Raw genomic sequence first — 72,089 nt, 5'->3', positions numbered from 1 at the left:
GGCCTTCCTTTTACAGTGCCACAAGCAGTTACTTCAACAGGGTAATTTGCGCAGGATACATCATAAGTCTAATTTTTCAGGAAAGAATCATAAAATGGGCGGCTCCTGTTACATACATTTATATATAGCTGAGCAAATGAAGTGTATAAACACTATATGGCTGATATATTTGGACCTCATTTTTACTTCGTTGTGTACCAAAATTTTATTATAAATGTGTTAATTTTGGTGGGCCAGCTCCATGGACCAGCCAGATGGCACATACACCCTGCTTTTCACAAGAAAGCAAAATATCGGTTGGAGAGAGCACGAAACAAAAGAGGAGGTCCATTGAGATATTCCACGTACATTTACTATTTAATCTTGTCATATGACTCAATTTGGTAGTCACTGTATCTGTGCCATGGAACAAACCATATCTGATGCAATTTACTTGAGAGTACCCTGCCCATACAGTGGGAAAAGGCCTGAACTAGATTCAGTCTATTGCATCAGATACTGAGCAAGAACTTGCCAACATGCAAGCACTAACTGTGGACAAAGATATTCAGCAAGGCAGGGTGTACTTGATCTCGGTAGAAGAAGTAGCAATAGTACTTTGGAAGTGCATCCAACACAATGTAACAACATGCAGTAGATACTTGAAAGTTGATGTACCTATTACTGCATGCAAATACAGCAATCTTTACACAGTTCTGTAATAAACTTGATTGCATCGAAAAAAGGGAATACTTTAATGGAGCAATAATGTGATGTTAATCCACAGAGCAGCCCATTAGTTGAGGTGAATTTGCCTAAATGAAACCTGGCAAAATGGCCTAACACATCACTCTGTATTGTTTCAAACATTTCATTTAAATAAAAGTTGTATTCTTCATTTCTTTTATCCCAGAGAGAAAAGACGATGTGTGTCTCGTCGACATTCACGGTCTTCACCACGGAAGTTTCTGTCATACGAGACGAGAATGCTCGAGCTGGAAGAGGAACAGCATAGGATCACACTTCAACACATGCAGCTTGAACATGAAATGAGAATGGAAATTCTTGCCATCCAGAAACTTACAGAACAGAAGAATCTTGAAGCTTATTTGGCTTCTTTGTCAAAAACTTGAATGGCTGTTTTCCCTGGTCTGTCCATAATACAAAGACTTTTTTCCAACCCTTGTGAAAAAGTAATATTGCTGTGCATTCACTCCAGTGCACATGTCACAGTTGTACGGCAGTAGGAGTGTTCAATATCAAGCAGCACCTAGTACATACTGCAGTAGTATCTCAGTTCTAGTATTGTTGTAGAACAGCAGTTCTAAAAGTTCTTTACTCTTTTGTACGAGGAGATGAAAGAGTCTGTAATTCTGCTTTGGTGCTTAGCTTAAGTTACTGAATTTGAGTTATATCAGTAACACTTCAGTGAAAGTGCAATACACTAGTCAATTCCTTTAAGATATTTTATGATGATTCATCACTGATTTCAGCACTTACTCTGCAAAGCAAGGTGTTGTTAAATATTTTGTCCATGTGCATTTCCATTAACTTTTGTACTTTGAAGAAATGAGCTATTTCCCTGAAATAGTATACTCTCATTTTAATAAGCATTTGGATGAAACATCTGCAAATCCTTGTACCTTGTATGGCTATTCTGTAAATGGTTTTAAACTTTTGTTTAGTGTTGTCACATACAGGAAAGAAACATGTGTCCACCAAAATGAAAGTTGCATGTCTAGTGCTTTCACATTTATGTTTGCCTCATGTCCCATAATACAAAGTGTACCTGTGAATCACATTTTGTTTCTTTTGGCTTTCGGTAAGACAATGTGTTAAAATATACATATACATATACATATACATATAAATATACATAACAGTTGGACAGCTGAGCGTACTACTTCCTTTGGTGAACAAAAGGAGAAGAGGGACAGAGAGTTTCTAAACAAATGAGGGACCCTTAGGGTGGGATTTCACGGAGCACGCGAACGATTTGCGAAGGACGCGAATGACAAAATCCAACATTCGGAAAAGTTTTTCTCAGAATGTTTTCCGACAATGAAGCCGAAAACTATTCTTGCGCAGTTTGTGCGAAGTTTCCACGACTTATGTGCGAGTGTTGTGTGTATCAGTGCTAAAGTACAGCATGTTACGTACACAAAGAACACGCGACGGAAATGCGAACAACTAAAAATTTTCAATAATCATGGGAGAAAATGTACCCAAGGAGAGGTGGAAGCTGTCTTGAGTTGAATTTTTTTCTTTCCTCTATTTCTCCTTTCTTTTTCTCTCATTTCTCTATCGTGTGCTTGCCTACATTTTTTTTTCCTAGGAAATATCTCCACTAGTAAAGCCTTTGATCTTTTTTTTTTTTTCAGTTCCTCCAACACATAATCTCTATAGTTCAAATGAAATTTTACATACTTTATAAGTGTATTCTACGATTTTTTTTTTTGTATATCAAACATTTATTTCTCCTTGCTAGTCTTTAATTTCTTTTGTTACTATAGTTGTTAATAATTGTTTGATGTTTAGATGTGTGTTACGAATTTTATTTGTAGAAAACGTATAGGTCATACATCCCCCAAACGTGCGCTAAACGTTCGCAAGAATATCTCAAAAGGTACACGAACAGTTTGCGATTACGTCGTAAAATGATTGGAAAAACTTCGCAGATGACATTCTCCAAAGTTTCGGAGTCTGTTTGGGGTTGCACGAACATTTTGCGAACATCGCGCTTATCTTGCAAAGGTCTTGCGCATATGACGAGGCTTTAAAGACACTTTCGAGAACAATTCACGAGCAAATCGCGACCAAGTGTGCGGAAAAGGTTTGCAAAAAATTTCAAACTTTTTTGAAATTCTCGCCGAAGTAAAAACGACATTCGCAAACAATTGACGACGCTTCCGAACCCTCACGTTCGTTTGGCGATCTTTTGCAGACTAAAATATGAATGCTGGATTTTGCTATTCGCGTCCTTCGCAAATCGTTCGCGTGCTCCGTGAAATCTCACCCTTACCCAAAGAGTATGATGATGAATCATTCAGAGTTCCTTGCTTCAACATGTTGAGCAAAGGACAAAAGTCAAATACATTCATGTACTAGGTGTTACCAAGAACATTTCCCACTTTTGATCCTTAGTAGTTTGATAACTATACATCAGATAATACTGTCATTTACATGAATAATACAATGTACATGTAGCTGAATAATGTACAATTTAGTTGGAGGTGATTTGAATCTGAGAACATGAATCAGTTTTGTTTATTTTAATTTTAAAGTTAAAGGGATGGCTAGTAACTGATCAGTGGGAATGCTTGGGGATGATTGTTCCAATCCTTGTGGGATTCATTTAAGAGTACATTATATATCTATTGTTGTGTGAAAATTATTTGCTTCAGAATGGTCTCATATTCAAGTAATGTGCAGTTTACTGTTTCCAGGTTAGCATGCCTGTACAGTGACGGGGCAATCGTTAACGTTAAACTGCACATTACTTGAATATGAGACCAATTTGAGCTCTTTCATAATGCTAGAAAAGTAAATTTTTGTTGAATTTCCTTTATATTTTCTTTGTATTCTTGTCCACTCACATGTCAGAATCTCTAGTAGTCTCCTCATCCAGCGGTTCCAACACCAGAATTTAAAAATTCATATCTTTTGCATCAATTGTCCGATTTTCCTCAAACTTTCACTGATGTGTTCTGCTAATGTTGCTGCTTTTACTGAATCCACATTGCTCCTTGGGTTTGCATTCCCTTTAAGGATGAAAAGTAGGAAATGCCTTTTGTACCACCTTTACATTGTAATTGATAGCAAATCCCCCAACCATTCTGAATTTTGAGGAAAGAATCTGGATGTTGACCATTCCTAGCCCTTGTTTCAATAAGAGTTTCTTATTTTTCCTTACGAATCATACAAAACACTCTTATAGGAACTGCTCCTCCTTTCCTACTTAATCTATTTTAAAGTAAGAAAGGATGGGAGATTTACCTTTATGTAATCATGAAAGACACAGTCGTGTGGTGCTTGGGGTGATAAGGACACACCAAAAATACAGCGGGAAGGGTGGAATGATTGGTGAAATTTACACCAACAAGCAAAAAAGTGAATTCAGGTCACCAGCAGTACACATACACATGTATTACTAACAAGTGACATGAAGTCTTGGGTGCAGTCGAAGAGAGCCGGTTACAGCAAAATGCCTGGAACTTCTTAAAGGTCCAGTTTACCTTTGGGAGCAGTGATTTCAAAAATTTTCAAGATATCATATTTGATGCATATGTGTAGGTCTGTTGCATCATAAAACATCCTACCATATGAAATATTTGCAATAAAACCTAAAATATAAGGAGATATCAGGGTTTTTCTCAATAAACCGTAACTGTATACGGTTTAGTCTGGAAAAATTTTTATTATAACTATTGTTCACATTTTGTGAATTTAACAACACTTAACATCGATTATACGGATTCAAATTTTGACAGTGGTTGTTTCTATCCCTAACTCACATTTTAGAACTATTTTATAGCACTAATGCTTTCATCTGCAAATGGTAAATTATGCCTTTAACAAGAATAGCAGAAATCCGAGCGATAACAGGTTGCATTGCTGGACAAATTAATCGTAACGTAAGCATCGCAAGTGACAACTCTAAGTTATCCTCTGAAGATGCTATCGTGACGGCAGATGCAGAAGCAGACAAACTGAAGCAGCTGCTTGATTGAATGGGTGAAATGATCATCAACGATAATATGATCTGTCCGAAGCCTACCAGCTACCAGGAGACCTGGAGAAAGGTGGACATGTGGCAGTTCTTCTGGCTCGGGACCAGGAATATCTGGTTGCCTTCGGTCAAGGGAGATATTCACTAGGACTGAGCAGGCCACAGTGATGGTAAATGCAGTTTCCGCCCTCACGTTTAGGCATGGAAGCCTCCTCGTCCAACGGCCAAATGTGCGCTCAATCATGCACCTTCCTCTCTTATGATGAGCCACCTGATGCGCACCTATGTCTGCCCATTAGGACGTTGAAATGGGGTCATCAGAACGGGAGGGGGAAAAATACCGAATGGTGTAAGAAGATGATAAAATGTAAGAAATTAATTTACAGTATTTACATTCAAAACCAAATATGATTATAAACTTTCTGTTCTTTCTCTGTCGGTCCATTGTAGTTAATGAATACAACTCAATTCATAAACCTCAAAATCATTTCCTTTTGAATAAGATATATGTGTACCTGTTAGTAATGATTCTGTGAATACGGTTAACTGGAATGTTTATACCATTTTCACTTTGAATGGAATTTAAGAAAATACTGCTATTTGGTAAACTCCTTGAGCAGTTATTCTGTATGAAAACATCAACCCTGAGCTCCAGTATTCAATAACTTGATCCTTAGATCGTCAAATTGGTGTATATCAAATTGGTGTATATGTAGAAACCTAGTTAGCCGGTCTGTGCTTTTCAGGAGTCTCAACAGGGAATGTCAATACCAAAACATAAATTGAACATGAAGAGCGCGCACTCATATACACAGAATTGGTTGCTATGGGCACAATGTAGTCAAGGTACCCCAGGAGGAGGACATTGACATGTTTATTATGTAACAATGGTGTTCAATTTCTTTGTATTATCACGTTATGATTTCGACATATGTAGGTGCCTACTCATCAACGTACCATAAGTTACAAAATTAGGTTAAAGAGCGCTCCAACAATTAAATTGTTTCATGACTTAAAATACAAAAATTATCGGTACGAAGAAGTCAATTATAAAAGCCACAGTTCGGTGTCTCGCTGATTCTTGATTCTTCGTTATATTGGAGCCAATACGTGAATTTGCAACATATATATATATATATATATATATATATATATATATATATATATATATATATATATATCTACATATATATATATATATATATATATATATATATATATATATATATATATATATATATATATATATATATATTAGTATTTTGAGCAACCACTGTGTGGTAACACAGTTGTTAGCCTTCACACGCTTAACACATGACAATAATGACGAAGGGTATCACATTGCTGTTCAGCATTTGTAGTTCCTGTTTCTTGTGTAAACATTCAAAACGGTGGGTTCAGTATTAGACGAGGTGTTCTCATCTCATGTTTAATGCCATTTCTGAGTAGTAAATACTTTAATGAGTTCTTCAGCAAAGTGTGTATTCTCATTACCTGCTTCTTTGCCATGATAACGTTTCATTTTGCAAAGTTATTTGTACTATCATTCAAAAGTTACAATGTCTTTCAATTTGAAAGCATTGACTTCAGCAGAAATGCACATACATTTGTGATGGTGCACTCTGCTTTGTTCTTATGCATTTGATGCTGAAGAGCATCTGGTGTGAAAAGGACAAGATGATAAATGATACTTTGTACAAAACTATAAAGAGCAATTAATTGTCTTAATTTTGTTTTGTCATTTAGCTGTTTACTATGTACAGTGTATTTGATTTATTGAGGTGCATGCTTTATTTACAAGTCGCTGGTGTCAGTGTGGCATTTTGTTCATTTCTTTGTACATTGTAATGCGTTGTGTGATGTGCTTCTATGATGGATGGTGCCACTGCATGGCTGTGAATGATCTCTGTATGAAGAAAACCATAGATATAAGATAAGTAACATTCACATAATGTGCAGGGGCGGATCCAGGAATTCTGTAAAGGGGAGGCACCTTTACAAAATTAAAGGGGGGGGGGGCACACACGCCCCCATTTTTATTCTTTCTATATGACTGTTTTGTTTCAACCCCTTTTGTTTCAACCCCCTCTGGATCCACCGCTGATGTGCATGTCTAAACAGTATAAAGGATGCATATAAACTCGTGTGTGATACATTCAAACTGAAGAAAAATGAACTAATCAGGCACAGATATCGAGTTCTTTACAGCAGCAGTATTATCTAGCAGTTTTATCAATCGAATTATATTTGCTGCAGCTATGGACATGTGTACCAATATACTAGTACATTTATAAGTGAAGGGCTTTGACAAAGTTTCACCTGATTTTGTCACTGATATCAATCAACAATATTTTTATTGTTTGACTATTAGGGCCATGTTATTATTATTATTACTACATGTATTTCATTATTTTATTCTTTATTCTATTTTTATGCCTCCGCCACGAAGTGGTGCCGGAGGCATTATGTTTTCGGGTTGTCCGTCCGTCCGTCCTTCCGTCCGTCCGTAATGAATTTTGTGGACAAGGTAACTATCAAAACCTGTTGAAGTATCCTAATGAAACTTGGCATGTATGTGTATTAGGGGGTGAAGTTGTGCCTATCAACTTTTGGATGCACATGCTCAAGGTCAAAGGTCAAAAGGTCATGGTCAAATACATAAAATTTCACTATTTCCACCATATCTATTGAATGCCTGAAGATATTTTCTTGAAACTTAGTGTATACATGTATTACCCAATTAAGATTCTCTGGTGAAAGTTTGGGTCTTGAGGTCAAAGGTCAAAGGTCAAACGGTCAGGGTCAAATACATAAAATTTCACTATTTCCACCATATCCATTGAATGCCTGAAGATATTTTCTTGAAACTTAGTGTATACATGTATTACCCAATTAAGATTCTCTGGTGAAAGTTTGGGTCATGAGGTCAAAGGTCAAAAGGTCAAGTAAAAATATTAAAACTTCTTTTTTTTCTCCATACCTTGGAAAATTGTTCAAGGTATCTTCATGGAATATAGTATATACATATACTGACTGGAAGTGATTATCTAGAGAATGTAGGGTTCATGGGGTCAAAGGTCAGGGGTCAAAGGTCAAGTGCAACACTTCAAAAGTTTACTATTTCCCTCCTATCATGCAATGCCAGCAGGGTTATTTTTTTTTTACACTTGGTGTATGCATACATGTGTAACCTAATAGAAATTCTCTGGAAAGTTTTTTTTTTCTTCTTTTTTTGCCTCAAAGGTCAAAAGGTCAAAGATCAAGTAAAAGTGCTGAACTAACTTTTTCCTCCATATCTTGGAAGTGGCTCAAGTTATCTTGAAACATAGTACATATTATGCATGTTCTACCTGAAAGTGATTATCTTATTAATTTTAGGGTCAAGGGCCAGATGAAAATGGTAACAATTTACTATTCAATTCAGAAATTGCACTTTTTCTTCACACCTGTACCTTGAAAATTACTCAATGCCTAAATGTATGAATGGGTCAAAGTCGAGTTAAAGTCCTTAAATCCCTAGATACATGCTCTCCTATTCATCCAATTAAACCTAAGTCAAGGAAGGTGAACATTCAAAACATTTGTGACAAACTTGTCATTTCAATATTTTGCCAATTTTGTGAAAATGTAATCACACATTGTCCACATGTACTATCTAGACCTATTTGGAAAATCATGCATTATGGCGGAGGCATACCAGTCGCCAAAGCGACATTTCTAGTTTCTTTTATGTGATGCCGAAGGCATTATGTTTTCGGGTTGTTTATACATCCGTACAAAGTCAAAATTTTTGGATGGCATAACTTAAAGGGGCATTCCAGCCGATTTTCGTAATTTCACATCATGTACGTGTAGTACATGTACATAAATAGACAGCTCCATATTATTTGTGGAGTTTATTGTAGCCCTTGAGCAGAGAAATCAATACTTTGAAAAATCTCAAACAAATTACACTAAACAGTGTTGATGACATATAGGAGTCTCATATATTACTGAAATGTAGCAGTGCAGTGTACAGTAATGTAATTCCGTTACACCTGTGTAGAATCTATGCATGCCTCCTCTTCTGTTCTGCTTCCTTGAGCCCCAACTCATGCATTCTTATGGTGAGGCTGCGCCATTTCATCATCCTTGTTCATTGCAATTTGTTATAAATTTTGAAAACTAACTTATCCCTCATCCCAACCACTATACATTCTGAAACTCTGTACTCGGTATAACTAATCTATAGTTGTTCAAATGTAAAAGTTTGAAAATCATCAGGAGGTCTACTTAAAGAATCGTTAGAGGTATCCAGACGAAACTTTGCATTTGTATAAATGTGTGATTGGACATAGCTGTGCCTATCAACTTTTGGCGTATCAGCTCATGGTCAAATGTTATAGGTCAAGGTCAAATGTTAACATTTTACTATTTCCCCTAGACCTCTGCAAGGCTTTAATGTATCGAAAACGTAGTCTATATAGACTAAAATGGATAAAAAGTCTCTAGGCAAAGTTTTGGATAATTAAGTCAAATGCCAATGGTCAAATATATTAATAATAATAAAAAAATTAATTTCATTTTTTTTCTCGGAAATGGCGCAAGGTATTAACATAAAACTTACTTAGTAGCCACATATGGGATGTATATGTATTTCCTGACATTGATTTCTCTGCAAAGTTTTGGACCTTAGGGTTAAAGGGTGTGTAGGCCCTACAGTACTGGTCGAGGTGAGGATTTAGCTTTTAACGTTTTGCGAGAAATTCAGAAACCACTCTATGAAATGTCACAGAGCATGCAATTCTAAGGGGACTTTTTTGGTGTCATTTTGTTTGTCGGGCATAGATATGCTTATCAAGCTATGATAGCATTTCCAAATGAGTAGCTTAGTCATGATAAATGAATTTTTAACCAATTTGGCCTCGTTGTTATATCCCTATACTTCTGAATCGAAACTAACCATGGTATACAAAGAAGAGCACTGTCTTCTGTATGTTCCATAGAGCTGTAAAATGCAGCTCTGTGATAATATGTTCACAGGTGTTCTGTTGTAAACGCAGTGCGCTTAGTCTTTATTCAAGGCAGCGAAGGGAATATCCAAAGGTTATGATGTCCACAGCGCTTAGTCTTTATTCTAGACGGCGAAGGGAATATCCAAAGCATGATACAGTGTATATCCTTTCATCTAAAAACAACAACAATAACAAAAGCAATTCCTCGTGAATTTTACCGTATTTTTCAATTATTTATCATTTTCCGGCGAAAACGCTACGGTGAAAACGCTAATACCACGCCAATGTTGCTTTATTTCCATCCAACAATATAAGATAATGCAAAAACAATGTACCGGTACACTACGATACATTATGATAAATAATATTGTAAATGAACAGAGTGATTTTTGTTTAAAACTGATGTATTTGTTGATAGGGTAGTATAAAAACAGTATAGATAATCCCTTTTATGAGGAACTTTAGATATAACAGTACATTGGTCTAAAAAAAGACTAAGCGCACTGTGTGACAGCTGTGGACATCATAGCCCTTTGGATATTCCCTTCGCTGCCTCGAACAAAGACTAAGCGCACCGCGTTTACAACAGAACACCTGTGGACATACCAAGGAGGTACTAGGCGAGCCTAGTACCTCCTTGGACATACGGAAGACAGTGCTCTTCTTTGTATAGCGGTTAGTTTCGATTCAGAAGTATAGGGATATAAAAACGAGACCAAATTGGTTAAAAAATCATTTATTATGACTAAGCAGGCCCGTAGCCAGGGAGGGGGGGGGGGGGGGTGCGTCGGGTGCGTACGCACCCCCCCCCCCCCCCAAATAACCCTTTTGTTGTATGAACCATCGGATCGTCCCCATGCACACAAACACAAATGTTATGTATCAATTTGTGCGAGCTACACTGTATTATTATATTGGCACTGCATGCCATGGCCCTTGGCGCGTGTGACCGGTGTTTTTTTTTTTGTTGTTGTTGTTTTTTTTTTTTCCACTGGCCGCCCGAGTACGTGCGATTCGTGGATGACATTGAGGTTGACACTTGCATTTTTTCACAGGAACAGAGGTAAGTGGATGAAAATCTAATAGCCTCAAGTTTATACATGTATGATAAAAATTAAAGAAATTTCCTCGAAATTACTATAATCGAAAACCTGAGACATTTTATATCTACGTCTCACAAAGATATAGTACATGTATATATAAGTACATGTTGGCATGATAATGCCTGGGGATAGATTATTATGTCAACTATTTTCCATTATGAATGCATGCTCCAATCAAATTGTGAAAAGGTGGTCATGAATTAGCATTTCTTACGAACGATCAGGAGGGACAAAAAATGAAAGACCTGTCTTACTCCAGTTCTCTTGTAACACTCATTGGGCCATTATGCATGCCTAACGAATTATAATAGCTGCTTTTTCTAGCCCTTTTGCTAGTACCAATATTCGAGAAAAGATCATCTATCAAGTAACTGTACGATCTCCGTGCATAATCTAATGCTTTTAAACACACTTGCCTACTCGCCTTCAGCTGGCATTTGCTTACGGTTCCAACAAATTATTAGTCATACATTTTCTCATGTTGTGACAGTTCGATTGGTTCTCATTTTGAAGTGAGCCAAAACCTAAGAACATTCTCACTTATAATTTCCAAAGAGTACTATGCAGGCACGCAAACTCAATTTAGTTGTATTTCATTTAAATGTAATGGGTAAGAGGGTATGAGAGAGAATGCTGAGCTATGAAGTAAAATGGTAAAGTAAAAAGTTTGTCAGATAGTATTACAAAAGCCTGAATATTGCAAGAGCTCCGGAGTAAAAACAGTCAGGGAAAAACCCTATGTATGATAACATTGTGAGAGTGTTAGACTGCATTGTGACGCGTCGTTATTTAATTTACATTCTTTATTCATATTTTTCATAAAAAACACAGGTAATGAGCCGGATTGGGTTAAAATTCTCACTTACAGCTTTGTAGAAGTCTGGGTCAACAGTATCACACAGTACTTCAAGACGTATTATTGTACAAACGATTTCTTGAGCCTGCACCGTTTCAGGCTCTGTTCTGGATACGGCGGTAGAAACTCATTCTTTTTTGTTGTTTATTCTATCATTATTTACTAATCTCTTTTCTAACTTACAGGTAGCGGATTTCTTTGCAGGCCAAATTCGGAAATGTACTGTTGATTATTACTTATACATTTTCTCATGTTGTGACAGTTCTATTGGTTCTCATTTTAAAGTGAGCCAAAACCTAAGAACATTCTCACTTATAATTTCCAAAGAGTATTATGCAGGCACGCAAACTCATTTTAGTTGTATTTCATTTAAATGTAATGGGTATAAGAGGGTATGAGAGAGAATGGAAAGTGCTGAGCTATGAAGTAAAATGGTAAAGTAAAAAGTTTGTCAGATAGTATTACAAAAGCCTGAATATTGCAAGAGCTCCGGAGTAAAAACAGTCAGTGAAAAACCCTATGTATGATAGCACTGTGAGAGCGTTAGACTGCATTGTGACGCATCGTTATTTAATTTACATTCTTTATTGATATATTTTCATAAATATCTCAGGTAATGAGTCGGATTGGATTACAATTCTCACAGCTTTGTAGAAGTCTGAGTCAACAGTATCACACAGTACTTCAAGACGTATTATTGTACAAACGATTTCTTGAGCCTGCACCGTTTCAGGCTCTGTTCTGGATACGGCGGTAGAAACTCATTCTTTTTTGTTGTTTATTTTATCATTATTTACTAATCTCTTTTCTAACTTACAGGTAGCGGATTTCTTTGCAGGCCAAATTCGGAAATGTACTGTTGATTATTACTTATACATTTTCTCATGTTGTGACAGTTCTATTGGTTCTCATTTTAAAGTGAGCCAAAACCTAAGAACATTCTCACTTATAATTTTCAAAGAGTATTATGCAGGCACGCAAACTCATTTTAGTTGTATTTCATTTAAATGTAATGGGTAAGAGGGTATGAGAGAGAATGGAAAGTGCTGAGCTATGAAGTAAAATGGTAAAGTAAAAAGTTTGTCAGATAGTATTACATAAGAAACTCATTCTTTTTTGTTTGTTTATTTTATCATTATTTACTTATCTCTCTTCTAACTTAAAGGTAGTGGATCTCTTTGCAGCCCAAATTCGAAAATGCCTAGAGACAGCTAGTAACCAAATATGCTACTACAATTTAATAAATAAGAAATAACCATTCCAGTATGTATCTTAGTGTGCACAGTAACAAATCAAATAGGAAAACATCTGAGCACTAAGCCTGAGGTCTGAATTTGCACTCAACTTCTTCCAATGGCTAACGGATGTTTATTTTTTGAATTTCACTGACCTCCAAATTTCACAAAGAAAACCTTCTTAGCATGATGGTTAATATGACATTTGACTGATATTGGAGATGTTTGCGAATCGGATCTACTACTACCTTTACTATTATTAAATCTAAAATGATTATTTGAAAGTTCGGAAATGCTGAAAATATCCTACCACAAGGAGGCAAAATATAAATGGTTCACATTTACAATTCATTTTGTTTTAAAAATTTTCTTATTTATTTTCGTTTTTGACAAACTCGCACACCAGGCTTCAGGCCTGCTAACGCGGGTATACAATAGAAAAAATAAAAGTTAAAACAACACCAGGAAAATCACTATTCTCAATTTTGTGGCGCGCTATGCGCGCAGAGTCTCGAACACAATTAAACTTTGCAACTTCCTGGCAAAATGAGTTTTTACTATTTCCTAGATGAAATACCGTAACGCGATTGCATGCAACAGACAAAAATACAAATTTCCTCGAGACTTTAAAGGGACTGTTACAGTAGTGGTTGAGGTGGGGATTCATGTTTTGAACATTCCTAAGTGAGATAATGAGAAAACTTATGAAATATGAAAGATCATGTGATTTTAAGAAGGATTCAACATTTATTTGATGAAAATTGGTTTTCAAATGGCTGAGATATCCCCAAAAGTGATAATAATAAAAGGCGACATGCCCCACCTTTATTAGGATCTCTTTGTTTCACCTTGTTTTTGGATATCTCAGACATTTCAAAACCGATTTTCATCAAATAAACTTTTGATACCCCTTAGAATTGCATGCTCTTTGACATCTCATAGAGTGGTTTCTACAATATCTCGCAAAACGTTAAAAGCTAAATCTTCACCCCGACCAGAACTGTACACACCCTTTAAAACATCATTAAAACAGTCAAAATTCACAATTACTTCTTATACAACTTTTGTAGTTCGGTCGTCCAAAGAATATATATATATATATATATATAATTGTGTGTGTGTGTGTGTGTGTGTGTGTCATCATTGGTATTGGTACCGAAGGTCCGTTTTTTTAGTGACCGCACCCCCCCCCCCCCCCCTTGAAAAATCCTGGCTACGGGCCTGCTAAGCTACTCATTTGGAAATGCTATCATAGCTTGATAAGCATATCAGCTATGCCCGACAAACAAACTGACACCAAAAAGGTTGTGCCACCTCAGGTCGTACCAACAACCCATTTTTCGGGTCTTGGCCCATGGACTAAGACACCGTTTACAGTGCGGGGCCGGGCTCGGCCTCATTGCGCGGCCGTTTACCTTGCTGGGCTCGGCCTAGCCTTTAAACAAGGCGACTCGCTCTGCGTGCCCCCGTATAGCGCGTTTACCCCACAAACCTGTTGGCTGGCCGGCCGGCGAGTGGAGCGAGCCGCCTTTATCCACTCGTTCAGGGATGTGTACGCAGAAAATACACACGGCACCAAGGCAAGCCGCGCGCGCTTGCTAACAAAATAATTTATATTCTTTGACAAATTTGCGTACAAATTTGTTAGCAAGCGCGCGCGGCTTGCCTTGGTGCCGTGTGTATTTTCTGCGTCAAATTTGTACGCAAATTTGTCAAAGAATATAAAGCAACAACAACGACAAAAGTACACATCCCTGAACGAGTGGCTAAAGGCGGCTCGCTCCATTCGCTGGCCAACAGGTTTGTGGGGTAAACGCGCTATACGGGGGCACGCAGAGCGAGTCGCCTTGTTTAAAGGCTAGGCTCGGCCGCGCTTTTAATTCAAACCTTTCAATATTTTGTCGTTGTGGCGCTCTGCTGCTTGTAAACAAACGCAATTTGGTATAGCCTGGTTTTCAGACCCTTTGCCAACTGCATTCCGTGGCGACGAAGTCGCCGTTCGGGCAAAGGCCTTTGCCGAAGGAAAAATCCTTTGGAGGACAAAACCACTTTAAACTATACTACTTTTCCATGTTGAGGGGGTTAATATCGTGAATAGCGAAATAGTTTGGGCAGAGTGTCTGGAAGCCAGACTAAAATTGGCCGCGCATTTGGCCCAGTTTGCGTTTACACCAAGAAGAGGCCGGGCTCGGCCGCGGCCGAGCCGCGGCCGAGACCACCTCCAGAGCGAGGCCAAATGCGAGGCCAATTTTGGCCTCGCATTTGGCCTTTTGCGCATTTACTCTGAAGCGGGGCTGGGCTCGGCCGCGGCCGAGCCTCGCACTGTAAACGGGGTCTTTTTGGTAAACGGTGATTTGCACAACAGAAACGACTGAGTTGAATGACGCATATCCATGACGGTCGTATCAGTTGCCAAACATCAACGCGAATATTGACGCACTTGGTGGGCAACTGCGTCCTCGGGTACCCCTCTTTCAATGCACCACACACCCTCTGCGTTCTCCGTTGTGACGTCATCGTAAACTTCATCATTCCGATCCGGATGATGAGGTGTCCCGGTGAAATATCTGTCAAGGAGGATCCCAGTTGAACAATATAATTTTATGCCATATCAGCATTTTCGAAGTGGTAGCTTCTATGAGTGTAGATCAATCATACGGCATCCATGAAGGGAGTGGGCAAGGTCCCCGGGCAAGTGCTCCTGGCATGGAAATCAAGGGCGTGGTGCAGCAGCTAGGTGGGCTATCTAGGCCTGCCAACACCAAGGGAGGAGACACCACTAACCCAACAGTCACTGCCTGGCAAGGGCGCCGGAATGGGGGGGGGGGGGTGGCACTTGCTCCCCCCCCCCCCCAATAAAAAAATGTGTTGGGGCAAAACGAGTTTTTACCCCCCCCCCCCCCCCGTATAATCAATTATTTAAAGACCAAAATGAACAATAAAGGCACTTCTCTTGTCTAAAAGTTGTCAATTTTATAACTGAAAATGCAAAATTTTCGCCCCTAACGGGGCGAAAATCATAATTCATTATTAATATACATTATACTATCTATGCACTAATCTATACCTTTGGGAACAGTGATTTAATAAATTTTCAAGATATTATGACATTTAATGCATATGTGTAGGTCTGTTGTACCACAAAACATTCTTTATATCATATGAAATTTTCGCGATAAAGCCTGTTATAAGGAGATATTTGTATTTTTCTCATTAAACCGTAGACGTGTAGCCAGTTAAGTCTGGAAACATTTTTTTTATGATAACTATTCTTCACATTTTGTATATTTAACAATACTTAACATCAATTTTACCGATTCAAATTTTTACAGTGGTTGTTTCTATCCCTGACTCACATTCTAGAACTATTTTAAAGTACTTATGTTGGGTTTTTGTTTCATCTGCAAATGGTGAATTATGCCTTTAAGGGGAAATCCACTCCAAATAAAAGTTGGTCTGATAAGAAAGAGTAAAACATTACGAGTTCAACGGTATAAATTTGATCGAAATGAGATGGAAAAATAAAGAAGTTATGACATTTTGTGTCATTCCCTCACAACTTAACCATATAGTTTGTACATAAAATTTTGAAACTTCCAGTTTTTTCATTCAAACGCAGTTATGCCCGAGGCTCAAATCCTCGTATATCTAACTGATCACTATTCTGAAGTTACTCAACCAGGAATAATGTCATGTTTCAGACGTCAATGACAGAAACATTGAATTTTCGTCATTTTTTTTTTTTTTTTTTGTACACGATCAATGGAAAATAAGTGTGAGGGTATTACATGGTTAGCACACTCATTTGCATATTCACATCCACTGTATACAAGAACTGTTTTGCAGAAATTAGCAAAACTTAAAAATGTCATAACTTCCTTATTTTTCATCCGATTTCAGTCAAATTTTTTACAGTTGAACTCGTAAGATTTTACTCTTTTTTTTATCAGAGTAACATATATTTTGACTGGATTTCCTCTTTAAGAAAAAAGAAGATATAATTATTCATTCAAATTTAATATGATGGGCAATTCCAGCGTTACGGACATTACATTCCGATAATTTTTCTTCTGTGACTTCGTGGGCTTATTTCAACAACTGAGCATGCTCATTCTGAATCCATTCATGGTTTATTCTAACCCAGGTTATCCTAAAGTGTTAACAATCTGAGTTTCGATTGATTACTACAAATCATTTGGTAGATATAACAGTATTACACAAAATACTTACCGTTACGGACATTACATTTTTTGAACACGATTATTCACCTCCATGTGGATATGCTGATTTTTCTTTTTTTTTTTTTTTTTTAATTGGAGCGTTAAGTAGAAGAAATTTTCTTCTGAAATGAGGGCTCAGGTCTTGGCTAAGTTGTAAATTGATAGTTTGCAACAGATCCGGCAGCGTTTACTCTACAGGTTCACATTAATGTAGCGTTATACGGACATTGCAACTTTGTCTACTTTTTATAAAGTCCCGATATTAATACTTCAACACGGTTTTTAAGGCAAGGATAATATTAGTGGGTTTTTTTTAATCCTTTCTCAACCATAAACTACTTTGAAATAAATTCTGATGTATTCATGAATATGAATTAATGAGAGCCAATTGTTTTTACAAAAAAAAAAAATATCAAAAATATTGCCCCAAACGGGTTTCATGAAGAAAAGAATGTCTAAATGTGCTTCAATATTATTACATCAAAATACCAATCAAAATGAAAGAACTTGACAAGTTCTAGCATTTGATGCTAAATATTTGTCCCTGTAGCTCATATACTTTTCAAATTATTGCAGATTCATGATTTTTAAGATGTTTGAACTGTCGAATTTTCAAGCAGACTCTTATTGGAAGAAATACATCCGACACTTCAGTGATTCGCAGGGTAAAATTTTATGCCAATTTCTATGTGCTAATTACAAATTGCCAATTGTTTCTCGGAGATCAAATTCCAAGAAATGAAAGATTGTTGTATACCAATATTGCAATAAGGGTTATTAATTGGTGATAAATTCCAGTACCTTTTCAGCCATGGTGCTGCCTGCATGTCAATGGAGAACGAAAGATATGTATCTAAAAAGATATTACTGGAAATATCTGAATACTGTAGTGGACAATTTGTTCAGTTGTGAAAAGAAGGCAGTCCTTTCTAATTTAACCCACGAAATTTTGTGGTTATGATATTGTGACCAATATATCATTTAAATTACCTTATTCGTCCTTTATATTAGTGAAGATATGCCTTTTTACATGTTGTGCCTTCTTTGTAATTACTTTTGTTTTCTCATTCTCTCTCGTCTCCATTCCTTCCTTTTTTTTAGTTCGCTTGTCTTGGTATGTATTATATTCTGTGCATCTTTTATTGCGATTTTTTTTTCTTTTTCTCAATATTTTATACATGCCTCTTGTTTTTAAGGCTTACTATATGCTAAGTTATCAATTTTGTCTATCTTTCTAATTCTCCCCTCTTCCCTTCCGTTTCTGATCTCTCCCTCTCTCTCAGATATTTTCCTTACTTTTTCTACACTTATCGTAAGTATAGAGTCTATGTTTCTATGCATCTTTAATACACTTTGATCAATAAAATTGTATTTCACTCACGTTTGTTTTATCATGGTTATTTTGTACATTTTGATAATATGAACTATGCTTCAATTTATTTCTATTGGACTTCGATGCCCACAATGGGTTGTTGAATACTAATAATAATAATAGTGGCTACTTCCCGTAGCGCACAGGTCCACCTTTCGGTGCTCACGGCGCTTCAAAAAATGAAAAGATAGATAGATGTAAGCCTATAATATTCAAACATGACAACAGAGAAGAAAATGGCAAACAACAAACAAACACATACCAGATAAAAAAATACAATTGTTCCGAATACAATAAAATTGTATTTAAAATTGTAAAGAATACAATGATAAACCTTCAACTTTCAACCATGGAGTTAAAGATCACATCATGATGTCTGTGAGCTCTGTTCAATGGCGATGATTATGCGCGGTAAGATGGCGACGCACTGTCTTCAAAGCGATTGGCCAATGAGATATCCAGATGACTCCTACGGAGATCAGTGGTTCACGTACGTGTTGTCCCGTACCAGACCGTAGATCCCATCCAGCGATATGCAAGGAAGTTTGATCGCATGCAAAACAACCACGGCGGCATGAGAGAATGACGAAAACAAAATGGCTTCTTACATGATGCCCTGATACTGTACTCTGAGCCTGAGAAGTCACCCGTTTGCAAATTTTGTACACATGTGCAGTCATGGCATCCAAGGAAAAGCCTACCACAGTGATTGCTCAGGGGGATGGTGTTCCCAAGTCTTTGTCCTGTCCAGCATTTCTGTCAAAATTATGGCTGTTAGTAGACGACAAAAATACCGACGAATACATTCGCTGGAGCGAGGTAAGTACGGTCGGGCCTACTCTACTCGTACATTGCACTGCATGTCAGGGACATTACCAGCGTCCGTCCGCTGCCGCAGTTGCGGTTATCGCATCGAGAGCTGGCTGGGCATTCTCTGGCCGGCCGAGGTTCAGGGGCCGCCACGCACAAGTTTCGAAGTAGATTTTAGAGTTTAGACCTTGGGCTTGGCAAATATCATATGATACCTTTTTTTTTTGTATTCAGAAAACAAACGGCACCAGCATATGCTTATCTTACATATTTTGTCTGTACCGGTAGGCCTACTGAAGTTCCGTGTTTTGAAAGTGAGAGGCGCTTCAATTCTGTAGGGCCTACCGGTATTTCTGATTCTGCATGTTGGTCCACTGATTCCACTGTCATCGACTCAGAACGTGTTTGAGTATTGAATCAACCCAGTTTGCGGCAGGGTGCCTATATCTGGCAGGGGCACTTTCATTCATCAATAGAACAGCTAATGAACATCATGTGTGCTTAGTCTGCCCTTACTTTTTGGAACACAAGCAGGAGTTATACTCGCAAGTGTTATATTGACATTGTGGGGAGTGACACTTGATTGGGCCTTTTCATCAATAAATGAAACAGCCCTGCTGCGAACAGTTTACGAACCTGCTGCAAACAACAGGGTTGTTTTGAATACTCTAGAATCTAGAGTTCTAGAGGCATGGCATAGTCTAGAATTGATATTTAACAGAAATGCACACATATTCATTTTGATTTTTGTAATTTTTGTGGAATGAACATCTTCCTCCAGATTCATGTTCAAACAATATCAAACTGTCAATATTCATTTAAAGGGAAGGTAAACCCAAAGAGCAATGTGGATTGAGTGAAAGCAGCAACATTTAGTAGAACACATCAGTGAAAGTTTGAGAAAAATCGGACAATCGATGCAAAAGTTATGAATTTTTAAAGTTTTGGTGTTTGGACCGCTGGATAAGGAGACTACTAGAGGATATGACGTATGAGTGGACAACAATACAAAGAAAATATAAAGGATATTCAACAAAAATTCACTTTTCTAGAATTATGAAAGAGCAGTGGACCAACCGCTTTCAGAAAGCAGGGGGAATAATTGCTACCCTTAACATATGTCAATATCAAGTTGATGGAATTTGTAATTTTCATGAAAAATGGATTTTTGTAGTATTTTCTTTATATTTTCTTGATATTGTAGTCCACTCATACGTCATAACCTCTAGTAGTCTCCTCATCCAGCGGTTCCAACACCAAAACTTTAAAAATTCATAACTTTTGCATCGATTGTCCGATTTTCTTCAAACTTTCACTGATGTGTTCTACTGATGTTGCTGCTTTCACTCAATCCACAGTGTTCTTGGGGTTTATCTTCCCTTTAACACTGTTAATGACAGTTAATTTACTGTTCTTAAAAAAACATGTTTTTCATTTAGCATGGATTTAAATTTAGTAGTTCCATCTTTATCTAGCGCAACCAGATGCCGTGCTTGTGATTGTGTATTAAATGCAAGCTGCCCATAATGATTCAACCACAACGCTGTCAAAAAGTTCAGCCACCTGCTACATGTAGAAACCTAGACATACTTTTGTGCATGGTCGAACCTTGGCAAGGAGGTCGAACCCTGGGTGTAGGTGTCGATCGGATACAGCGACAGGGCTGTGTATAGACCTCTAGTTAGTCTTTATCATGTCTACTTCAGTAGAAGGATCTATACTATTTTACTGTCTTCTTGGAGATCATTCCACAATGCTGGTGCTGATCTTCTAGACTTGTCACAGTCTTTAATTTTGGATTGTATTCCTTGTGGTTTATGTAAGGCATTTTCATGATACAAACACTGCAGGTTTTGTTATGATATTCTGTAATGGCATTTTGGTGTATAGTGTAGGAGTATAATCATACCAGTGGGGATACATGTATTTTTTCCTGTTTACTGTGTTTACATTGTTATTTATATACTTATGTACTGTTGTGAAGGAATGTACAATTTTATCATGGAGGTACGGTACCTCCATGGTTTTACATGTTCATGATGTGCACTTTTTGCTCCATATGTAAAGATCCTTATATGCAAGTTACCCCTTGGTTGCTTCATTTGATTTCAGTAAGAACTATTACACTGGATAATAGGAGTACAATTTTATAGGCCTACACTAGGGACACAGAAGGTGTTTTCTGAAGTTGTAGTAATGTTCTATTCTTTGTGATTACTCCAACAGGAGGGTGACAGCTTCATAGTGTCAGATCAGGTCATGTTTGCCAGCTCAGTCCTGCCATATTTTTTCAAGCACAACAACATGGCAAGCTTCATCCGCCAGCTCAACATGTGTGAGTAAAATTATTACACCGTCAATACCATTCACGTTTGAAAGGGTTTTGCGTTCTACTATACCTATGAAGCAATCCAAAAAAGCCCTGGAACTTTGTATGCTGCACATTATATAATACACTGTTTCTCCTGTATATCAAATTCTCTGCATGCTTTGTTCACAAAAGATTGTCTTACCAACCACAAAGCTTGTTGGATGCTTACTCTGCCAAGCAACAATGAATGCAAGGGAATTTTTGCCTAGATGAAACTTAATTAGAGGAGCAGCAGGGGAATAAAACTGATCAGTACTAGACTGTAGAAATAGAAACACTTGAGGATTTTAATAAATTACAGGAATATGATGTACAACGTGTGTAAACACTTTCGAACTAAACTCATATTTCTTTCTCCGAGGACTATGTAGGATTTTACTGTCAGTCTCTAATTATGAGACTATTGAAATGTCAGAATTCTTTTGTCTGTGTGTAGTGTAAAATTCAGCAAGGAATTACCTGGTTAAAGACATACAGTATAATGCATTGCCATGCCATACTGCCTCTTTGATGGCTTTGTCAGGATTACTTTTGTGGAATTAATTGCTTGCAAAGAGCAAGACCGCATACCCGGTAATCACTCTGGTCATACACTGGTGAGTGCAAGACCCAATGTGTCTCTTGTTACTACAAATTTTCCTATACCAAGGGGCAATTGGCATATCATGCTTTGTAATCTTCTAGGAACTGACTGGTGCATCATTCAGATCTGCCAGTTTTCTGATTCTGTGGGAGGCTCTTTGCAGAACCTTCATGTCTTAACAAGAGAGCACTAATGCCTCCCTTATTACCTACGCCAAGGGGGGAGGTTATGTTTTCGTTACCATTGGTTTGTGTGTTAGTTAGTTAGTTAGTTTGTCCGTGTGCAAAATAACTCAAAAAGTAGTGAACGGATTTGGATGAAACTTGCATGAAAGGTTGAGAATGACACAAGTAACAAACGATTAACTTTTGGTCGTGATCCCAGAATTTTTGGGGAATTTATGAAGGATTTTTGATATTTTGGCAGGTAGGGTCAATGAACTTGGGAGTTCAGGTTGCGCGTATTTGAGGTTTGCGTGCGCGCACTAAAGTGCGTGCTCTAGTTTCTGCTAGGGCGAGGTGCGCCGTGCAGCTGAGGGGTTATGACGTAACAAAGGCTTCTATATTGGGAAATCGGCCGACTTTCAGTACACAATGCAATACATGTATAAGTACGTATGGGTAGAAATCACTGATATCTCTATGGAAGAACAAGATCAGTGGTGGAAATGAGCTGCATGCTTGGCAGAGGTCTGCGCTCTCAGAGTGCTTTTCTAGTTTGGAAATTACATTGTACATTTGTCTGTTGAGATGCACACACCATAAAAGTGTCTTGGTGACTGCTCTTTGGAATCTCCCTCATATTGATGTGTTTAATGTTGACAGCCCTGACATTAAATGCATAGAAAGACAGAAAATAGAAAGATAGGTAAAAATTCTTCCATTTCTCTCATATTTTCTCAGTGGCAATAGATAGTTGCAAGGAATAATTTTCCAACTCAAATTTGCCTAGCAATTATGGCTGAGGAACAATTTTTCAAATGGTATCCTGAACTCTTCTGTGGTTGAAAACTGCTACACAAAAGTTAGTTTGTGTAGCAGTGGTGTAAAAATACATAGCAAATCGCGATGCACTACCAGGAAAATTATTCCCTAAGTTGGAAGGTAGTCTGTGACAAAGGCTTGTGTTTACTATGCTATCAGCTCTCTGGAGATTAAATTCATAGAGAAAGGGAGATTTTGCTATGGAGTCAATTGGCTACTACACACAGGTGCATTACCTTGTACATTTCATAGCTCAATTCATAATGGAAATTTACCACAGCATCCATAACCTTACCCCATATCAGATCAGATATTATTAAAATGCTGTGGCATGATTCACTCATTCACAGATGGCTTCAGGAAAAGGTCCAGCTTGGAAGATGGTGCTTTGAAGACCGATCGGAAGGACATTGAATTCCAACATCCCCACTTCCTCAAGGGAAAAATCGGTCAACTGCAACTCATTAAGAGGAAGGTAAGTGGTGAAACGATGTGGTCACTTTCATGCATCTTCTCTCTTCATTAATCAATGTCTTTCATATCCTCATTCATACATAGGCTTGGAAGCCATACAAATATGTTGAGCACAGCTACTACATACCAAAAATAGAAATCCTCATTTCTAATTGGTTGTTTCCAAGCTGTTGTGTTGGTGGCAGCAGTTACCATGGTTTTGTGACTTTCACTGGATGCTCAAGTTGAATAGAACAGGGTCCTGATGTTTCTCATCCTTATAAATAATGTTTCTTGTGGAAGATTATAGGTCTTTGAGTTTCTGGTTACAATAGGAGTACCCTGCTAATTGCCCACATGCTGAGCTATGCAATTTGCTTAAAATTATAAGAGTCAGATAAAGCTTCATTTTGTGACGTTGACTTTGCTACTGTCCATATATTTGATGCTTCTGGTTTGTTCATATGCTCTGCATCAAAGGCAAAATACCAGCAATGTTTGAGATGTGTGTAGACTTTATGGGTTTCAATTCAGTTAAACTTATTTCTTCAACATCGATTTACACCATACAGAAGATCAAAAGACAAGATTTGTGGTCATAAAGTTTATAGGAGCATGCAAAGGAAAAAGAAACAGAGGAAGGAGTTTTTGGTACCGCAGGGTACCAAAACCTGCATCGTATAGAGCTTCATTTGTACAATGTATGCCATTTGTGTCTTTTTGCCAGGGGACCAACAAGGACGAGACCAAACTGAAAACAAGTGAAGTTGGAAAAATGCTCTCAGACGTACGAGAGATGAAGGGGAAGCAGGATAACATCACGTCCAAACTGGAAGCGATGAAAAGGTAAGATCTGGTTTGTTTGTGGACTTGCTTCCCAGTGATTTTCGTGTTTAAATACTTTGCATGCTACAATTATGTGAGAGTATTTGACTGAATCTGGGAAAGGTTTTTGTTTTTTGTTTTTTGTTTTTTGCTATGGAAATTTTGTTAAAGTCGAGACTGCCATTTTGATGATTGCATGGTCTTGGGGAACCCAAGTGCACTTCCACTCTGGTTTTGGAGGGGAAAGTTCTGTGGTGTGTGACTTTCTCTGTCATGCTGGACCTAATGTGAACACAGGGAAAGAGCTCTTGTTTCTCTGTCAAAGGACTGAAGGTCTATTATGGTTTTATTCCACTTCTTTGAACACAGACCCAATGTTTCACACGGGACAAAGTTAGTGGTTAACTTTTTGGTAACACATTGTAAATGCATGCTATCAAGTATAGTTTGTGCTGTCCACAGCTGGTATGGTAGAGATTATTGCACTTTGATTCTGAGAAAGATTGTGCCTTGATGGATTTAGATAAGGCCTATGTGTTGAGTCCATTGTGCAAGTCAAAACGGAAATAAGTTGAAACACTTAATTGTCCCTGTGAATTAGACTTTAGGTAATAGTTGAGTTTGACTGTGTTGTATAGTAAATGCATGACATTGTTTACTCAGTCTAAGGTATTTTGATAGGGCCGAGTTTGAGTTTTGCCCAGACAATCTCTTAGTACAGTGTGTGTGCTCTTCACATGTAATAGCTGTCATTCATTGCTGCCACATTGAGTTTGGTAGCATGCATTGAATACTGGAATACATAAATGTTCTGTATGATATGTTTGGCTGTGGGGTTTGACTCTGCAGTGCAGTTGTGACTTCAGTGCCACTGGGGTTGTAATTTCTGTATTGGAAGGTCCAGAGCACTTTACTGAGAGCTTGCCTGCAATGTAAAGTGGGCAACTCACTGGCTTTGAGACTAGGTGGTGACCTGGTGGCAACTTAGTCTCCCTGGTCTCTGCAACATCTCCTGGGGGCTAGCATGGTCTCAGTGGGATCTGAAGAAAATAGAACATGTTTGATATTTTTGAGACTTTTTTTCAGTATCCAGCTGGTCACAAAGACATCTCAGCAGCTTCTCCCTTGTCGCAAAGACTAATTTTGTCTGAGTAGTTCAGGAGACTTCTCTGTGACCATGCAGAGACCCACGGTGACCTACTGATGATAATGTGGAGATGTTGCTGAGATGCCTCTCGGAGAATAACTTTGCAGCAATGTACCCTCAACTTCTGGTGAATAAAATGTCACTTTGTTCGGAGATGCTCAGAAGTCGGCCTGGAGTCACGAGCCATTTCTTGGGGTATTTTGAGTCGCGGCAATGTCTCCTCCAGTGAGATACATGTAGGCCCTAATGCTTTTACCAGACTTTACAGACTACACGTACACCCACGTTTTCCTTTCACATTGCAGCGAAAACCAGGCTCTGTGGCGGGAGGTGGTTAGTCTTCGCCAGAGACACGAGAAACAGCAGAAGATTGTCAATCACCTCATTCACTTCCTCATCAGCCTGGTCCAACCAAACGGCCCAACAGGGAAGAGGAGACAGTGAGTACATCAGTGGTTTAATTATTCAAACTGTCAGCAGTAGTACATGTGGTAGTTTTGATACAAACACAAACAGGAACACCAAATAATAATGATGATGATGAGGACGATGATGATGATGATGATCATCATCATCATCATCATCATATCATCATCATCATCATAATAGTAATAATGATGATGTTAATGATAATAATATACTAGTAATAATATGATAATGATAGTAGAAGTAGTAGTAATAAGAGTGGTAGTAGTAGTAGTAAGAAAAGGAGTTACAGTCGCTGTTTTGTCATCATGGTCATTGTCATAATGATGATACCGATAAATCTTTTTAAAATTTATTTTAAATTTTTTAATGACAATTTTTCGTTTTTTGTTCATGCTACAATCACTGATATAGATATGAATGATGACTATTACATTAATCTGTTGTGCACTAAGATTTCACCCAACTGTGACATTACCACTTTCGGAGCACCACAGCTGCCCAACGTTGGGTTTCAGCAGCTATTAAACATTTAAATGCCATGTCTCTGTTGACACCAGGGGGTCGCAGCTGATGATTGAAGACATCCCAGATGGAACTGCCCCCAGCAGAGCCAAATATGCACGCACCACTCCTGGCGTTGCTACAATCGATGAGATCCCGGCCAGCGAGGGGATTACAGTGAGTTGAATCATCATACTATAATTCGAGCAACGTTTGTCTGTCTGTCTGTCTGTCTGTCTGTCTGTCTGTCTGTTCATTCCTCTACTCCTCCCAGGTCCTTGGTCCGATCTCCACCAAACTTAGTGGGTGGATGCAGGTTGACCGCGAAATTGCCCTTGAGGGGTTCATTTTTGGAAAGGTTAAGGTCACTGGGGTCAAAGGTCAAATAACTTCAGACACCCGATAGAGGGCGCTATGTAGGCCTACTTACATGGGGATTCCCCCAGAAATATAATGGGCCACCCGATAGAGGGCGCTATGTAGGCCTACTTATATGGGGATTCCCAGGTGTACGCCAAAGAGATTTTTCTCCTCAAAATCTCTTTGGTGTAAGCCTACTTATGCTTCCAGCAAATTTGGCCAAGATCGGACCAAGGAGTAGCGCAAAACAGATATTTGACGTCTGTTGACCCATTTCTGGGGGAATCCCCATAGAGGATTTCTGGCACTCCACGGGTACATTGACTAGTTGAAACAATCTCATCAATGACTCAGTGAGGATGTCTTACTCACTAATCGTGGATTTGATCAAAACTTTCTTTGTTTAAAAAAAAAGAAGAATTTTTGCACTGTTTCTAGTGATTCAAGTTACAGTAAAATATTTAGAGTGCATAGACATAATGAATTGTAAGATTGCGGAGGCTGGATATTTTTTGTGCATTCCTTGTTGTCAATGAGAGGCCCTTGTTGAGATAGCTTGCACATGAAAGCCTGTCTTTGCTGGGCAATAGCCTGGTAATACTAGGCTTTCACCGTGTGTTAAATTTTTGTTGTGAAAACTGTTATACCAAGCGTCTACTCCCACATTCTGGCCCTCATCAAGGTAACATACTGATCTGGGTTCACATTACACGAATGTCAGGCCTCGAATTAACCGACGGCCACCGACGGCCATGGCCGTCGGTGCCCCTCTCGTTGGCCGCAATGCCTTTTTTTTTCCTTGATCAAAGTTACGGCCAAAAAAAAATGTGCCTTTTTTCTTGTGGCCGTGGTGCCCTTTTAGAATGAAAGTTATTATTTATGACGTATAATATGCCCTTTCTCAAAGTCTACACTTTAATAAGCTTGAACAACTTTCCTGATCTCAAATATCATACCTTCAGTTCAATCGAGTCCCAATACATCTGATTCAAACTCAAAGTATCTTTCCGAGATACGAGACGACGTGTAGAAGTCTACGTACATGTACGCCCGACCGGCTTTTACCGTCCTGACTGCCTCCGCAGCGCAGCGGCCATAGAGTTACTAGCTAGGCAGCGGCGGGCCGGAGCAAGTGGTCGCAAGCCATGCTAAAAAATGCCAGGCCTGTTGGACGGCTGCGAGCATTGCCATCTCTCTCGCTCTGCATTCATTCCCGCATGCTCAAAGCAAAATGGCGCCGGAAGTGCTCCAAAGCGAGTGCGGCGTACATGTTGAGAACGTACTGTATTACAGAACCTACATCGTATTGCGTATGGCCTACTGCCTAACGTCGTCTGCTGCGGAGAGATCTTATGCGTGCATGCGCTTCTGAATGTAGCAGCACAGTCGATAGCATACAGCCCTATGGGGCATTTACATCACGTATAAACACCCAACATGCCCTTTCCAATGTGGCCTTGGTGCCCCTCTGACTGACCTAAGTGCCCTGGCCTCTTGGAAAAAGTGCCCTTTTCTAAATGGCCGTGCCCATCCAAAATCCTATTTCGAGGCCTGGAATGTGCTTGGCTGATCAATGTTATGTGTTTCACATTTGTATTTACACATACTCATGTGTGATTTAATTCACAGGCCAGCGACTTGGATCTGTTTTCAGTGGATCCAGTCGGAAGCAGTGCCGTTCTGTCAGAAGTGCTGCCCGAGCCACCCATAAGCCCCGATGTGACGTTCCCAGCCACACCGTCGACCACTGCATCTTTCATTGGTGCAGACAGCCCCGTTGGGTCCTTCGATCTGGAAGGCAGCAGTGTCCTCCCCGACCCCAATTCTGCTGAAGTGGCGGGAGGCAGCAATGAGGAAGATTTGGGAGGAAGACAGCTTGTGGTGGCCAGCACCCCCCAGGTAGTCTCTGGACCAGACAACGGCACAACTAGACCTGAAATCCAGCGCTTACTGTCCAACGAAGAGCAGAGGTGAGCTTATGCCACACTCCGATGAGCTTTTAGTGTCCATGAAACAGATAATCTTAATTGTTTACAATCACACACGGCTAAAACAACAACGTAAATGTGTATATTTTGTTTCCATTTTCATATGTTTTTATTCTAAATCTCTAATTGAAGCTTGTCATGCAAGGTTATCTACCTTTGATCTATGACTGTGCTTCTCAATTAGAGAAATACATTATGTTAAGGCATTGCTCATTTGTTTTAACCTTATTTTAATGGGGGGGTCAAATTGGTGTTTGACCCCCCCTCGACATTTCGCACCACGATTCCGCAACGCGCAAAGATTTTGCCGCTTCGTTTCATGACTTTTTTCGTTGAAGTCTCCTGCATATTTTGAGACCAAATTTGCGACGTCCGGGTACACCATTCTGAAGTTACGCAATGTTTTGCATATGCATGTCAACCCGAAAACAGCTCAAATTCATGATTTCGTGTGCAAATCCAATGCAAATTGTGTTTTTTTGTTTAATTGATGTAAATTAGATTGTTTCAACTTTTGAACATTGAAATTAATCAATTCTAATGTAGATAAGCTTGAAAAAGTGCCTGCAACAAATTTTGGCAAAAAAAAACAATAGAAAACAAAAGGTCGAAAAAACAATAAAATACATAAGAAATTAACAAAACAAAAAAAAACATAAGAAACTGATTTTGATTGCGCTATTTTTTTACAAGAAAATTGTTTGATGTGTCTTGAGGAAATCTGACACAAAAATTTAGCAATCCTTCATTCTTTTTGATGGAGTTATAGGTGAAAATATGATTTCATGCGTAAATTTGCATAATTAATTTATTAAAAAATATGAAATCAACATTTTTCTATTGTATGACCACGTAATCTTGTAGTTGACATCTGGCTCTATGTTCAGGCAAAATTTTGCAGCGATCGCACGATCGTTGGCCGAGATCTGAAGGGGGGGTCAAATTGACCCCCCAGTAAAAACTTGGTCTCAAATAGCCCAGTTAAAATAGGGTAAATCACTCTGACAGGTCAGTCCTGATTTCAAACAGTTTTGAAAGACCTCTCCCTAGGTATGAGGCAGGTAATATCCAAGATAAACACAATGCCACCACTGTGCTTGGTTCAGTAGGCTTTGTGAGTGCCATATTCATACACTCCCAGTGGCAGTGTTCAAGTCAGCTGTAACATTCATCCAGGAACGTATGCCTCTGGTGCTTCTAGAGGGGTTTGTTTGTTTGTTTGTTAGTTTGTTTGGTTGGTTTTGTTTTGTTTTGTTTTGTTTTGTTTTGTTTTGTTTTTTCTTCAGTTAGTCTTCACTATTATAGTGTAAGATGTGTGGATGACAGGAATCAACAGTTATGAAGCATATCTTCCTTTGATTCTTTCAAGAAAGCATTGAAAGCTTATCTGATCAAGTATTGATGATTGTATATGTTATGTCAAGCGCAGAGAGAATGTTGTTAATTATAATGCGCTTTATGATTTTGAATTATTATTGTTATTATTATTTATTATTATTATTATTATCATTATTACTATTATTATGAAAAGTCGATCTGATTTTTTTTATATGCAGTTTTAAAGTGAATTATTGTATGCAACACATCACTGCAGAGGCCAGTCAGTCACAAAGTAGATGAGGTCGCTTGTAAGGTCACAAATATAGATAATGGCACATGCAACGAGATGCAACTCATCTCAAGTCAAGTTTGGAGAAATGACACTAATGTTTCTGAAAAAAAAAAAACCCCAACAACATAGCAAGTTACAGCTCAGTTTTTATGGCCTTTTTGTTCCCCAGCACATAAAGGGTTAAATTGTCTAACTCTATGTACAAAAAATACCGCATAAACAGTAAAAGAGTGGGCCTCCCCACTGACAAACTTTTGAGAAAATCAGCCCAGAATTTTGGTTGAAATCAAGTATGAGGAAGACTAGGCCATTTACACAAAATGCATCAATTTAATACCACATTTAAACATGCTTTGTAACAACTGATACATTTTCTTCTAATTTCAAAACATTCCCTGACTCAGACCTTAGACTGAAATAAGAGAGGTAGCTCAGATATCAAACTTTCAATGTCAAAACAAATATCAGATTTTTTTTTTCCCCAAAAAACCAAATCACATTTCTTGCAGTTTTCTCAGCCCCAATGTCTTTCACTTTAATCAGGTAATGGTTGTCATGGTTCGCATATCATATCAGTTAATGTGTATTCTACCATTGTACGTAATGAATTAAAAATTGCTGTTCCTTGCCTCTTTTCCTTCTCAAACTTACCACATTTGGTCTTATGTGGATGTTGCTTGTTTTCACTTACTGTTGGCACAGGCAAGAACTGGGGGACCAACTCAACAATGTACAGTCTAACCTGAAAGAGTTTCAGAGCTTGATCGCAAATTCTCCAAACCTATCATTTGAACTGGGAGGACTTTTGCATGTAAGTGTGTGCAGAGGCAGCATCAAGAATTTGAGCCAACTGCCTATCATGTTCAGTCTGACCTTGATTATTTGGCCATCTCCTATCCAAACTTCTCTGTCATGTGGACGTATTTACTCAGTGAATGCGTTAAAAAAGAAGAAGAAAAAACATGATTTCAAACTCACTTAAAACCAAACCAAACAGGTGCTGGTCCCGACATGCCTGGATAACAAGAGGTCGTACTGTAGTTGTTTTATTTTTATGTCTTCATGTTTGTTTGTTGGTTTGTTTGTTTTTCTATCTAGGGTGTCACATTTTACCCCATCCCTACATGATTTGTCAGGTGAGGGGAAAAATGGTGTGATTTTGTGCTTGTGCAGGTGAGCGGGGACGTGGTTGGATCACATCAGCTGCTCTCACTACCTTGAATAGAAATAAGTCATTGCCGGCAATGGCCTTTCATAAGAATGATTCTATTTGCTAAGAGGATACACCAATCTTCATAATTCTTGTCTAACAATGAATGCTGGGATTATTGAGCAACAAATAGAGGCTGAAAATGGTGACTTAGCCATGCCTGTGTTTATGTCATCATGTCAGTTCTGTTCTTCAAGCTTTCGTCTTACATATAGCTGTTACTGATTTGTTATGCGCTAAAATTTTCTTCACGGGCATTGTCATCTCTTCAAAGAGGAGGAATATACAAAAACACAAAACAAAAAGAAAATTGTGTTTTGTTGAAGGCTTAGTATAATAGTTCATATAAAGCCCCACAGTTGTATGTCCACATCTGTGTTACAAATGTGTGAATAACTTTCTCTCTTAGTAACCTTCCTTGCTGTAGGCTACTGAGTAGATTTATATACAGTATAACACCTATTCTTACTTTTGTGTGTTCGTCATTACACATCACAATCTCTTCTCACAGGAATTCCAAGACTTTTTTCCTGACCCGCAATTGGCAACACTTCCAGAATTTCCTTTGTCAGTAAGTGCTTTTCATCTCTAGAAAATTGGGTGACGTGATATTTGCTCCTGCGACAATTGCTCCGGTCTTATTTTCTCCAAGGACTTAGGGTTAGGGTTGTGATACCGGTTTTAGGTTTAGTTTGATGTGAGGATTAGGATTAGGGTTTATGGTTGTGTTTGTGGATGCGTTTTATGTTTAGCTTAGCGTGCAGTTATTTCATGAGAGCAATTGTCGCAGGAGCAAATGTCATAGATCCAGAAAATTGAACAGCAATGTTGATCTTATCTGTCTATCTGTCTATCTATCTATCTGTCTGTATATCTATTTATCTATCTATCCGTCCATCTATGTATTAATTTCTCTCTCTCTCTTTCTCTCTGTATATGTACATCATTTTCTATTTTACTGTGTAATTTCTTGCATTTAAGGGTTGTTTACATCTTAGAGAATTTAATTTCAGTAGTGCTATTTTTGTATTTGACTGTTTAATATCATTATTATTTTGTAGCATTTTAACAAATGATATATCTCAATAGCATGAAACATTGCAGTGTATTACTGGAGAAAAATAAGAATGTGTGTGTCACTTGTATATTGTCTGTAAAATGTTCCGATGATTTGATTGTCATATATGGCCTAAATGAAGATTGTGATTTTATTATCCTTTTTGTATTCATCTTGATTCATTTCGCAGGAAAACACAGAAACGGAAGAGAAGAGTGGCAATGCGGATCTACTCCGGACATCATTAGAAACATCTGCTGAAGGTAGGGCAAGATGGGCCTCTTTTTCTGATACATTTGAGGTTCCCACATCCCACACAAAATATGAATTAGGCTTTGTAGTCAGATGCAAAGTGTTGTGGCTACATGTATTCTGCTTTTGTTGATAAATGATGCAGCACAAGTTCAATCGTCTTGCTTCATTATCAAGGCAAACTGCTGCAAGGGACAGGTGTTTGCAATGAGTACATAGTTAAAAATTTTGAACTTGGGGTCCCCCCCCCCCCCACTTGTTTTTGTTGTTGTTGCACAATACATAGGAATACATGGTGTTTTACCATGTTGCCCCCCCCCCCCATCTTTTCACCCCAGAAGTGGCATGAGAAAAAAAAAAGTAGATAGTTGTTAAGCTTTTGGCGATTGCATGTTGTCAGCCGATGACACCCGCGGTATTTTAGGGGTGTTTTTTTTTTTTTTCTTGTTACCTGATGAAACCAGGAAGTGGCACCAGAAATATAAACTGCCCCCCCCCCATTTTTAGCTCACCTGAGCCAAAGGCTCAAGTGAGCTGTTGCGATCGCCCTTCGTCCATCGTGCGTCGTGCGTAAACTTTTTACATTTTCATCATCTTCTGGAAAACCCCAAGACCGATTTTCATCAAACTTGGCAGGTAGCATCCCTAGGGGGTTAGGAACTCAATTTGTTAAAATGGGCACCATGCCCCACCCAGGGGGCCCCCAGGAGGGCCCAAACCCCCCAAAATTAAGGAATCTGTAAAAATCTTCTTCTCTAGAACCAGAAGTGATAGAGCTAAGTTAATACTATGAATTAGTACATTGATGACTATAGTTTCAAGTTTGTTCATGGCAGAATCAGGGGTGCCCCCCTTGGGACCCAGGGGAGGGGGGAGGTGGGGAGGGGTTCTAATGGGGCCTAAATTGTACATTTTCATCGTCTTCTTGAGAACCTCATGACCCATTTTCACCAAACTTGGCAGGTAGCATCCCTAAGGGGTTAGGAACTCAATTTGTTAAAATGGGCACCATGCCCCACCCAGGGGCCCCCCAGGGGGCCCAAACCCCCCAAAATGAAGGAATCTTTAAAAATCTTCTCTAGAATCAGAAGTTATAGAGCTAAGATAATACTATGAGTGAGTACTAAATGACTTGTAGCTTCAAGTTTGTTCATGGCAGATTTGGGGGGGGGGGGGGGGGTTGGCTGGGAAGGTCCAAATGGGGGCCTGAATTGTACATTTTCATCTTCTTCCTGAAAACCTCATGATGGATTTTCGTCAAACTTGGCAGGTAGCATCCCTAGGGGGTCAGGATCTCAATTTATCAAACTGGGCACCATGCCCCACCCTGAGGGCCCCAGCGGGCCCCAATCCCCCCAAATTAAGGAATCTTACAAAATTTGGGCCCTTATTGTACATTTTCATCTTCTACTTGCGAATGCCTGATCAAAGTTTGGTAGAGCTTTGAATAATTTAGATTAGTGACTGCGTGAAAGGTGAACTTGCGATACTCAGGTGAGCGCTAGACCCGCGGGTCTCTTGTTAAAAATGTGGGGCTGGCTATGTCATGATATGGGGTGTGAAAAGCAAATCATATTTGCATTCATCAGTGTGCAACACCAGTGGGCCTTGATTGGAGCAGGTTTCTTGCTAATGCTAACTTTAATATGACAAGCCTCGTTTGTTCCAAAGATTTTTCCCAAAGAAGTTTATACTAGGTGTTGTGTAGAATCGTGTCTTGCAGCATGTCAAGCTCTGTGCCGTAAATCAGAAAAAAATTAATGACTCCCTTCCTCTTTGCAGTCCCGCCGAGCAATGAGCTGGTCACGTACAAGCCCTCCACATCCTACCCCATGGGTGCCTTCATGGTCGACGACGAGGACTCGCTGTTCGGTACCCCGAACGACGACTCGCTTGCCCTCCAACAAGGAGATGATGACCTACTCGGTTTCGCACTCTAGCTCTGTCGCAAGATGAGGGATAAGGATTGACAGAAATTGATTTGTAATTGACATCCCAGGTATTGGTGCATGTTCAAACAAAAGTGTTTTGTGTAACAGGAATGGAATGGAATTTCCTCTTCTTCTTCTTCCCACTTCTGTTTTCCCTCCTCCTCCCCTCCTCTCCCCCCCCCCCCCACCCTTTTTTTCTCTCTCTCTGAAAGAAATGATGACCACTTGGCTAGTTGATGAAATCGGAGGGCACGGAATGGCAGGCAAGTTAGGGAAAGAGTTGAGAGGAACACTTTGTTTTGTGTACTTCAAGCTTCTGTAGGAGTTAAGTAAAAAAAAAAATTGTGTAAAAACATTAAAATACAAACCTTTTTCTGCCACGTTTATTCCTGTCGCCAACGTCAAGTGCATTTCAAATAAGTATGGAAAAGTTCAACTTGTAGTTGATATTTCTCTTTATGATGTTTCCTTTTTGTAAATGTGAATGCTGACTATCTCTCATTCAAGTTGTTGTGTTTTCACTTCCAGTATTGATATGCTCAAGGGGGATGAACAAAGAAGTTTTAATATGTTTACTGTATATGCAATAGAATTTTCTTTGTAAGGGGATATTGAAAAATGCTCCAAAAAGGCTTTATGACATGTATCGTTCTCATAAAACTCCATGGTGATGGTTGGTGTGACATGGCAAACCATTATACTCGAGTGCTGCAAAAGCAAAACTTGGGTCCTAAACCAACAACAAGAAATAAGAAACAGTACATCATTTAAAGTGATATTGTTGCGCTTGATTCTCATTATTTGAGAGAAATTATATGGTGTTGTACAGTCGGTTCTTCTATCTTGGCTTATTTGTTGTACCATAGTGTATTGATGATATGCCTTGGTAGTTGAAAACTGTAAAATAAGAGATGTATACATGTATTATTGATATAGAATGAGGGCTCATGCAAGATGGGAGTTGGATCTTGTAGACATTTGTGATACCAGTAACTCTCTCAAGTCTGCCTGTGCATGGGAGGTTATAAGAAGTGGATTAAGAAAAAGATAAAGTGTGGAGCTCAGCAGCAGGTTACAGAATGTTTGCTACATCCTACTATCATCGGTGATGCCAGTTTGGTCTGGGTCCTTCCTTGACAGCTTTTACCTATGTAATTTTACCTTGAAATTTGTGGTACTACACCCATTCTAACCATCAACTTTACAATCTATAGAGGAGAATTATGTGTACGCATGTGGGTATTCTGTGACACTGTTATCACATCAGCAAAATATTGCTTCAATCAGCTTGATGTCGCGACCTGAAGAACTTGCGGATGTAGGAACGAGCAAATAGCTGCTACTTCCAGCCGGGCACTATTAAAGATACATCTCCGCCTTAATGTGAATGGGCAGTCTGGCAAAAGGTGTTCATATTTGAATCAGGGAGGTGTTATTGAAGGAGTGGAAATTCTTCAAAATCCATGCAAACACATGCTTGGGTTCTGAAGCATTACAATGGGATGTCTAACATTCTTTTATGGTTTCTGCTCAGCACCTCTCTGTTCAAGACAAAATTTGGAAACGACAGAAAGGTTTCGCATTTCATTGAAGTTGAAGCTGTATTTCAATGTAAACGTTTAAACGGAATATTCAGATTTGTTGAGAATAGTTGAGGAAATAATTCAAAGTCATATATCTGTTCTAATGATGTGCCATCAATAGGAAATGAAAATTAAAAAATGGAAACCTAATGGTTTTCCTTGATGCATATATTTGTGGACCGTGAATCCTTATCTTGTAATATGGCTCATTTGCTTTATTAATCACTTAGATACAGTGCATCCCAATGTGCTGCTTATCTAATTTTTGAGTTTAAAAGTGTAATTTTACACTGCATTTGATTTGCTGCTCCATGCCAAAGCACACACACACAGTCACTGTCGCCAGTACTTTGAAAGAGAAAGCAAACTGCACCCAGGGAAATCTTTTCTGCTGTGAGGGCGCCAGTCTTTGATTACTGCTGGACTCTTTGTCAAAACCCCTTAGTATCACTCGTAAGTTAATGCATAACTTCTCGGCTGTGTCGTGCACAACATCAAAGGAGAGCCGTTAGTTTCTTCTCCATCTGTAATACCTTTTTGCTTGAAACGGGCAAGCACCCATTCAGATGACTTGCCCTCCTTTGGGCTTTAGTGGCCCCTGGCAAGCAGGTTCGTTGCACCGTGGAAGTCGGTGTTGGTGGCCTTGTAGGATTTTAAGTGTTTGACAAGCTAGAGGCGATCATTAGAACCACTGTTTGTTTCCAAGACCACAGTGTCCGACTTGAATAATGAAAGAAAGATGGGTGACACAATAACAAAATGGTGGTGTGATATCCCGTTTATAGTGAGTTTGACTCTGCATACCCATTCAATGTTTTCCTATCAAAATGAATTTTCATCTCTCTTTTCTGTTTGTTTTATTTCTGCATTTTATATTTCATTGTAATGTGTGATAAATAAGTTGACTCAGAAAGTATTTGTTGTATCTACACATTTTGTCTAACTGTCAATTTATCCCAGCTGGTTAATGGATTTGTTTTTCTGCCTGACAATAGGGGTGCATTATACCATTTGTCTAGAGGCACATCACAGGTGGTGAATGCCTTATGTCAGATAGCTCTATACACTTGTATTACGTACACAATCTTCATCGCAGTGTTTGTCACATAATTACTGAAAGAAACTGTCGTAAACTCCGCACAGCTATGTACTAGAATCACAGGCAAGTTTTGAATTGTGAGCAGTTTCTGGGGAATGGTGGACCGTAGCATTCAACATTCAGTAACCCCCTTCAAACTTTCAACTGTTTCACCAAATGCTATCATTTGCATGTGATATTGCTAAAGTTTAAACACATGTGGAAGATGCATCCATAGAAGGTTGTAAGCAAGGATTGATATGTGGGCAACGTTTCTGATGTCATTGTTCAATTCTGTAGTCATGGGTAGAAATGGCAAGTTAACCAGTGCTGTTTTACTTTTATGATAATCAGAGTAATGCTGCAAATTTACTGATGTATTTGTATTGGGAGATTTGCGGGCTGCATGTAATAAATGCATTTCCACATCCCTTCAACCAGTACCCCATTTGTGTTAAACTGCGCTTCAGATAATGTTACACTGTGCATACGAAACCTTCAGATCTAATGAAGTTTGAAAGCCATTTTTCTGACTCGCTTTTCTCAGCATAATAGGCCTGCCATGTATTATGTATACTCAACACAATGTGCTGTGAACGCTCACTTTTAATTACTTCTTTTGTTCTCATCTGAACCCCTGATTTGCCTATGCTGCTATGTATGGTTATTACAGCATACTGCATGCATTTAGCAGCAAATCAACATCTGATATATATGTTATCAGTGAGGAGTTGCATGTTCTCATGAACAACTGTAAGCTATCATTGACTCAGAGTATAACCACTCACACACACACACACACACATGCACACACACAATGTCTGGGAGAGTCCTACCCCATTTTGATAATTTGTAAGAGAATTATCATTTTGCAAATATTGCTCTTTTCGATTGGTTATAGTGGCACCTCATGCGGGCACACACAACAAGCTAAACTGCCCCATTGATAGACAGAGAGCTCCTTTGCGAGATTCTGAAATTTGAGTTGTTAGGAGAGTGGCTGATCCCAGCTTCTGGGAAAGCATATCTGTACAATTCTCTTTGCTTTCCTGCAAGAAGTGGACCAAATGGCAATACTTAGAAGAAAAAAAAAATGGCAACAAAATGACAAGTAAAAATAATATTCTAGACTTGGATGCATGAATGTATTCATGTGCTTATAAGTTATGTGCATAAATGTGCAAAGTTAAGTTCTGTGGAGGTTGGGGTTAAGTTGCAAAGTTAAGTTAAGTTGCAAAGTTAAGTTCTGTGGAGGTTGGGAATTCATGCTCTTAGAAATCAACTTAAAACGTCAAGCTGGTACCTTTTATGAAAGCTGCATGTATCAATACATGTTGTCTTGGAATTCTATGGACTGTCTTCACTGTAGACTGTATGATGAAAGATTTATATTTTTTATGCCACCCCCCCCCCCCCCACCCTTTTCCTCTAAAGGGTGCACAAGAAATTATGTATCTGGGTTGTCCAGCCGAACAAGCTTGACCTTTGCACACATTTACTGCATTCACCCTTGCTGTGTTTGTTTAGTTATTGGCACACACTCTGGAATACTTTCTTCGCAGATTGACACAAATTTCCGAAATCTGGGCCCCGTTTCATAAAACTTGTTATCAATAACAAGTTAGGATAGTTGTTGATAAGCTACTGAAATCCTTGCATCTGATTGGCTGAGAACAAATTTGTCATAAAAATGTGGCAGTTGTTACTGATCACAAGTTTTATGAAATGGTACACTGATTGTCAATGAGTGGAAATGGCCTAATCCCCCTTAATCCCCATTGTGTCACTATGGTCTTCCTGTTGGACTGAGGCACGTTGCTTTACCTGAGTGTACTTGCACATCTACAACTATTTGTAGGTCAAGTTTTTGAGGGATTACTAGTACAAGCCAGTTCATAGTTCTACTTGCGCACAAGCAGAAAAAGGTCTTTGGTACCAAAACGCATGATGGTTTTTAAATTCACGGAGATAAGCATCTGTCATTTAATGATTATTCATGCAATCCTTGTACATGATACTTGCCATTACATCCACCTGACTGCAAACCTGGTATTTGGCAATACGAATATAATCATGTTTTAATGCATTCAATACAAAACAAAGAAATGGATGCTTCCCCCCAGGGTTGTTTGACGGACCATTCTGATCACCTGGTCTTACTATGCAAGATCATTTTTTGTTTAACACGAATTCCACAAATTGTTAGCGGGCAAACTTACCGGTACGCATTATGATGCTTTGAAAAGAGTGAAGTGCCAAACCAACTAAGAAAATAGAAAGGTCATTTGTACCAATGTGCACATTATTGAGCTAATTACAAACTGGCTTATTGAACAAATAGCTCAGCAGGTTGAGATATGTACCAGAGCACATTAAGGGTTATAGAGGTGGTTTAGAGACCTGTCCAGTTTTCACACCTCTGGTGTGCATTTGCATAGAAATGTAGGTCAGTTTTTGGCATGTGCTATAACTATACACTGGCTCATTGACCAAGTCCTGGGACTTTTCTCTCTCTTGTTGAAAGAAGAAGGATGATTTACTTGTTCTATGTGGCCACGCTCCGTGTACAGTTTGCACGCTCCAGCACACCGATAGGCATAGTCACGGGCTCACTCAGGCTGCGTTCACATAGAAGTATTCGGTATTCGCTATTCGCTATTCACTATTCGAGCACCGAGTACACCATCCCCTGCACCGTCAACTCACCATCCCTTGCAGTGAGGATTTCTTCCTCCTACATCCCAGCAAATCTTATTAACAATTTCTAAACTGCATCAGAATGTCAGTCTACATGCTTATTTTTGCTAAAGGGCAAATCCAGACCAAAATTGTCATTATTTCATAAACGAGAGACGATATACGCTGCAAGAAAATCGAACAAGCTCGATTCCCACTTTGCTATAATATTCGCAGCTATTCGGTACTTTTGAATAGTGCCCTCTTATGTGAACCAGTGTGAGGAAATCCTATCGTTCGATTCAAGCTATTCGCGTGCCCTCGAAAACGAGCACTGAATACCCGAATAGTATACTTTTATGTGAACGCAGCGTAATGTGCACATCTTGTGTAACACAGTGAATGCATGTCATTGGTATTCTAGTCTCTCGAGTAAAAACAAAGGCCTTATATTCAAGCATTCTTGAGTCTAACAATATGTTCCTGTGTTTGGATCTCTGTTAGTGGTTGCATACTGTGTTAATACAGTATCTCATTTTGAATACCATTACAGTGAGTATCCTTGTTCATTTTGTTGGGGAAAAAAGTACTCAACTAACTTTTTATCCTTGATTGGAAGTGTTTGATGCCATCTTTTGGCCTTGTAATGCCAAATCTTATGATCTTATAATGTCATTGTAATGAGGAATTAAGAACCATGACAGTTATATCAGGTTTCTCACTATATCAGTGGTACAAAAAAAAAAAAAAAAAAAAAAAAAAAAAAAAAAACCCTTTGTTATAAGAGGGTTTTGTTATATCCGACCTCTTTATAACAATGTTCTACTGTATTCATGTACCCTAATTGCTTCCTAAGTGGCTGTACAATAAGGTAAATCCCATCTCAAAACTCCTGTAGTAATAGACTGATCCTGAAATGAATGTTTTTTTAAATGCCTCTGCTACACAATATGACTTTGTAAAACACTGCGTAAATCCTAGAGCAGAAAACGGATGTGCTACTGAACATAGTATGAAGTGAGGAACAATTTGTCAATCTTGTGTTCTCACCCAACCCTCAACTTATACACAATGGCTGCAGGAAGTCTCACAGGTCATACACAATGTAGAGCGCACTATTTGGCATGGGCATTATTTGTGTCGCTGAACAGCTGCAAAAGTATGCACTTATCTGGAGCAGCCACCGTACAATAATCTATGATGAGAATCAGAAAGAGGTCTTGGAGGAAACAATGTTAATGACTCATTACTGTACATGTGGTGTGTGTGATGCCCTGTGTGAGCTGCGGCAACCCTCCAAGAGCCAGCAAAGCTGGTGGGAAATGTAATCTTGTGACAGTGAGTCCAGTCTGACATTGATTTCTATTGTGGTCTTTTAAAGTAAGGAAAAGAAGATGGGTGCTAAATGCAATCTCCTTGCTGTCCAGGTCTTGCAATGTGTCAAAACAGGATGAACTGTGGTAGAACAATTTTGAGTGTCTCGGTGTTGTGTAAGCTTTCATCAGCAACATGGCCACATTTTGTTTGTTTTTGTTTGTTATTTTTATTTATTTTTTGTTTTGTTTTGTTGTTGTTGTTGTTTTTGTTTTTTTTTTGCTGCCTCTGTTCATTGTCCCATACCTGGATTGTAAAATGATTATGATGTTCACATATTTTGAAGATTAGAAGCAAAATAAATGACAAAGTGAGATTGCTCCATTGTGTAATTTTGTGCTGTTATGATTTCTTGGAAATTGAAGTGTAGTCTCCGTAGTTAATCAATGATTGTATAAAGCCACCTTGTTCTTTGTATGTTACAGAGTGTCATTGGTAATTGCCTTTTTTTGACACTTCATTTCAAATAGCTTCTTTAAGCCGCTTACACTTGAACTTTGTGGAAAAGATATGTGCAAAATCTCTCTCTGCATCTCTCCAGGTGGAAACGAATTATGCAATATCCTTGCAAAGTGTGAGAACAACTTGAGAGAATGGTATAAGCTGGTGTTTGGAAAATAATCGTGTTGGGGAAGTGACATAATCAGTGAATTAATATTAAACGCTTGTACACTATTAAGAGTTCTTTAAATCTTTGTCACTTTGAAGTTACATTAACCTGCAAGACTTAACTGGAAATTTGCTGTTACACATTCACTGTATATTTCATTCTCCCCACAAGAACAGGCTATAACACCACCATCACACATCACAGGGTTCAACACCAACACCAACACCACCATCACACATCAGAGTTTATTTTCCCCTGCTATCTTTGCAGCAGAATTTGTATTGTTGCAAATTTAATACGTCCCTACCTTTTCCTTGGGCCGGCCATCTTTTCAAGCAATGCTTACAATGGCGGCCCTCTGCATTATCGCTTCTTAAATATAGTATTGGTATTGTAATCCCTGCTGCATAGGCATGCATACTGTATATAATATATCATTAATTTCCTTTTATATCCCTGTTTATGCAAGTCAAACGACTCTGTTTCAAATATACTTTGTATGTTTCCCATGTTCATGATTATGTAATTTATGTATATATTGATTTGCAGAAAATGAAGTATCTATCAAACAATATAGATACTTGTTTCTCCTTTGGACCAGTCTGTTTATGTGTGTCCTCTCTCTCGCTCTCTCTCTCTCGCTCTCTCCCTCTCACTGTTATGTATGGTATATATATTATTATACTGTATGTCCCCCCAAAATTACAACGGTACCCTCTGCAACGATAACTTTAAAAATGGTGAATCAATCCAAATACAATTTCAGGGTATGAAACTATAACTCATTGCCCACATCTTAAAGAAAACCACATTCGATTTGCTTCAGTGGTCAAGGACAAATGAGGGTCTTATTGGAGCATGTCAGAAATGCCTTCCGTCCAAGTTCTGTCCATCGTGTTCACACATTAACGTGCAGTTCCAAGAGCATCCAAGTGCTAAACATGGGAGAAACAGACCCATGACATGTTTTACAACAATTCACATTTCTTCGTGACCCCGTAACCAATAGCATTCATATAGTTTGATCAATGCGGAAATCCGTTTTTTTGTTTTTTTGTTTTTTTGGTTTGTTTTTTGGGTTTGTTTTGACATACTGTATGTAGAATAGGGCTCAACACGAACTCATTTCTCTGGTCGCATGTTCCGGCAACTAAACGCTTTGAATTTTAAATTTTGGTAGCCTGAAAAAAGAAATGGGGCGGCCCGAAATGAAAGTAATCATAAAAATAGTTTTTTAATATTATCTGCCCATTCGATCCACCGAAATGTAGCCTTTTTTAAAGTTTGGTGGCCAGACATTAATTAATTACTAATGTTGAGCCCTGTATAATATATACATGTATACATGTATGTAGGCCTATACATTATGTATATGTACACAATTTTATATATTATTTTGCTCTCTCTCTCTCTCTCTCTCTCTCTCTCTCTCTCTATATATATATATATATATATATATATATATATATATATATATATATATATATATATAGATAGATATACATGTAGATTGATAGGTAGATAGATATAGATAGAAAGAAAGATAGATAGATAGATAGATAGATATATAGATAGATAAACAGATAGATAGATAGATATTCTCTTCGTCATGGAAGTCTATCTGTTCAGGGCTTTACAATACCTCCTCAAACGGAAAGAGACACGATTACAACATTTTTATCAAGTTTAATAGATATATTTACTCTGCAGTGGTGATGTCAAATAATAATATCAAAATATAGATAGTAGAACGTAAGGAGTGGCAATGAAAGACTATAGGCATTTGTCTCTTCAACATAAACCAGAACGGCGTGTGCAACGTTAACATAGGCAGTATTGTTATTGGAATGAAATAAATGAAATATGGATGGAATGATTTTTACAGTCTATCAGTTGCGTATGATTGGTTAAACTCGTGAGGCATAATAATACATATATTTATAGAACAAAGACCGACGACGAAATAATTAAAAGATATCTGCTATGAGTGTATTACATTCTATTTATAAGATCAAATAGCAGCATCCATTGCATTGTATTGCGTAGGTCTTTAAAACTCGTCTACTTTATACATTACCTGTTAAACTTCAAACTCAAAATTGATATGCTCCACCTGTCCCACTAACTTTGCGGAAATACAAGCCGGTTGTACTGAAACACCGATACATGTTCTTCAAGTGAAGTCAAATACACTTGTTTTGAAAGTTTTGGTGCAATCAGACATGTCAGTATTGAAGTTACGGACATATTATTCTCACAAAGCAGTGATATCGGTCCCACCTATACACACAAACTAGATATGGCGTAATTATCTTTAAAATTCTTTTTTTTTCTTTTTCTTTTAAGTAAACGTAAACAAATAAATTCGGTCAATAAGAGCAATCGTAAAGACTCGGTTTGTAAGAGTCCTCGTCAACTTCATTGAACCAGTTAAAACCTGTTCACAATTCACTGAGAACCCTGGCAGGACATCCTCTTGCATGTCTAGCTTGTGACTGATGGGACCGTTTCATGCTGACCTACGAACTTTAAAATCCACAATACGTTCTGATTATTGTCCGTTTTAATGTCAAAGTTAAGAATTATATTGTCTGACGTGACGTCACTACTCGCTTCGCTGCATTAGTCACGTGATTGCATTATGACCAATCACTGACCAGTAGTTGTTGTGCATATGTGCACCATTTAAACTTTGCTTCAACCAAGGGGCTTCAAAAGGTATAATATTAATCTCATCTTTGGAGAGAGATCTTGGGGGGGGGGGGGGAGCAATGACATGTAAAAAAATTATTTAATAGAAATATCACAACTTGCAGGCCTTAATAGCCTTATGTGCATGGAAGCGAAACAGTCTTTAGTTGTGGCACCTGGAGGGCGCATTGAACAATCAAATAATGATATGTAATATGCAAATTTGCATGCAGAACATTATCTGTAAACCCCAACAGAAAATGATATCTCTTTCATTGTTCACGCAACGTAACACTTGGAGTGCTTGTACTTTCCCATCCCACGTACTTCTAAAGCAATAAATGATTTTCCCGTTCTCTTTGAAAGCGTTACCCGATTTTTACACATCAGCCTGAAGGTCCCGTGTCATGGAAAGGTAATCAGTAAATTGCAAGTTACAGAAATCACTAACAGACTGCATGGCCACATGAGTTGCTCGCCCACAACTGATTGCCTCTCACCGTGTAGCTATCGCCATGGTGACTGTAGATTGTTTGATCAAACCAAATTGAAACGGACCCAGGGTGTTACATCGGACCGATGACCAACAAGAGGTGACAGTCATCGGCTTGTCAAAAGTATCAGACCGACTTTCGATAGTCAGTGAAAGGATGTAGAGTGCCAAAAGGAGGTTATTCGGACAGTTTTCGTTTTATAGTAGTCGGCTGACGTGATAGGCCGTGTCAAGCATAACAACCACATTAACTTCCTCTTAACCCTGGCCTCCGAGGCCCCCCCCCCCCCCTCGACGTTCCGCGCGATGTATCGCTAATGCGAAAAGCTATCGCCGCGACGTTTCATGACTTTTTTCTTTCGAGTCTCCCGAATCTTTTGACACCAAATTCGCGATGCCCGGGCGCGCGGTTCTGAAGTTGCGCATAAATATGTACGTGCATGTCAGACCAAAAATTGCTCAAAAACGTGAATTCGTGTACAATTTCAATGCAAACTGTGCTTACAGGCAAATTTCATAAAAGCATGATTATTTTGGGGTTTTATTGATTAAAATCAATTATTATATATATTTTCTTGTTCGGAACAATGTCGCAAACAATTTTCATCGAAAAAAACAATGAAAAACGTAAAGTCGAAAAAACAAAGAAATACATAAGAAATTCAAAAAACAATAAAATACTTAAGAATTTTTTTCTGATAGCACAATTTTTTGCTCTTATATTTGCTCGGGACACTAAAAAGAATATTTACACAAAAAATGTGCCCATTTTGAGCTTTATTTAGTGATTTATACCAAATTGTCTGATTTCATGCATCATCACGCATAAATTAGCATAATTTAGCATAAATGATCTTTTTTTTTTTTCAATTTAACTTCATGGTACTTTAGATTACATCATAGGCAATGTGTGTGCCAATTTTCGTCGCGATTGCGCGGTCGATGGCCGAGATCTGGAGGGGGGGGGGGGCCTGGGAGGCCCCCCCCCCCCCCCCCGGCTCTATGATCTACCTAAATAGCCCGGCCTAGTTAGGGTTAAAAAACAACGAGTGGAAAAAATTCCTTAATTTTTTCTACTTAATTCCGATTCTTATGAAGCACCTCTAATTTACTCGATTTCGTTCTTTGAAATGGAGTGGCATTTCAACCTTTAAATACAATATTCAATTTGTATTTGATTGAATGTAAATCAAATCAAACAAATCAGACAAACCCTTTAAATACACTATTTACAAAGCACGTGGTGACTGCATTGCTCACAAGAACACACCACATAGAGGGCAAGAATTCAATAGTCACGCACATACAGACATTTACAGGTTCTAATGCTTTCCTCTATACCTTGTCTGAAATATGCATGATATTCTTCCTTCAAGATACAATAATGAGTGTAGGTGATAGTTTTGGTTATATTCTTACACCCTGTGCAGCATATATAATATATTTTACAGTTCCTTGTGTGCACTAATTACGCCTTGTAGCACCAATATAATTCACAATTCAAGTTATTGCACTCATGCCATTTCTTTCGACCATCGACGATAATTACCTTTACAAACATTACATCAAAACTTTCAGTTCTTTCACTAGTCCAATACTCACACACATCCAGACATACGTCATCATTTCAGCCTCTTCATCGAGATACGATGGAAAGTGTACCTGATAAAGTATCTTATGTATGTACTACACCCCAACTAACTCAGTGTTGGCAATATTTAGCCCCATCAACGGAAGTAGAGCATCCAAGCTGACCAATCATTTCTGAAAATACTATACAGGATTAATACGCAGCTCGTCCTGAGACTCCAACTTATAGCCATGCACTTATTTACTCTGGATGAAAAGCGTTAAATCCAAGCATATAACTCGATTTCTTCTTCCAACTGGTTTTACATTAATCGTTCGTATTATTGCCATCGATCGGCCAAATGAACGCACATATAGCAATAACAATAACAACGACAACAAACTACGACAAGAACCATACAATCGCACACAATTTTCCCCCCACTGCATTGCAGTCCCTGTCAAAACATTATCTATGATCGATCATTGATCTTTTGTCATTCAGCGTTACTTCGTTTGTGACGCCAGTGAGACAGGCCGGATCACATTTTCCCGCTATTCTGCACGCCGCCGTCTTTCGCTTCTTCGACGCCGTCGTCCTCCGATACAGTGCTCTTTTCCGGCGACACCACAAAAAAGAACTTTTGCAGACTGAGCTCCACAGCAACTGAAAATTATATGAACATGAAGAGAAGTCAAGGTGAATTAGTTGAAGAAATGCACATGATAATTATGCACATTTACACAAAATAGGTTAACAGAGAGACCGTTTTTATGATAAATAATATTGTTTGCTCCAGGACCCTAGATGGTCGAACCGCTGAAAGTAAATAAAGCAAGGGTACCAGCGAGTACGAACTCTTACATCTGTTGAATTGATCACCTTGTTATGACTGAAATCGAAAGGTTGCCAATTAAACCATTACTAGTCCTCTCTTTCACCCTGAGCGATTTGTTTCTCATGACATGGACCCATAACTTGCCACTATAGTAGATAGACAACGATAGAAGTGGTTATCTGGGCCCCATTTCATAAAAAGTTGATCATGATTAAGATAGCGTCTCTTGCTGCGATGGCAATAGTAATGACAAGAATCCAGCTTCCTGATTGGCTGTTGCTATTGGAAGTTGCCATTCAAGCAAGATGTGCCATCCTAACATCTTTTATGAAATGTGGCCCTGGACAGACAGCCTGATGGAAGCCTTACCTATCCTCTCTTTGATCCAGACCGGCTTGTTCCACTTGACACAGAGGAAGTAGACGGGGATGCCGGCCAGCGTGAGGGCGGTGCCTATGCAGGCGCTGATCGGATCCGTGTAGGCCGAGAGGCCCATGAGGAAGATGATAACGAGGATAAAAGTGATGGGCACAAAGAGTGGGAGCTGGAGGAGAAAACAAAGTGACATTTTAAGTATGTCCACATAGATAATTTGCACTCGTGAAATGTTAAAGGGATGGTACAGTTTCGGTTGAGATGGGATTTGAGGTTTCCAACATTTTTTATAGTGATTTTGTGAGATGAAAAACCTCTTGTAAAATATGAAAGAGCATACAATTCTAAGAGGAATTCAACGTCTATATTTGATGAAAATTGTTTTTGAAATGGCTGATATATCCAAAACAAAGCGATTCTAATAAAAGATGGGACCCATCTTTTATTAGGCTTTGTTTTACTTTGTTTTTGGATATCTCAGCCATTTCAAAACCAATTTTCATCAAGTAAACTTTGAATTCCTCTTAGAATTGGAGGCTTCTTAAAATTTTATGAAGTGCTTTCTAAATATCTCGCAAAAGATTAAATGGTGAATTCTCACCTCACCAATACTGTACCATCCTTTTAATAGATTAATGAATATCTCTTGTAGAACATAACCCTTCTTTCCTTCTGTAAATTACCATAACAGAATTAGCCCAGTTCACCATTGCGGTAGAATTTGAACGCTTTACGCGTTTACCTTTTCAAATGTCATCTCGTTGCAGATCAAGAGCTTCATCATTGCGTGCGTGACTCAACAACAACTTAATCGTAAGCAGTAGTCAGCAGTAGAAATATAACTACAGAAGTTCAAAATTTTGTTAAGGTTGATGTGCGAGCGATAGGAGGCTTGTGAACCTATGACGTCATCAACGCATAGGTTACGTATGAGACTGTTGAGACAAAACATGTATGTTAAACTTTAAGTTCATTAAGCTCTTACAATTTCCTTTTGTTTGATTTTACTTTAAATACAAGTGAACTTGAACATGAAAATAATGTTTTTCTTGTCTTTCACTCAATCTTATCTTGGAGTCACCTTGAGTGGTCGCTCCATGTCGGGATGTTTCCACCGGTAGTAAGGAATGATACACGCTGTAATGGCCATGAACGCCACGATGACGAACAGCATGTAATTGATGAGGGCAATGACGTCATCAAAGAGCACGTAGATCATTGCGAGAGGAAGCTAAGGGTCAGAGGTCAGGGAAAGGGCGGAAATGCATCAGCATCGATTAGTACAAACGACAATTGAATATTGACTGCAGGGTAAGAGGACACAATTAGCAAAACTCGGTGATATTATCACCGAGATTTGATTACAGCTAATCAGTCAAGTTCGTAATGTCGGCCCAGTGATTGTTGTGTTAAAGCAAATATTTTAGATACGTCGGTTAATCTTAAGCATAATCATTTTGATCAAATATTATTTCTTTTTCCATTCATTCTTTATTATCTATTTTTCTTTGTGTATGATTGTTTATTTCTTTTTTGTTTCTGTCATAAACTATATAATAACCTTATACACATTAAATTAGATTGCTCCTAAAGTCAGCTCATTCGTTTGTTCAATCACGTTTGTTGAAGTGACTTTCGTCAAGTGGTACGTAATTTCACTTTAAAGTGTTCAATATTGGGCGATATGATACGTGATACATAATTACCATAATGACAACCGCAGGAATGGGCGTTCGATGCTTCACGTTGATCATTCCAACAATGTTGGGCAAGAGTCCCTCTCGGGCAGCAACGAAAAAGAGCCTATTGATGCAAGGAGAATTGCATTGTTATACAACTTATTCTCGCAGTCACAAAACTTTGATGTACAACACTTAAGACTGTAAAATCATAAGCAGCATAATTATTGACAATAATAATAATTCTGTTACTTTTCTTCTTCTTTTTTTTGTCAATCATTCGCAAAAAGGCTTGATGCAACATCAGCATCTCATAATCAGCATCTCATAATCAGCATCTCATAATCTCATAATCTATGGATTTTAGCTAACAAGAAAACATCAGTACATCATGACTTCCCATCAAACTCTCATCAAAAGGCAATGAAAATATCAAAATGAGGCAACCTCTGTCAAATTTTTTTAACTCAATTTGATTCAAAGCCCGAGTAGGCACGACTAAAATATTATATGCCTTCATGTTTAGTCTGTGTCTGTGTCAGAGAAGTAACATTTGCTCTGAGAGTATTTGGTCAAATGAGACCAATACTCCTTCTTATGAATTCCTCATACCGACACATTATATAGATTAATCACATTCAAGATTGATGGAAATATAAAGCTTGGCAGATGGATGATAATGATAAACAACTAGATAGATAGGCCTAACATAAATTGATAGCTAGTTAGCTAGATAGATAGATAAATAGGAAAACAGACAGAAAGATATAAGCTATAGATAGATAGATAGATAGATAGATAGATAGATAGATAGATAGATAGATAGATAGATAGATAGATAGATAGATAGATAGATAGGTACTGCAATAGATAGATAGGATAGGTAATAGACAGCTCGCATACAAGTTCAATCCTAGCATATATGTTCAATGGCGGACAGAAAGAGATATAATATTATTATATTCATGTCATACCTGCTGAGTCCGAACCAGTTTCCGAGAAGGTTTCCAATGGCGGAAAGAGAAACAAAGACCCAAATAGTCCAGGACCAACTCCCGAGAGCTATGACACTGAAATCCTGAACCAGAGATTCATTTCAACAACCATATTTAGTGCATATAAGTCTGTATTAGATGGGGTTGTCAATAAAGGGTCTGTATTTGGCAATCCAGGGTTTCTACGGGCCTTGCACTTGCAGTCATGACAAGACGCCATACAAGAAGCCTTATTGATAAACGGGCATAAAATAAACCGATATAATAACATTTCAAATTATATGACTACATCTGGGACAAAGGTTGTTCCTCGCAAGCACGGCAACCGAGGAGCTTATCAGACATTTGCCCCGACATGGCAACAACTAAAACTGCACATAACTTTGATTTCAAGATCCGAAACACATTGGAGTGGTTGGAAATAGATACAATTGTCCCTATACCAGTCTTCAGATGAAAATACTCCACTAATGAAAACAATCGTATATCAGCCTACTTCCGAACAACTTTTGCTATAAACTCTTCGCGCTATTATTTACTGAACTGTTGCATTCCGTTTGTATTGCAGGCAGCATTCGATATACCAATTCTTCTTCTTCTTTTCTGTCTAGAAATGTTTTTGTGTTTGGTGACACTGTGTTTAGTGACACTAAAATTACAAAAGTCAACGGTCTATGAATAACTTACCGCAGCGACAGCGTTTGAGGCCAGGATCTGTGCAGGTGACAGGAGGGTGAAGTAGGCCAGGTTGGCCATGAGGTAGATCACAGTGATTGCCGTCAGAGAGATCGAAATCCCAAGTGGCACATTTCTGAGAGTAACGAAATGAAAACAATATTTAACGAACTTTAAACTCACCAAACTGAAGATGGAACATGAATGTAATTGTTATCAACTTGTAGAGTTGAAACTAACCAGATTTGTCGTGATGAATGGCACTGATAGTCGGCAGAAATTAACATTTGGTACAACATTTCTTTCTACATGTGGTATGTTGTCATGTCTAAAACTCTAAATTCTTAAAGGCGCATTTTGATCTATATGAGTTATCGTCGCTCTATTGTGTAATCTGGTGCTGTTGTGTGGTTGACTACCCCGCCGCCGCCCCCCCCCCCCATTTTTTTTTTTTTTTTATTTTCATGGTTTGAAGTGCAACAATAAGGTCGGAATAACTGATGTCAGACAATTCGTGCTAAAGACCCATTATTCTTTGGTCCTTGGTTTAGCAGGTGTTTGTGATTGACGTATACAACCAGTCTGTTTATCGTGTAGTCAGGAAACAATTCAAGAGGACCCAATGCAATCTGACGCCATCAATGAAACGAGACCGGCACTCATGACCGTACGGAGGAAAGGCGATCGGATGAAAGAAATAACAAATGGTACGAACACTTTTAATGAAAAAAAAATAACAAAGCAAAAACAGGGATTACTGGTCGGGGAACAGATTGTAGGTGTATATATAATAAATAACCAGGTATTTTGCAAGAAAGCTCAAGTTCACCCACAACATATTGCCTCTCCAATTTAAAGGGAAAAGAAGCGTGCAGCCGTTGACATGCAACATACACGTTGACATAATATCTTCCCATGTTGATCGTTTTCTAGATCAAATGTTTTTCTTTTCTCTTAAAAGTTATGCAAACATTATACATTCATTTGAAACATAATGCTCATGTTGATAAACACTGTAAACTTGATCGCAGTGGCTGGGGACGCGTCCAAAATGTAAATACCAACGTGCATGATAATCCATTGATCGGTTGTTTAGCATTTTGTGAGCTTTCAGTACTACCTATTGACACTGAATTAAAAACTGTCTGTGTCCCTGGCAGTGAAAGGGTAATCGTTCAGTGCCTGCCCGTTTGCTTGATTGACACTACTCAAAATACGCAGTTATACACCGTGCATGAAAGCAAGACGTGATTGTGAATATGACCAAAATATTGATCGTACCTATTTGCAATAGTCGTATTTTTTTTCCTGTCTCACCTCTCTGGCCGTTTTATCTCCTCCACGACAGTATTCACAGATTCCCTACAATGCAAGTCATCAATAATATACCAAGTGTTAAAGGGATGGTTTAGTTTTGGTTGAGATGGGGCTTCGGGGTTAAACTTTTTGTGTGTGTGGGATAATGAGAAACCACATATGGAATATGAAAGAGCATACAATTCTTAGAGGAAATTCAAACTTTATTTGATGAAAATCGGTTTTGAAATGGCTGGGATATCCATAACCAAAGTAGTATTAATCGTTTTTAAGACCAACTTTTATGAGGACCACTTTGTTGGTTTTTTTTTTTTACAGAATTTGTTTGGTATAATTGTCAATGCCAAAAATTTTATCTGATAATGGCACGTGTAGGTGACATTCGGAAGTTCAAGACTTCTTTGGCGCTCGGTGTTAATAGAAATCTAAAATGCACTTTCCGTTTCATTGAGTAGTACTGTCTGCAGCATCCTGGTCGATAATGTAAGTTTCCATGGCAACACCATGACAACAATCAGTCAACTGCTAGTATTTCAATTGTTATAATGCACACTGCAATTACTGTTACTTGTCGTGATTCCAAACCTGTTTACGAACGTATGAAAACATCAAATTTAGCAACTACTAGTACATCGATAGCTCGAGTTTTGTCAGTGCTAAAAATGCAACTCTAGAATGATATGATGCAGACACTATTTCCATTCATTTTTGGAAACGTTAATACAGCGAAGATCTGTGAAAAAAAACAACAACAACAACTCCTAATTAGGGGATTTGTGAAGCTATTACAACCATCAACCCATCAAAATTATGATTTCCATTCACTGCCATTATGATTGACAAATCTTGAAAACTTAGAATTATAAACTTTTTAAAAAATTATTTCTTGAAATTTTCGTCCAACTTGATGAGACATTCATTGTTATGTTTATTTGGATGGTTTTTTTTTTTCTATCTATCATCTTCGAGTTGAGCACGGAAGTGATGGAGTTTCTCTTTAAATCCAGTTTTCTTTCTCATTGAGAGTACGGATGACGAGTCGAATCCTACCAGCCGTCGAAAGCGAAGATGCCGCTGAAGATGGCGAGAGGAATGTTCATACTCATCGAGGTTTGAAAGGCGTTCTCCAGGTACTCCGTATGACCTGCGACGGATGCATGGATTCGCGTAAAAAGAGGGCATTGTAGATTGTGAAACGATAATATTATAACTTATTTTACTCGTATTATGACGTAGGCAGTGATTGCTCTGTGGTGATTGTCTTTATCTGCGCTTCCATTTGACTTTATTGTCTGTGTGTTCGGGACGCCAAATCTGATGATATAAAAATATTATGATGATCGGTGATATAAAAAGTATTATTATAATGAATGACTATATTATAGTCATTTGTCTCCATTCACTCGTATATTCTATATCCAAAAGAAGTCTTGCGCATGAAATCAAAGTAAATAAATGTCATGTGCATACAGAATAATTTGGAGGTTATTACAGCCATCCTAAATGGACTTTAAAGAGCAAGCATCATGGACTTACGGACAGACACTTGAAACACTTTAATGAAAATCATGCTTGTTCTTTTACCGCTTCTTAAATTGTTAGTAATAATATCGATTATCAAGGAGATCGTTACCTTGGGAAATGTAAGAATAATTAATAGTGATCAAAATATCTTCTAATATCTACATATCCGATAATGTCATTGTCGTTCAAAGTTACATGGTCACATCGCTTTTCTGACACTTCTCCATCGGATACTATTTACAACTATTGACATAACAAATTAATCAGCTCTATAACTGTCTAGCGTTTTTTGCCAGTAAAATGTCATCCATGACAATTTCACCTATAACCAATCAACTTCGATAACATAGCTCAAACTTACCTCTGCCGAGGTAGATGAGACCGGAGATGATGAGGACCACGAGGCCGACCACCTTGGCTACGGTCAAGATGTTGACGAGGCGCGTGGTCAGTTTCACGCTTACGCTGTTGATAAATCCAAGTGCCACTGCGCATGATCCATACATAGATTGAGAGTGTTAAAACTAGCCCCCTGCTGGGACCGTCGATGATGGTTACTCGACAACATCAATGATAATAATATGGTTCACTTTATTGAGGCTTCCTTGGCATTTCATGTGGTATATATTTACTGACACACAGTGATGTATGTATTTTTTTTTTATTTACATGTAATTTGTATTTTTGATTTGTTGTTATCTCTCATTTTCATTCTTCCTTTTCTCTTCTTTCGTCTTTTTCCCTTGCGCTTAGAAATATTAATGTATTATCTATTATTACCATTATTATAAGTGTTATTATTATTATTTTTTTATTATCGTTATTTCTATTATCATTAATATTATTATTATTATTATTATTATTATTATTATTATTATTATTATTATTATTATTATTATCATTATTATTATTATTATTATTATTATTATTATTATTATTATTATTATTATCATTATTATCATATTAGCACTGATAATCTAAAGAGCTTGGTTATAATCATTGACATTCCTTGTCATCCACAGGCAATGACAGGTATTCGATGTGGGTAACATAAATTGTTTTGATGATTGTTTGCTCTGTGCAAGATCGAATCTAAGATCTCCTAAGAGGCCTAATGACTGCAAAGTCTCATTCATCCGACCACGGATCGAGCTTTCAATCCCTATTTTAGTCACGCCCTATCTTAGATCGGTTACAGCTCGTTATTCCGAAGGTTCGTTATTCCGAAGGCTCTTCAGTCCGAAGATTCCTTATTCCGAAGGTTCGTTTTTCCGAATTTCATTTTCGGATGAACAAATCTTCGGAATAACGAACCTTCGGAATAACGCCACAAATGTTAGGATTAACGAACCTCTAGGTGTAGGGAATTTGCGTGTTTCGGATTTACGAACCTTCGGAATATAGACCCTTCGGAATAACGAACAGCACCCCTTACATCTAGTCGTGTATACTGTATACGCAAGAGCGTTGATATCTCACTATACAAAGTGTGTCATTATCAGCTATACAAAAGGGTTGTAAATCCGTATCTGCGAATATGGGGGAAATCGTGATTGTTGGTTTACCCTATCACTGTGGCGTTTGGGATTCCGTGTGTTTTGGTTTCATTCCGTGTCTGTTGTTTGTTAATTTGTTTGTTTGTTTTATGCAGTTTTTTTTTTTTTTGTCTATGTTAACTACGTCAGGACAGTACACTCACTCCTAGTAACTACTCCTCTTTAATGTAAACTGGACTTTGACAACAAACGCTACTTTCGCATTCACTCTTTTTGCACTCTCCTTGACAATTCATTATTGTTCTTGATCCTGGTGAACCTTCTTATCACATTTTCTTTCTTCTTATCATGCATAACGTATGTACATGTCATGCATGTCACGGACTAAGTGAACCGTTGTAAAATAAAATGAACTCTATGTCTGCCAGCATAAACAATCTAATATCCGGATACCTGCATAAGATACTGTCGATATGAGGAAGCACTAATCTAGGTTAGGACTACTACGATAAGTGAAAAAAAAAATGCAAGGTTCATGAAGTCCATGTGCTCTTGCTTCGCCGCTAGAATCCCAAATTCAAATCTTGAAAATGTTGTCAGCGCCACACATGGGCGTTTTTGGTGGCACGGCTAGCTAGTCTACCAGCGGTGTTTCGATTTCATGACATTTATATAATGTATCTAGCTTTTAGTCCCTGTATCATACAGCATGCATCGAAAGTTGTGGATACTCATGAGAACTAGATATATGCAAGAAAAGAGTTGTAGTGTAAACGAATATTATTACAATAGTCCTATGATTGTTGTTTTTTATCACTTTTTCGTATTGTGCAAGGAACAACGCTAAGCTTACGTATAACAGCGATGCCGATGAGTCTGATGGCGTGTATTGGCACCTCTTCGCAGTCAGAGAAGAATGGAGCCGTGAGGTAGTTGGCGATGGTGTTTCCCTGAACGATGGCCACTGCTGGTAGGATGATGAACAGGTAGGTCCACATCCTGAGGAAGGCGAGCAGCGGCCCGAAGGCCTCGAGGATGAAGGTGAACTCCCCGCCGGACTTGCGGAACGTGGTGCTGAGCTCGGTGTAGCACAGCGCGCCGAACAGCGAGATGACCGCGCAAATGACCCAGAGGATGAGCGCCCAGCCTGTGGACCCTCCAGCCCCCGCTAAGACACCTGTCCCACACACAGACAACATGGAAGTAGAGATAGATACGGAGATTGGTTTATGCGTCGTTTTCTACTCCTTCTCAGTTTTAAAGGTCTTTTTTTTCTTCTCCTCTCATTTTCACTTTTTTTTTTCAAAGGTTTTATTTTCACTTCTTTCAAAAGAATGTACAAATGTATGGTGCTTCTGCACCATAATCATGAATTAGTAAATATTAATATAAGCAGGGCTCGACAGCTACATTTTTCTTTGGATTTGAAATTTTGGTGGCCCGAAATAAAGGCAAGTTATCTTTAATATGATTTCCTTCTGAATTTTGGCTGCCCTATCGGATCAGCAAAAGATAGATATAACTTTTTTTCTAAAGGAAGTTTGATTACCCGACATCAACTTTCAGTGGCCCCGGGCCAACGGGAGAAAGCTAGTGTCGATCCCTGATTTGAGACTGCAATACTCAGAAGCAATACAACACTCGAACACCCTAGCTAGTGCAAGCCTTTCCATTCGTCAAAACAAACTCGAAATAAACCAAAACAAATTAATCTCGCTTAATCAGACAAACATGCTACTTCAATACACTTACAGTCATCCACATAATATGAACATATAGCGTTCCTATAAAGTGCTGTAATGACGCCCGAAATCTCCACAAAGCTTCTAGAATGACTTTAATGAAATGAAGTAATCAAAACAAACGGAAGGGTAATTTCTTTGATTACACAATTTTGATCAGAAACAAAGAATCTAAAAAACGTTGGCAATTCAAATGTTTGAATGCGTCCAACTGGTCAAACTCACATACATGGAATTAGAAGAGGCTATGATAGATTTGTCTCTTGTTTATCAACATGGATTATTTCAATTTTCTGTTGATGGGAGTTTTTAACTTAATAATGGGACCATAATGATAATCCCACATAAGCATATTCGCTAGAATCTACTTTTTCCCCGATAATTCATTTCTAACAGGAGATATCTAATTTATATGAACCATGAAAGCAATTTCCGTGCAAACCTTTACCCTAATTGGGAGCATAACTATACGGTATATGACACAAGCATTCGCTTTATAGTATTCCTATATTAAAAGTCGCGCATCCTCCACGTTGCACATTGTTTCTATAGTAATGTGGTCAAAAGGCTCCACAGTCATGTTTGAAATAAAGAACAATGACTGATACATTGTACAGTATTAAAGAATAACAACAACGACAAAGTGAGTGACGAGCCCGGTGTGAAACCCGGTAGTTTTATTCATTTAATTGCCTATCGACAATATCGCTGGTACCGCCATCAAGATTGGTTTCTTTTTCAAATACTTCCGTTGGTTTGACTTTAAAAAGACTGGTACAAATACCCAGTATACTTCATTCGGTATCTGGGTTGGCTAAGTGGATATACTATGTTCTTCAATAAACACCTTATCCAGACTCACACATCAGCATCTGCAAGATGTAAACGTGCGACATGATTGAGTACTTCACTCAATTAGTTTTTGCCACGTGTGAACGACATGCAGAACCACAACCTTATTATCAAAGGCAGCTAAGCAGGATTTGCAGAAATATCATCTTATACCACCGCTGCCTCTAGTTAAAAGAACATTATATCATCAACGAAATGGAGAGATGTGTCAAATAAGGAAGAAAATTCAATGACAAGCTTGTTGGCTTGCTCCTCCGTTTACTCCAGCGAAATTTGCATGTATTTTGTTTCATGTGACAGATGAGTAAATACTGATGAGTGTTCCAAAAATAAAATCAGGACTCCCCAAGGACTCTTCAAGAAACAGGAAATAATATCAGAAAATGATGCAGAATTTCAATTTTGCCTAACATTTTAATTGACTATGATAGCTATCTGTATGCTATTTTTACGATGTAATTTGTCAATTGTGACGACATCGCTCATGCATCACGATCATCAAGAGCAACAATATTATGAGACAGCTATCTCTGACCATGGAGGTTTGTTTATACCTCCACCCTCTGACAGTCTGTATACCTTTTGTGCCATCTCCCTCTAACCGGCTAAAGAGGATGAATTCCCACAAAACAGTTTCCGATGTATGTTCCTTCCATGCCCTTAATCGAACCGCCATGTGAAACAATACGGGCAAGCTGCAAAAGCAGAGCTATCCGGTCCACAGGAATCACAAGCAAACTTAGGTTTCGGGTTTGTTTTTGTTTTGTTTTGTTTTTCTCTCCCCCCCCCCCCCCAACTGTATGAGACAATGGTTAAGCCAATGAAAAGCCAGGTAGGGCCTACCAGCAAAGGTATTTGGACAGGAACATATCGGCAAGTAAAAGACTATGACGATAAAGTTCACATCGGTTGCTGGCTCAGTATCCGAACAGAGAATCGAATATCCTCAAAGTCAATCGAGAAATAATTATTAAAATATGATGGCGTTCCATGCACTTTACACGACATATAGGCCTACCGTAAGCACTGTAAGGAATGTACGCAAGCCTAGCTATCTTTTGGCGCGTGCACTTCAATTCATTCTTGTGAATCTCTTCTATAGGGGCGGAACCCTCCCTCGAAAAGTCCAATTAAGGGTTCTTCCTAGGGTTTTCGTTGTCTCTCCCTCTCTCAGGATTTAACGAGGTTTTCGTTTGTTGTTGTTGTTGTTGTTTTGTTTTGTTGTGTGCGTTTTGTCTGTCTGTTTGTTTGTTTGTTAGTTTTGGTAAGAGACAAAAGTGTGTGTGTGTGTGTGTGTGTGTGTGTGTGTGTGTGTGTGTGTGTGTGTGTGACGGGGGGGGGGGTGGTGGCGCTCCGGCCCCTGCATGTACTCACGGCCTCATACGTGAATTACGACTGTAAGTATCCGTTGTAATCATTAACATACAATGAAATCTATCATACATCTCCTTCTTTATGACTGACATACATAGGCCTACACACAGATAACGTTATGCAGCATCTCCATTATAACGCATATCAAGCGTTAAAGACGGCTTAATTTTCTAAGAAAGCGTCGGCCAGACCGTTTAAGATGCTTGACATCCGCATGGATTTGATATTACAAGCATTAATTCCTGTCCGTTCAAGAATAATGGTTATGGCCGATGCAATGCTCAGATTGATAAACATTAAGTTGTGATAATGCTGGCGCATGATGAGGATTCCAAACGTGAATGTGGACCAAAATATCTTACACCTGTCTCAAATAGTAATATGAAGACATGATTTCATTTACAGAGTTACGACGGATCGCTATAAGAATGTAATCAAATCAAAGTTAAAGTGGACAGAGTTCGACAACCTGCTGTTCTAGATATTTTGGGTGAGTTAAAGGTCCAGTTTACCTTTGGGAGCAGTGATTTCAAAAATGTTCAAGATATCACATTTGATGCATATGTGTAGGTCTGTGGTATCACAAAACATCCTACCACATAAAATTTTTGCAATAAAACCTAAAATATGAGGAGATATCAGCATTTTTCTCAATAAACCATAACTGTATACGGTTTAGTCTGAAAGCATTCTTATTATAACTATTGTTCACATTTTGTGTATTTAACAATACTTAACATCGATTATACGGATTCAAATTTTTACAGTGGTTGTTTCTATCCCTAACTCTCATTTTAGAACTATTTTAAAGCACTAATGTTGGGTTTTTGTTTCATCTGCAAATGGTAAATTATGCCTTTAAGAGCTACATCCGTGGTCCTCTACTGGGCTGAACTCTTTGGGCGCTATGAGCACCGACCTGCACGTAAAGTCAATTGTCCCTGGCACAGGGAGGGTTATATTATGTAGATTATTTTAATCGCGATAGTCCGAGCTTATAACAAGCCGGCCCCATATGGCAACAGCTGACCCGCTGAGGGTATTTATACCCTTTACTTGTTGCCGCAGCACTACTGGAGTGAAATAATTATGTATCACATACTTGTGTAATCATCAGTCTTATCAGGGAGGTGCATCCCTGGTCTTATGTATTTTGATATCATTGCCACCGATGTCACAATACCACCACCACCACCACCACTTACTACTACTACTACGACTACTACTACTACTACTACTACTACTACTACTACCACTACAACTACTACAACAACAATAACATGATGATGGTCTCCTGAATTTCTGTAAATCAAGAGTTGCCTAATTTGTCTTTGAACAATAGATATACTGTAACTTGTATGTACAAAATAGTTTGTTTATTTTCATTTTGCATTATGTCAGACCTAAAAAAAATTGGATATTTGAATTAATTATTTATTTGTTTTAACTGTCAGATTCAAATTATACTGTGCTCAATTAGTTCGTTCAGTTGACTTTGTAGTTCATTTATGTATGAAAAAGAAATTCAGAAATCAAATCAAAATCAAATCAATTAAATAAAACAACAGCTACGACTACTACTACTGCTACTACTACTACTGTACTATTTCTATTTCTGTTTATTTCTATTTCTATTTCTATTTCTATTTCTATTTCTATTTCTATTTCTATTTCTATTTCTATTTCTATTTCTATTTCTATTTCTATTTCTATTTCTATTTCTATTTCTATTTCTATTTCTATTTCTATTTCTATTTCTATTTCTATTTCTATTTCTACAGGTGTACTACCATTAATTGCTATCATTTTAACGCTATTATACTAATTTTAAAGTCGGCCGGTGTTATCATTTCCTGGAATTTCCGGACGCTGTAGGTATGGCCTGCGGCCAATACCTTTTTTACCAGATGCGCGCATTAAAACGAAGCGGCCATGAACTTCTCTCTCTCTCTCTCTCTCTCTCTCTCTATTTATCTGTATGTGGGTGTGGGTGGGTGTGTGTGTGTGTGTGTGTGTGTGGCTTTTAGAAAGGATGTGAATGTGTAAGGCTGTTCTAAAAGATTTCATATATTTTTAGTTCTATGATATAGGACCTTACTTTATTGCATAGAATATAATTCTCTTTCAAGTGTAATAATTATGATTTAGGTATATTCAAGTAGAAAGTACACTATTTAATGTATTCAAGTGGAATATAATGCATGTTATTACAAGTCTCGTTTCTTTACCATAGTTGGTTTGACTCTATATGATTTACTATCATTGTCGATATTTAAGTGACTACATTGCAGTGAATACTGCAAGATGTTAGTTTGTCTTAAACTGTATCAATGTGTATGTTTGTTTTTCTTTGTATCCAGTTAAGAGATGTATTGAATGCAATCAATAAAGATCATAGAAAATGCAAAAAAAAACAGTATTTGTGTGTGTGTTAGTATGTGTGTTTCCTTTTCTTCTCACCTTGCAAACTCCCACATACAGATCATGTTTGGAACTATCATACGTGAGAATGTACAAGTATGTCCATCAAATTTTAAAGAACAAAGCTGGATGTGTGGAATGACCTTCAGAATGACTTTCCTTTCAAACAAAAGACAAGGAATTGTTCAGACTAGACAATAAAAGGAGATGCCTCAGGGTCTCTGTCAGTCTCTGTATACATTTATTTTTAGTTACCCTTTTCCCCCTCTGTTTGAACCCATGCGAGCACAGACCGACTTTTGTTTTTGTTTTGTTTTTTACCTCCTGAAGAGACAACAATGGTCATTTCAGAATACATTATTTGGTCTGAGGACAAAGTGGTTGCTGACCTTCTCGATGACTTTCTAAAAGACGGGGCAAACCCGAGGGTAAGCCAACACGAAGTGACATCAAACAAACGGGGTGAAACCTAGGTTGAAAGGTCCATATACCATATTTATATAAGGCGCATGGTTGTTGCCGAGGTTGTTACCACAGGGAAGATATAACCAGACTGTACCGGCTTCTCCAGATGGTTTCGATATCAGACGATTTCATTGGAAGTGCGCTACCGGGTAATTCATGAAAATCGTAATCGGTTTTCTATCGATAATTACAGCCAGACGGATGAGAGATAACACAGATCGCCAATATGGCGGAAGACGGAAAGGAACCTCGCTCACGACGAAGTTCTTTGTTACGTCTTTGAAAAGATAAAAGGGTCTTAAGAAGGCATCACGAAATGGCAGAACAACACTCTGTCTAAGCCAGATAAATCGGACAAATTCCTCTCAAATGTTGGCATTGGGCCAAATAATTCAAAACAGTAGTCACAGCGAGAAAAAAACACATTTACACGCCACCGGGGTGACAAGTTAAATGTGTTCATTGTGTAACCTATATAACCAGTAAACGAGAATTGGAACAACCGGAACATTATTACGAGATTTTAGATTCCTATATAAGGTAATATCAATTTCCGTCGTCACCATTTCTGTGTTAATTTCTTTTCATTGGGAGTTAAGTATTATGGCTGCGATGTGACACAGTAGCATCTTGTGAATGCCTCTTCAGTGATGGCACTGCCCTTCCATAGGGGTCCCCACCATGATCCACATCCCGGTTGAAAATGGACATAGCTGGTAAAAGAGGGCTATGAATAACTGGGCAGGATTCGAACTCGAGACCTCCTGCTTGAGAGTTTTTTTAGTAGTCCACTTTGCTTCAATCAAGAGAACGTCTGGGCATGGAACTACTGGCTCCATGGTCCGAGAATATGGACTGCCCCTCGGTGACCACCGTCACCGCAGCACCACAAGGTTTCTTGGCCGTTGTCCGTCGGGAATGTTGCTGACCACCGTCATCATAGCACCTCAAGACTTCTTGGCCGTTGTCCGTCGGGAATGCTCCCTTGCCACTCAAACCAGGCGCTTCCTCGCCTCCCATAACACATATTCACACGTGTCCCTTATGACTTCCGGTGTAGTTAATTCATATCAAAAGCTTCAAGCAATTCGCTGGATTTCATAAAGTTTCTCAATGCCACCAATACAGAACAGTGCATTCACTACCCATGTACAAAGTCTGTCGCATCCAATGTACTAAATGATCGAAAATATTGCCGATTGATATCACTATTAACAAAAACGTCGTGGTAATGATTTCACATATCTTGCAATCAATCAAAATCTTTTCATAATCAGAGAATTCATTTGAAACAGACGTCAACAAAATAATCGTAGTATTTTTGGTAGCTACCAGCAACATAGTGATCGTGATAACATTTTGGTATGATAACGTAACTACATCTGATTCTGTTGATTTTATTGATATATTTCTTGATGAGTTGCTCATTTTTTTCAACTGATTTTGATCAAAATGATGAAGTATGCAATGATATTCTTATGGTTAAAAATATATATACATACCACACATGTTTCCTGACAGCAGTACGATTTTTTCACAGTTCCTCGTAAATCCGGTTATGGACAATTTGTTATTTCAAAGGCTTGTTATTCCGAAAGTTCGTAAATCCGAAAACGAAACAAAATGTGCGTTATTTCGAATGTCCGTTAATTCGAAAATGAAATTAGGTTCGTAAGTATACGCACCTCTTTTCGGTTTAAGGAACCTTATTTAATTTTTGGAACAACAAACCTTCGGAATAACGATTTTTTTTTTTTTTCATTTTAGAATGAACGTACCTTCGGAATAAGCAACCTGATTTCATTTTGGATTAAAGAACCTTCAGAATAAAGAACACCACCCACAAATCCAAGGGCGTCCTTGTACGTTGTTTCAGATGGATAGGTATGAGCCCGGTTGTTACGCAATCTTTAATCATTTTCAGCTATAGTATAATGTCTTGTGGAAGTCCCAGGGATTGCATGTGTTTCTACGAGTAGATTGGCCTGGATGACTCAACACAGAGGAAATTCGACTGACATATGCCACCGTGGGTTGCACTTACTCAAATCACGTAACAATGGTGGCAAATCAATCTTGTCGTTGTGCGGTTTGGTTAGGTGTTTCGGGCTATTTGTTTCCCGGCAGGATCCGTTATGTTTGTTTGCCTGTTTGGTGTTGATGATCTGCCATCGTTTTGTTTGTTCGGTTTCTTTCGTGACAAGCATGTCTGTTTTGTTTTCTCATAATGACGTATAGTCTTACTTGTACACCTGAAAACTGTCTTGGGGTTTGTTGTTCTTGTTCTTGTTTTCTCACAGCCGCAGGCTGCACCCACTGACGCAACCATGGCTACGTATATAACAATCACCGGTAGTGCGTTGAGTTAACATATACATATCATTATATCCCTAACGTAGATCTGCTCACTCACCCTTGGGAGAAATGAAGATTCCTGTGCCAATGATGATGCCCATGACCATTCCAATGCACTCCTTCAGCCCCAGCGTGCGCTCCAGGACGACTTTGTCGGATCCTCCGTCGTCATGGCTACCACCATCCTTGGCGCTCACTCCGTTGGCGCTCTTCTCTTTGCCTGTCATGCTGTTTTTGGAGATGGTGGTCGGTCGGCAGTAACTAAAAACATTGGAACAATCAATGGTCAAATTAGTTCTGATGGTATGTTAATGCCGATAGTGTTGATGGCGGAGAAAATTATGATTAAAGTAATACATGATAATAACATCGACGTCTGAACTATAAGATATGTAGTAATGATCATAAGAAAATAATAATCATGGATATAGAGATAGTAAGAACCATAATATGAGTTGCATTGAGATTAGACATGGTGTAGGACAGTTAGGTGACTGAGTTGCACATGAATTTAAATTGACAGTGAAACTGACCACATTACTGAGATATCATAGGCTCATCTAAACTGCAAACTTGGTTATAACCAACATCATTTTTTTTTTGAGGAAGCATGTGAAAATCCAAAATGCAATAACTCTTGTGTGTTAATTTTGATGTCAGCAAATTCTTTTCCCTTTCGGTTTATTTGGTTTTGCTCTACTTGATTGATTTGATTGATTTTTACCTTACTTCTACAGTCCTCTTTTTCATACAAGAATATAGCACAAAGTCAGTTGAACAAAGTTAGAAAGTAATGATAATTTGAACAGTGGAAATACATTATAGGTTTTCCCGGCCAATTTCGCACTTTTTTCAGTCCAATTCCTAATTTGTGCATTCAGTTTAGCACAATTTAGCCTGGATGGCATGTTTGGTATTTTAATTTTATAATCTTTTCATTCAAATTAATTTTGGAGCATTCAAATTACATTTAACATCCTTCGAATTAGCACTTTTTCAGTTCAAATTCGTAAGACAAGCACCATTTTGCAAATCGTTCATTCAATTTAGCATGATATAGTCACGTGATCACGTATACGCTGCGCTCGTTCATTCGAATTCATTCTTGGGCATCCAATTTCGCATTTACTGCAGTCAATTTAGCAGACACGTTAATGCATTTATTCCTTTTTTTCCATTTTCATTCATCATAGGTAGTGTTTGCAAGCATCTTAGCATTTCATAGTTTCGTATTCATTCTTTATGCTGATATCACTTTGCAACAGTACTTTCAAAATATGTGTATGTGTTTAAAATGTTCGATAGCATTCGATTTCATTCACAGATACATTAATCTTGTTTGTTTTGACATTAATTGAGAGGAGGTTTCAATTTACACCGTAATTATGTATTTCTTTCATCTGCATGTTTCATTATTTTCATTTGGTGGGTGCTATCCATATTTCGTAAATTATCATTATGAATAAAGTTCTTGGATCAGCTCTAGCCATCAATTATTTGTCAAGGTTATTACCCTCAAATGCTTCTATGATTCTTTCCCTGTCTTCTTGAGAGATGCGCCTGTATCTAACTCGTACTGCCATGACTGGACATCAGAAAGTAAAGTGAATCTATGGTACTGGTGCATGTATAGTTCTGATAACATGTATAAAAGAAGAGGGGCGTTACAGAACAACAAACTTGAATTATTTAGGGTCAAAGATAACTTTGCTAGGCCTATATACTTAACAGTGTGTGGATGAAACAGAAATTCACATTTACCCCCTACGTATAAACCACGGTTCTCACCTTTTCAAAATAGAAATAACATTACTCCAATTTGAATGAACATGTTTGGAATTTGACTGCCCATACGCGAAATTGAATGACTGAAATACCACTTTCCGCCAGTGCTGGCGAATTTGACTGACTGAAGAGCACGTGCCAATTTAGCCTTTTGTCAAGGCCCTCTCGCTGTATGGTGAAGAGAGCCCAGCTGAGTGGGGTTGCGCGAGCGCGCTCGGCTGGGCTCGCTTCGCTCGCCCATTACAGCGAGAGGGCCTTGACAAAAGGCTAGTGCCAATTTGAATATCCGTTTTACGAATTCGAAAGACACATGTGCGAATTTCCTATATCGAAATGCTAAATTGAATGTACAAGTTGCAATTTTGAATGACAGAATGTGCAGTGACGAGGATTTTCGCTAAATTGAATGAACTTTTTATCAAATAGACTGACAAAAGTGCGAAATTGGCCGGGAAAACCTATATTACAATCAACAATAATCTAAAGTGAGAGAAGTCATTTTCAGTTGGCGTTAACATTATTACTTTGTTCCCCTCGATAACGCGATAAACAATGCATTAAATGACTTTATGCATTAAATATTCAGTACAATATTGTATGTGTAATGTGAAAATTGGAAATGATATGAAAAAAATGAACATGCATGGAGAGGATTTTCGCAACTGCCCCAGTTTTGAGTTTTATAAGCTAGAATAATACTTCTGTAAGGCGGGAATTCCTTTGTGTTCAGTCGTCTGCACGTCGGGGCAGAACCAAGGAGGTGATAATAGGCGATTCTAACCCTCCTTGGCAGAACGATAGCCGAGGCCTAAACTGCATACCTATGGGCAAAGCTTTCGGGTTACCCAGGATAACCTCTGCAAATGAAGCGTGCAGTCAAATGAATGCACATGTAAACTAACCACTTCACCCCAGAAAGCATAATCAACAAAAATATACAATATGCATACAGTGTATTCAATTTGCTCCCTCTCCCTTCCCTTTCTCCTTTCAACTATCCTATCTCTATGCAAGTCACCCCTCCCTCCTATTCTCCTTCCGATGTACATTATAATATTATGTTATGCTACGGGGCTGCACGCAAATCAAGCTACGCTTATGCTGTAGCCCCTCTGTATTATTCATTGCAGAGACTCCAACTCTCCCGCTTTCGACGGGAGATCTCCCGCCGAAAGCCCATTTTTGCAGAATCTCCCGTTCGCCCGCTTGAGATTTAATTTCTCCCGCTTGAAATGATTTCTTAATGGTACATGTACTTAATTTCATTGTATGTTGAAAAATAAGCCTTAGATAACACGAGAGAGCATCTAGAACCCTAGACCGCAAGGAACTTCGTGCTCGTGATGTGCGCTTCGCGCACATCACGAGCACGTCAAGTTGGAGTCTCCCGTTTGCTAGGGGTTTCAAGGCGGGAGAATCTCCCGATCAGAAGGTGCTTAGGGTTGGAGTCTCTGTCATTGTAGTATGTTTTGTTGTACTTTTACTGTACATTGTACACAGGCAATGAACAAGAAAATACTTATATATATTATCATATTTATGTTTGTACATGAATGTGTATATGTACAATGATGATACAGAAACCAATAAATCAAATCAAATCAAAAAAATTAAACAGCGGACTAGAGTGAAAGTTCTCGCGGAATTGTCTTTGACGAGGGATGTTGAGATCGAGCTACGATCGGCCTCGGTGTAAAGGGTCGGTAAGGGGAACATCCCAGAAAGATGTAAGAGTGGATTTGACTTCTCCTGTCAGGATTCAATACAGCATCACTCAACAATTTCGCACAGTCAGCTGTGCAGTGTCTACCAGTGTTACCCCAAAGTCGCATGGCGTATCAAAAACAGAACAAAATATGCTAAGTCACGTGAGCAAAAGGAATCCATCACAGTGTCTTTGCCGACTGAGCTGCGTGTGTACGGTTACAGCTCGTTATTCCGAAGGTTCGTTATTCCGATGGCTCTTCAGTCCGAAGATTCCGTATTCCGAAGGTTCGTTTTCCGAATTTCATTTCCGGATGAACAAATCTTCGGAATAACGAACCTTCGGAATAACGCCACAAATGTTCGGATTAACGAACCCTTTTTCATTTTTGGATTAACGAACTTCTAGGTATAGGGAATTTGCGTGTTTCGGATTAACGAACCTTCGGAATGACGAACCTTCGGAATATCGAACCTTCGGAATAACGAACAGCACCCGTGTGTACATATCATCCGCCTGTAAAGTACGTTGTGAGGGAGAGTATTCTTCTTTCTGCAGTGCATCTATACCAGCAAGTAGGGGCCTACATTTTATCACTCTCCATTTCATGCAGGTATAATAACTTTCTCGAAAGTACACGCATCTGTACGGTCAGCATTTTATTTTTTCCTTCGAAATAACGTAATTTATCTCAAGCAGGCAGTGGTATGCTGTAACATCTCGTTATGTTGATAGTACAATCTGCCGATTACAAACCAATATCTATAATCTCAACGCTTAAAGTTCATGTGTCCCTTTGCAATCCTGAAATTTGATTCCTTTTATAGGCTGGTATGTTGTATTAGAGGCAGGTTATTCAGACTTTTCCTCATAGCAGAATAACACAACTGGGAACTTCTTGATGATGGAGGGCGAAACAATGCTAGATACCTAGTGAATCTTCCGGACCCCGAAAAAATCCAACCGTTATTCTCGTAAGAAAATTTGACTGTATTCTCGAGTGACATGGGGTTTAGGCAAGATGTGATAGGAGAGTGACAAAGCTGTAAGAAACACGAATGGCTAATTTTTTATTACTGGTATACCGTCTATAGCAGTGAACTGTCAACAGGTTAGTTATGGATCACCGTCAATTGTCGTGCTTGCGTTCCGGATGACGAAAGGTGGTGTGATTTGAAACATATACATAAAGACCAAACCTATATGTGGTTTAGAAATCAGTTGACAAACAATAACAAAAGCACACACAAAAACAACAAACCTAAATTCAATTCACATTGTCGCTTCCCGAAGGTTATGTTGGGCAGTTTTCCTGTCTATCACAAACCTATGCCCTCGCATATAGCCTTTTTATCTCTCATAATCATTTATCAATGTACGCAAAATGCCAACGAATGTGATAATAATTATGAACGCATAAAATGTTGGGTATGGCGGCGGCGGGGTGGGGGAATGTCGGAGAGCCGTTGGATGAAAATACCAGAATGAAAGACTAGACCGAATTAGATAATGATGTATCTGAGAAACTTGTAGTCATACATTCATTCTGAAAATACACGTTTTTATTTATCTCGCCATGGTGGCCATCACTAGCTGCAAGAGTGAACCCTTGCCTACACTGCTTGTCATTCAGAGGCGTGATGACACAGGGCAATAGCCTTATCAATGAATCTCATTCCCATCTATTAAAACAAGCAAAAATATATATATATACAATAACAGTCCCAGTCCCATGTAATTTATGGCGTGCTTGCATGGTACACATTTACATTCATTCAACAAGGGTTCATTTTTCATAGATTATTCTGGGTAGAGAAGTTCTTAAACAAGCATACCAACAAAAAATGCGATACAAAAAAACAACAAAACAACAACAACAACAATCGCACGACCAGTAAGGAGAAAACAAAAATCCTTTAAGGAGAAAACGAGAATCCTTAAACCCTGCTCAAAACGTTAATGAATGGGCAGATAGTGATATTTAGGGCCCAAAGCTATGCATGCAGGACGCTAACTTTCCCTTTTGTGGTTTGCTAGGATTAAGTGCAAAGTAAGATCAATAAAAGTTAGATGCATTGTTTTTTTCTTTGATACAATGAAAACGTTTTGAAAAGTGCGCTAAATAAGTTGCAATCAAATATACGTTTGTTTGATACACGCTAAGGCATTGATTTATTAGTGATAATAGTGTTTACTTCAATTACTTTTGTATTTGATACAGTACCCAAGTATGACAACCAGTCTAAAGACCCATCGCTGTTAAACACAATATCCATTTAGAGAAAAGACTTACCAGAACTGTAAGTGTTGTATATAGCAACCAAGAGTATCACTGGGGGACAGATTGGCGTGCGAAACAAAGAGGATATCCCCAGACCACGGGAGCTGTGACAAAGGTACGAACTGTTGCCGACAATTATTCTCGGTGAAAAGTTCACAACATGCGCAGGTATTGGTCTTCGGCAGAGCGCGAACAGCGCCAAGAATTCCGCGATTCACAGAAGAGCAACTCTGCTGGGTGCGCGGCGTCAGGTGCAGCTCACGAATCTGTGACGCCAGCTTAGAATGAAAATTAGAGGGTTAAGCCACGCAACGCCACTCATTCCCCTTGTCTGACTGAAATGTGAGACCTGAATAGCCTTATTCAGTATAAGTATAAGATCCTACTATCAAGACTATACGCTGATTTGCCACAAGTAACGCCTTCTTATCCGATGTAGTGTGCGTCGACGAATGGACGCACTGTTCCGGGCCGTAACCTCATCGGGAATCGGCCTGAGCGGAACTTGGTTCTGTTATCAAGGCCTTGCTGATACACCGTACTGGATTGATGCTTTCCAACTGGTTCCTGAAGTAGTACGGAACTTGACTACTCTCTCTCTCTCTCTCTCTCTCTCTCCCTCTCTGTCTGTCTGTCTATCTCTCTCTCTCCTTCTCTATCCCTTTATCCCTATCTCTTTCTCTCCCTCAAATCTAAGGTAAAGTACAGGGTCAGGAAGAAATGTGACAGTGAAACCCGATTGTTGTAGGATAAAGGACCATTCAATTGCGGCGTGATACTGACATGCTTTCTGTTGTTCGCCGCACGTGAGACAGTATAATCCTCTATTGCTTTTTCCTCTAGATACAATGACTGGGTAGATAACCCTTATGATTTTTTGCCCATCTATATAACTAGAGAGCCTTAAGAAGCGTAAAAATTGTAGTCTGCTTTCTGCGTTTTAGAAACAGACACTTCGCGAGCTACTTTTGACCATTCCACCACCCTTCGCACGGTGACAGGCACTCAAATTGTCGGTTCACGACATCCTACAAGACAACGTACTCTGAACGATGAACGCCAATGTGGCGGCCACGAAATTGCTGACTGTCCCTATCCCATCCACCTGCAATTACACGGTCAAGATTTTTCTTAG

The 72,089-nt window shown here is 38.6% G+C and overlaps 2 protein-coding genes across 2 annotated transcripts; one reads left to right on the top strand and one right to left on the bottom strand.

Annotated features, from left to right (window-relative positions):
* Positions 1-19,055: 19,055 nt before the first annotated feature.
* LOC140232610 (heat shock factor protein-like) lies at positions 19,056-36,704 on the top strand. Its single transcript, XM_072312708.1, has 11 exons — positions 19,056-19,307; positions 21,525-21,633; positions 23,586-23,710; positions 24,416-24,534; positions 25,966-26,100; positions 26,647-26,767; positions 28,580-28,920; positions 31,253-31,361; positions 32,272-32,331; positions 33,008-33,080; positions 34,852-36,704. Exons 1-11 carry the CDS (start codon positions 19,167-19,169, stop codon positions 35,007-35,009), a joined length of 1,491 nt encoding a protein of 496 aa, XP_072168809.1. The 5' UTR covers positions 19,056-19,166; the 3' UTR covers positions 35,010-36,704.
* Positions 36,705-47,289: 10,585 nt separating this feature from the next.
* LOC140232967 (Y+L amino acid transporter 2-like) lies at positions 47,290-71,033 on the bottom strand. The gene is made up of 12 exons (XM_072313074.1): positions 70,967-71,033; positions 65,242-65,444; positions 56,828-57,151; positions 54,840-54,965; positions 54,005-54,098; positions 52,955-52,999; positions 51,650-51,773; positions 50,942-51,045; positions 49,995-50,091; positions 49,370-49,519; positions 48,283-48,457; positions 47,290-47,741 (listed from the first exon to the last, which is right to left on the bottom strand). The coding sequence occupies exons 2-12, from the start codon at positions 65,408-65,410 to the stop codon at positions 47,617-47,619; spliced, it is 1,533 nt and encodes a 510-aa protein (XP_072169175.1). The 5' UTR covers positions 65,411-65,444; positions 70,967-71,033; the 3' UTR covers positions 47,290-47,616.
* Between the last annotated feature and the right edge of the window lie 1,056 nt (positions 71,034-72,089).

This window comes from Diadema setosum, chromosome 9, assembly GCF_964275005.1.
Source record: "Diadema setosum chromosome 9, eeDiaSeto1, whole genome shotgun sequence".
Lineage (NCBI taxonomy): Eukaryota > Metazoa > Echinodermata > Echinoidea > Diadematoida > Diadematidae > Diadema > Diadema setosum.
The sequence above is the reverse complement of the archived record's forward strand: the minus strand, read 5'-3'. Positions and strand labels throughout refer to the sequence as shown.

What these genes read in the sequence shown, in the direction of transcription:
- LOC140232967 (XM_072313074.1), bottom strand. Translation starts at nt 65,410, where the DNA reads ATGACAGGCAAAGAGAAGAGCGCCAACGGAGTGAGCGCCAAGGATGGT. An exon ending in GAGATAAAACGGCCAGAGAG is followed by an intron (nt 51,774 to 52,954) that starts GTGAGACAGGAA and finishes CGTTACTCTCAG; the next exon opens with AAATGTGCCACTTGGGATTT. An exon ending in AACTGGTTCGGACTCAGCAG is followed by an intron (nt 50,092 to 50,941) that starts GTATGACATGAA and finishes TTGCATCAATAG; the next exon opens with GCTCTTTTTCGTTGCTGCCC.
- LOC140232610 (XM_072312708.1), top strand. Translation starts at nt 19,167, where the DNA reads ATGGCATCCAAGGAAAAGCCTACCACAGTGATTGCTCAGGGGGATGGT. An exon ending in CGGCCAGCGAGGGGATTACA is followed by an intron (nt 26,768 to 28,579) that starts GTGAGTTGAATC and finishes TTTAATTCACAG; the next exon opens with GCCAGCGACTTGGATCTGTT. An exon ending in ATTAGAAACATCTGCTGAAG is followed by an intron (nt 33,081 to 34,851) that starts GTAGGGCAAGAT and finishes TCCTCTTTGCAG; the next exon opens with TCCCGCCGAGCAATGAGCTG.